The sequence below is a fragment of the Vicia villosa genome, linkage group LG7 (genome assembly GCF_029867415.1).
Source record: "Vicia villosa cultivar HV-30 ecotype Madison, WI linkage group LG7, Vvil1.0, whole genome shotgun sequence".
NCBI lineage: Eukaryota > Viridiplantae > Streptophyta > Magnoliopsida > Fabales > Fabaceae > Vicia > Vicia villosa.
In genome coordinates, this window is record NC_081186.1 from 110,931,054 (window position 1) to 111,003,142 (window position 72,089).

Below are 72,089 nucleotides of genomic sequence, written 5' to 3' on the forward strand. Positions count from 1 at the left end.
ATTTTAGGGAGGTATGTGATAGCTTTACTAAAATGGGATTTAATGTATAATACAGGAAATCTTGACCGGGTTAACTAAGTACTAATGCTTTGCCAGATTATAAATTCCAAACTAATGAATGGTAATTTACTTAAAAACTTGAAGCAATGACTTTTGATTCATTTTGTGCCTATGAATGAGATGAACAAAATAGTAAGTATATTATGTTGTCTAGTAGTACACTTGAGCACATTTGTATGCAAACTTCAAAGTGTACTACTAGATGAAAATATTGTTATGTCATATTATTTTGGATTAATTATTATTTAGTTTAATATGTTTAAATTTTGTATGTACATGTTTTATTATTTAGTTTAATATGTTTACATTTTATATGCATCTAGTTTATTATTTTGATTATTTAGTTATATATTTTTTATATTAAAAATTGAAAGTGAATACAACCGTTTGTTAATTTTAAATTTAGAACTTAAGAAAATGAAATTTATTTTAGACATTTTTAAGTGAACAACCTCAATAACCTCTTTATTGAGGTTGTTCACTTAAAAATGTCTAAAATTAAATTTATTTTCTTAAGTTCTAAATTAAAAATTAACAAATGGTGGTATTTACTTTCAATTTTTAATACAGGAAATATATAACTAAATAATAAAAAGGTGCATACAAAATTTAAACATATTAAACTAAATAATAAATAATAAAACATGTGCATACAAAATTTAAAAATATTAAACTAAATAATAATTAATCCAAGATAGTATGACATATATATAACAATGTTTTCATCTAGTAGTACACTTTGAAGCTTGCATACAAGTATACTACTAGACAACAACATAATATACTTGCTATTTTGTTCATCCCACGCATACACACAAAACGAATCAAAAGTCATTACTTCAAGTTCTTAAGAAACTACCATCCATTATTTTTGAATTTATCACCTGGCAGAGTATTAGTTCCAAGTTAGTCTGGTCAATTCTTGTATAATGCATTAAATACCATTTTAGTAAAGCTACCACATACCAACCTAAAATATAATGATATGTTATAAATTTAAAATAAAGAAGACAAAAGGATATATATCTATGATTGAAAGAAGAGCAATGTGAGCTGTTAAGTTAATAACCTCTTTTTTTATCCAGCTTGTTGAGTAGGATATATATAATTTTCTCTAAATGATCTGTTTGTAAAAATAATTTTTAATTAAACTTTTCATTTTGCAATTGATAATATGTAAGAATCGTTTTAAAAAATAGTTAGATATATAGCAATATTTAGGGGCTTGTTAGGTTTCCAACTACCTTCAATTTTAATAATAAATTAAAAAAATGGATGGCACTTTGTTTTGTTTTATATTTTCAGGGTTGTGTGTAGATAATAATAATGCAAGATCTCTATATTATACTATTTGTTATTCAATTAGTACTTCTGCAATGTTATTATTGGAGCATTATTTACTCTTGATAGCTCATGGAAAGAGATAGCTAGAAAAGAAGCATTCCCAACATTCAATCGTTGTACTCTTCCATCAAGACCACTTTATAATGGAAGCAATGATCTTTACAGGATAACAAATGCGGGAGTGATTGTGATGGATATTGATAAGGAAATTGTTGTACGAGAATATCCTCTTCCTCGTATAACCATGAACCCATTTGAGATATTTTTACATATGGGCGACCGTCTTTCTCGCAGTGTCTATAGATTCTTATAGAACATATCAAATCTATATATTTGATTTTGATTCAGGAAAGTGATCTCTCTATCATGAGATGGACCCTTTTGATTATATGACTGCTTCTGGTCATAATCTTAATCCTAGAAATGTGTCATTTCGTTTCTGGATCAATGATCAAATTATCTTTCAAGTAGGTCTACGTAAAAATCTAACAGAAAGTATGTCTTCACGCAAAAGCATTCATTTTGGTTACAATGTGAAGACCAAACAATTGACAAAGATTGAAGATATTGAGGTGAGAAATTTTGAAGTATGGCTTCACACTAACAGTTTAGTTTCTCTGCCAACTACTCTTCATAGCTAAGTTTCTTGGTATAGGATATATGCAATACTATTATGTGTATTTCTCTGAGCTGAATAACAAGTATTTATGTTTCAATTTTGAAAAACAAGTGTTCCATTGCTTTGTGGTGTAATCTGTTGTGGGTTCAAAAATTGCAGTTCTCACTTATGACCAGAAATTCTTATGAACCATATTATTGCTATACTTTCTGTTTCTCTGATTTTTGAGTTGAAGCTCTATTTTGGAAACCTACAAGTATTATGTTGGAAAGAGGATTAGAAGATGATATGCAAATTTTTTTGATGACATAATAATTATTATGTCACTGTTGAGTCATTTATTTAGATTTGTGTTGAAGTTATTCTTGAAATTCATTTTGAAGACTGTTGAGGCACTTTAGATTTACATGCCTGACTATGAATGGAGTTGATGGTTATAAGGATGAGGAAGAGTTGCTCACTTTAGATGAGTATGGCGACGGTTTGGTAGCTTTATTTGAAGTGGTGGTTATGTTGGATATTTAAGTGCTTGCTGTTTTGTTTTTGTAAGTATACTTCTAAGTTCATGGTTGTGGTCTTTACAAGAGGGAGATTTAATGTATATTTGAATCTAGGTGCCAAAACTTGGTTTTAAATCAATTTGGATCCTCAGCAACCGAAACTTATATAAAATATTTGTTTTAGACATAAAAGATTTGAATTTGGATATAAAAATATATTTACTTACTAATCTAATACTTATAATTAATCTATGAGAATTACTTCTTCCATCCTAAAGGTTACTCCAATTAATCTAGGAGAATTACTTTTTCCATCCTTTCTTCCATCCAAAGGTTACTCCCACACCTTTTTGAAAAATAAAAAATGCTATTGGAATTCAAAAATGTACATTTGGACGCACTCCTATTCACACTCAATTTATTCGTAAGTTATTCAGACTCTTATTTTTGACAAAAATTACTACGGAAAAGTATTTTCGTATAACTATGGAAGTGTATCTCTGGATGAGGTTTTAATTAAAAAAACGCGTCAGACCCTCCCATTTCCTTATCTATCATATAAGAAAATTCATTGTTCTGAATAAGACATTAATGCCCTTATTGCTTCTAAGCTTGACATGTGGATGTCTTCTCCATCTAGATTTTAATTGTTTTGTTTTCTACTCATTTCTTATTGTTTTGCTTATAAACTTTTGATCAACTCATAAAGTAATTTTTTGGTTTTGATCTTGGTAACCACATTCCTTTTCCCAACTTCACACTCTTCCTTTCAAATCACTCATTTCTTGATTACAACTTCTTCATTTTTTGATTTTGGAGAATAAAATTAGATTTCCTCTTTTTGTTGCAAGTGTATAAAAACGTAGATCTCCTCTTTTCTTTTGATTTTGGAGCATAAAATTAGATATCTATTATCTTGCTTATTAGCTCTACAACTGTATTATATTTATATTAATTAATTAATTAATCTATGTATAAATCATATAATATTTTTTTTGTGATAATGAAAGATATTATGAGCTGGAGTAGTCATTAGTATAAAATATTATTTTTCTTACAACATTGAATATTTAAATATTATTGTTTATTCGTAATATTTTTTATTAAGTTTTTTTAATTACAACATTTTAGGATAAGAAAGTACTTTATTATGTTTTTTAATGGTGAAATTTGATAATCTATCATATAAGAAAATTCATTGTTTTGGAAAAGACATTAATGCCCTTATTGCTTCTAAGCTTGACAAGTGGATGTCTTCTCCATATAGATTTGAATTGTTTTGTTCTCTACTCATTTCTTACTGTTTTTCTTCTAAACTTTTTCTTCTAAACTTTTGATCAACTCATAAGGAAGTATAGGGCGGCGTGTTAGAAAATAGTGTGTTTGTTGGTAGAGAAGTTTGTTAAATAAACTTTTCTATCACAATGTAAGACAAAACATGTATGATACATTATTTCTAATGTAGTAAAAAAATTAAATAATATTTATATAGGGGGAAAATACATTATTGTTTAAAATATTTTTATATACGACAACAACTTTATCATTAATTCAAATATTTTTATAAATAACGTCAAAACAAGAATAATATTTATAAACGGGGAAAAACATATTTTTTATTAAAATATTTTCATATACAAAAATATATTATTGTTATAAGCGGTAACAACTTTATTATTGATTCAAATATTGAATAATTTTTCACACTTAAAAACATTTATCTTTGCATATTAACGGAAACCTGAAGTTACTGATCACAATATTGCATATTGACGGGAACCTGAAGTTATTGATTATTTGTATTGAATATTAACGGAAACATGTAGTTACTGATCACAATATTAAATATTAACGGGAACCTGAAATTACTGATTAAAATATTGAATATTAACGGGAACATGAAGTTACTGATCAAAATAGTGAATATTAACGGAAACATGAAGTTACTGATCACAATATTGCATATTAACGAGAACCTGAAATTACTGATTACAATATTGCATATTAACGGGAACCTAAAGTTACTAATTATTTGTATCGAATATTAACGGGAACATGAAGTTATTGATCACAATATTGAATTTTAACGGGAACTTGAAGTTACTGATTAAAATATTGAATATTAACGGGACGATGAAGTTACTGATCAAATAGTGAACATTAACGGGAACATGAAGTTACTGATCAAATAGTGAATATTAACGGTAACATGAAATTACTGATCAAAATGTTAATTACTTTTCATACACATTTTATCTATTAAAAATATACATCTGAAACAACTGCGCATCCCGTACCAGAATCCGTACGAACGCACGGGTTTGTTACTGATTAAAATATTGAATTAACGGGAACATGAAGTTACTGATCAAAATAGTGAATATTAACGGGAACATGAAGTTATTGATCACAATATTGAATATTAACGGAAACCTGAAGTTCCTGATTAAATATTGAATACTAACGGGAACATGATGTTACTGATCACACAATATTGAATATTAACGGGAACCTGGAGTTACTGATTCAAATATTGAATATTAACGGGAACATGAAGTTACTGATTATAATATTGAATATTAACGGGAATCTGAACTTACTGATCATAATATTGAATATAAACGGGAACATGAAGATATTTATCAAAATATTGAATGTTAACGGTAACATGAAATTACTGATCAAAATGTTAATTACTTTTCATACACATTTTTTCTATTAAAAAAAAATACATCTGAAACAACTGTGCGTCCCGTACCAGAACCCGTGCGAACGCACGGGTTTGTTACTAGTTTCCAACAAATTCTCAAGTCATTTTTACACTTTTACTCTCAACATCCAATCAATCGAAGTAGTCAACATTAACTACATATTTAGTAAGTTTTTGAAATCAAGTTCTTCACATTTGATTTTCTAAACATGCTGTTGCACCCCAAAGTTTGTCCTCTTTCTTTGTGCTATAAGTTATCAAGGACGTTTATTTCGTCTATTAAAAAACCGAGAAAAAATAAGGAGTTTCCATTGTTTCAAGACTATTTGGTTCTAGAAGTGTGTCATTTCGTTTGTGGATCAACAATCAAATTATCTTTCGAGTAGGTATGCATTCAAATCATTCACGCAAAAACATTCATTATGGTTACAACGTGAAGACCAAACAATTGACAGAGATTGAGGATATTGAGGTGGGAGATTTTGAAGTATGGCTTCACACTAACACTCTAGTTTCTCTTCCAACTACTCCTGCTCTCTTCCAACTACTCCTGCATAACTATGTTTCTTGGTATATTATATGTAATGCTATTATATATATATATTTCTCTTTGTTGAAAAACAAGTCTTTATGTTTCCATTTTGAAAAACAAATATTCCATTGCTTTGTGTAATCTGATGTGGGTTGAAAAATTGAATTTCTCACTCATGACATGAAATTCTTGTGAAAAATAATCATGGGTTCTGTAAAAAAAAAAATGATGACTTTACAATTTTATATATTGCTATACTTTCTGATCATCTGATTTTTGAGATGAAGCTTCTATTATGGAAACCTACAAGTATTATGTTGGAAAGAGGATTAGATGATGTTGTTCAAATTTTCTGTTTGAAAATTTTCCATACAAGTATTTGTGTTGAAGTTATGTTTGAAAATCATTTTGAAGACTGTTTCTTTCTTGTCATCGTGTATATATTAGGGCATGAATTTCATTTCATTGCCTTTACACCATTTTCATCTAAATAACATTGTTGATGCCAAACAGTCACAATCATTTTTGTGATTTTGCTCAGATGTCCAGTGAAGGATAGATTATTGGGTTTCGTGTTGATTTAGTGGTGTATATTTGAATCGAGGGTGTCGAAACTTAATTTTAACAAAAAGTTATTTAAACTTAATGTGATTGATATTTGGATACTCTCAGTGGCGGATCTAGAAATTTTGAGTTGCGGGGGCAAAATCTGGCTATACCAGTCGCTTTGCAGCATAACTTATAGTACAAAAAGTTACAATATCAAACGATATTTACCATTGTAATGAATCCAAAAATTGTAATTTATATCTATCCTAGCGATTATGGTACACCGCTATTTCATAACACTGGTCAATAAGATAATTAAAAAATTTAAATTTAAAATTATATAGCATAATGTTTTTTAAAATATAATTTTTTTTATAATATAATGTTTTTTTAATCCGTATACATACTTAAAGTTAATAGAGTTATAAAATTTAAAAGAATAAATAACTAAAATGTGTACCATTTAAAATTATCATGAGTTGTAATTGACATATTTATTTCCTTAAAAATTTAATCTATGATGATAACAGTTATTTATTTTCAATGTAAAGGAAAGATATAAGTTATTAGACTTTTCAATGTACTATTTCTATTCTCTTGTGGGGGCAAGAGCCCCCTTATCAATACACATAGATCCGCCACTGGATACTCTAATTAAAAAGTTAATTTAACAATGTCTTAATTAGTTCTCAAGTCCTTAAACTTAATTTTAGGTTACATATTTGTAAATGTTACATATTTGTCTCTTAAAAACGGCTCCGTTATACTAATTGGTCCTTACCGTTAAATTTTCTGAAAAAACGTTTACTTCGCTTACGTGGCATGACAACAAAGCATTTGTTAATAAGCTGACTCAGCATATGTATTAAAAAATTATTATTTTATTTAAACTTGAGAGGTTTTATTTTCGGAGGTTAAAAACTCCCGCAAATTGTTAATAATGTGAAAAAAAATACAATATCGCATTGCTATCATAATAATCAACAAATACTCTCAAAACAGAGTAATCAAGCTGGTTACTGTACAAAAAAAATTCAAGCCTCTCAACAATAAGACTGACATGCTCTTCGCCATTGAATGAATAATGAACACCACATTTATACGGTGAAATACAAGGTAGAGCTCAAGCAAAACCCATCAAAGAATGACCTTATCATCTATGCAAGCAGTTGAAAACCATTTGGATGAACTCTTATTTAGGTGCAGGAGCTCAGACTAAGACTACTACAGAATCAAAGAGCTGATTTACATCACCATGCCTTCATCAATGGTGAAAACCTGTAACCCAGTAATCATATTATAAAAGTAAGCTTTTGTGATGATGGAAAAAATAAACACTTGAAAATAACAAAAACTAAATGAACTATAACACGATTCACCTAATGAAACTGCCTCTAAAATCTTCTTTTCTTTGTATTTTCCTAACTTGGTAGTCATATCAGATGCAATAACTCAACATATGAATGTCAGGTACATTATTGATTGATTCAGGATGCAGCTTCAAGATGCCTTGTCCTCAATATCAATTTTAACTTCAAACAGAATTGATGAAACAAACTAGAAAACAAACACACTTGAATCATCAGTACACTATTTCCTTTTGAATCATAAGAACATTGCATAGATTCAGCAGAGACTCCAAACACATTTGATTTGGGTTAAAAAAATAAGAACACCAAACATAATAATGTTTCTGTGTGGTTATTTATACCTTTAAGATGGTTTGAAGGACATGAACAAGATAAGTTTGTTCATAAATAATATGGTCATCAAATTCCACAGAAAAATGTCCCATTTTTTCTCATTTAATAAACCCCTTTAATAAACTCTAAATCTAGTTGAGCTCAACTTATGAGACATGAAACTACTAGTAGAAAATTCATTAAAATCTATAAAAATAAAGAACAATACAATATCAACGGTGATTAGAAAAATACATAAAACAAGAACAAAAATCAACTCAAAATTAAATAAATAAATAAATAAATAAAAGAAAATAAACAAACCTATTAAGGGTGAAGTGTCTTTCAATTTTGAGCAAGAAACCACCGTAATGTTTTCCACTGTCTGAGATCTTGTCTTGAAATCCATTAAGTGTCTTTCAATTTTGAGCAAGAAACCACCTTAATCTCAAGGGGTTACCCGTAGATCCCCTTGAGAAACTTGTTGTTGTTGCAAAATTGACAAAGGAGAAAAAAATATGAAAATGCTAAAAAGACATTGAGCAAGAGAGAAAGTGAGACGGAGAAAATAAAGTGGCGGCGGCTAGGGTTCGGTTTGGAGAAGAAAAGGGATAAGGTTATTTTATATATTATTATAAGAATAAAATGTAAATAAAATATGTAATATAATAATTCTGTAATATAATAATTCCATGTCATCTAATAAATGTCCAGTTGGAGTGCCACGCATACAAAAATTAACGGAAGTTTACAAAATTTATTGGACAGGATCAAAATGGCTAACAGAAGCACACTTAAAGGAATTAAATAACGTTTATTAGATAAGGAACTCTGAAACCACAAATTAAGTTAAAGGACCAAAAGATGTATTAAGCCTTTAACAATTTATATTTTTAGGATAATTTGGATTAAAATTAGTGTGTAATTATCTAAATAGGTTTGCATATTTATTACTTTACATATATTTCTATTTTGTTTATTGGTAAACTTCATAATATTCTAAAGTTTTTTTGAATATGTACCTATAATCACATTATTTAATATCAAGTCATTTTTTATATTAATTTTGAAAGAAAACATTTAAATTTAAAATGAGTTTTTGGCTTATGATACTGATATCTATAGATATAAAAAAAACTTTATATCACAAAGTCCCAATAATTATTGCAAGACCTCGAATATTGTATAATTAGCACATTCCTAATATACTGCTACTGAATACATACGATAGTGCATATATGACATAAGTATATGCCATATAATAAATGTGCACATAATACAACATGTTTGAAACAAAATAATACAATCAAATTACACCGCAGAAACAAGATACATAAGTAGTCTCGCTAGTTAAACAACCTTATAAGTAGTCTTGGCAGGTAGAAAATGGGCTAACTTGGTTAATATGTCCATTATAACTCAAATCAGTCATGGCGTCCAATATTAAATATTCCATAGAGATGTTCTCCCATTTCCACTCAAGTATTTTCAAAGGGTGCAACATACCACCTCCTTCTGGTTTATGATGCCCAGTCTTTATGTGCTAACACACCACGCATCTAACCACAAACTCCGCAGTGTCCCTTTTCATCCCGGACTACCAAAAATTCTTCTTCAAATATTGATAAATCTTAGAAAAATCGGTGAATGGTAAAATCACTCCTGTGAGCATTTTATAAATTTACTCTCTGCAAACGAGAAACATCTGGTACACACATCCTTTGGTTATATAAAAGAACCTCATCCACTGATCGGGTGAAACTTAGAAGATCAGCCCTAGACTGCAAATTTACATCTCATAACTAGGTTTACCTTATCCTTTCTCTAAGATCACATATGATACTCATCTAACTCATCAAAATTCCTACTCGAGTCCATGTGAAGTGTACATCAAGATCCTAAAAATCTCTCCACTAGATTGTGCTCTAGCATCGTTAGCTCTATTATAAGCACCTACCTACTACTTAACACACATATATATGCTCTTTGTTGGATTTACTAAGATGATACTTCTACTCGAAGTCATAATCCTTCATGAATTCCATCCATCTTTGTTGACGTGCATTCAACTCTTTTTGGTCAAATAGATACTTCAAACTCTTGTGATCACTAAATATCCCAATGTATATTCCATAAAGGTAGTGTCTCCACACTTTGAGTGTAAAGATGATTGCAGCTAGTTCTAGGTCATGCATAAGGTAATTCTCTTCATAGGGTTTCAACTGACGGGATGCATAAGCTACTACATTGCCATTATGCATTAAAACACATCATAAACCCTTATTCGAAGCGTCTCATAAGAATTCATACTTTTGAGTAGGATCAGGAATGATAAGAACAAGAAAAGAAATCAAATTTTTCTTTAACTTCCTTAAACTTCACTCAGATCATGAGTTCAAAATGCCTAGTCAAAGGCAATGCTAATTGAGGGAATCCCTTTATGAACCTTCGATTATAACCAGCTAATACCAAGAAACTTCTCAACTCTAATGCATCCTAGGCCTTTCCCAAATGAATATTGCTTCCACTTTCGATGGGTATACAACCATGCCTCCTTGAGAAATCACAAGCCCGAGAAATTTCACTTCCGACATCCAGCGTTCACACTTGCTGAATTTTATGAAGAATTTCTTTTTTTCGAAAATCAAATTCGACGAGCTTGGAGTGCTTGTGGTATGTGAAGGTGAATTAGCTCAAGATCTTGGATCTTGGAGTGTTTTGAAACCTTGTGAGATGTGATAAGTCAAAGAAAAACCAAAATTTAGTATGTATAACTTTCTGGTTAATACTAAGTATTTTGACATTTTGTTTTGCTTATGATATGTACAAAAGGATACTATATATTTCATAGTGGAAAATTTCAACAAAATTATGATGATTTACCATTAGAGACAGATTTGGTGCATCCGAAGACGAAGCACTGAATCAGTATAAATCCCGACATATGTAACATCCCGATATTTTGTATACATTCAATATATCCTTTTAATACAATTTATTGATTGATTATTTAATCAACAATATATCTTATGGTTATAGTTAAATTTTATTTTTTTATAGCTATTATTATATTTTAATTATTTATCTTATATATAATTAACTTGATAAATTAGTAATATTATAACTATATAATTATTTGTGTACTTGTTATATTACAATTTTTTATAAAATTTATTGAATTTAATAATTAATGATAAGTGTCACTATTTTATAATTTTAAATATAATAATATTTGAAATTTAGTGATTTTAGAAATATTAGTTTAATTATGATACATGTAAAATAAAATGAATAAATAAGTTATGGTAATTGAGTTTATTACTTTATATGGAAAAATGATATCTAAACTTAATTTTAGTAAAAGTTAAAAGTAGTGTTTTATTATTATTATTATTATTATTATTATTATTATTATTATTATTATTATTATTATTATTATTATTATTATTATTATTATTATTATTATTATTATTATTATTATTATTATAGATTAATGATAAAACAATTGGGGGCAAAGGAAATGACGTGGACATGTAGTTACACAAGAAAAACGTATAGCAAAAAATTAATTTTACCCAATTAAGTTATAACTCTATTTTCTATGCAATGTTATTTTGATTAAATAGTGGAGTCAAAATTGTTAGTGGTCAAATATTCTCTCCTTACTATTAGCTATTTTTGTTCCACAAAATAAGCCACTAACTATTCTTTTAGCCAAATCACATGTCATTAGTAAACAGATGGAGTTAAAATTTAGAGACTTTTCTTCTGAAATCAAATTTGTTGTCAGAAAAAAATATTCCCAGTTTCCTCTCAAATTTCATGTCGGTGTTTCTTCTGTATCTTCCTTATCGTAACTTTGATTTGCACGAAACCAATGTCAAAATGATCGGAGGAAAATAAGCAATATTTTCATCAAATTTGAATTCTGTTTTGGGGATGAGGAATCAAAAGAGCAACAATTCCGGATGTGGACGCAAATCAATATTTTGAAGCATGATAAAGATAGGATTTTGCTCAGGATGATCTTTAAATGCGGTTTCGAAGAAAAATGCCTAAGGTAAGGGCACTTCCCCATACTTATTATAACGAAATCAATAGTTATGTATTAGCGAATAAATCATATAATACATAATTGTTTTGGAGAGAAAAAGAGAATGGAATTATAGTTTTGTTCCATAAACTAAATCCCATTAAAAAAAATATAACTACTAGTTTTATATATATTGTGTGTTTAAGTATGAGTATGTGATGTGGATGAACCTTTGTTTGTTTCTAATTATTATTTGTGTGGTTGTGATTACGATTGAAAATAGGTGATTATGTAAATTTTAAGATGATGTACTTGATGATGTGATACTATATGGTTGTATGATTGCCTAACGGGAGGAATTTGCCTAAGGGGCGGAATTTGCATTTGCATCATCAATTCAATGGCATATGCATTGTTTGCCTTAGTGGCGGATTGTCTTTGTGGCGGGTTATTTTACTCATTGATATGAGATGAATTCTATGTGGTCCCTCAGTGGCGGGCTGGTTATATTCGGATCATTTAGATTTAGGAGCATATATATTCTCATATAAATATGATTGTAGAATAAGAATATTGTGGATTTGATTTCGCTTAAGCAATTATATTTTGTATGATTTTTTTTATAATACCATACTATATGTTTTGTTTAATTTGATATGTAAGATGGAAGAATGACCCCTTACAAATAACATATTAGGTACGAAGAATTTGAAGATATGAAATGACCGTGATAGGATGTTGCCATGTGCTCGTGGGAATGATATCAGGTTTTTAATTGAATTTGTAATTTTATAAAAAAGATTAAGGGTTAAATGACTTTCACCCCCCTGCAATAGTAGCGAGATTCGGTTTACCCCCCTTTTAAAAAAAAAATTGGATTACCCCCTGTAATATTTGGGCACCCCCCTAAACGTGTAAAAACCAGAGGGGAAAATCAAAAAAATATATTTTACAGGGGGTAATTTTCCCTCTTAGGGGGTAAAAGACTTACAATTTTAATATTATAGAGGGGTAATGCAATTTTTTTTTAAAAGGGGGGTAAACCGAATCTCGCTACTATTGCAGGGGGTGAAAGCCATTTAACCCAAAGATTAATGATTTTGAACTTATAATTTTGTTTATACGGACATTTGTTTTATTAGCAAAATTCTAGAGACGAGTTTATTTTAAAAAAATTTTATTTAATTATTATCATGAATTATTACTTCGTTAAAAGAATATTCATATTTTTAAAAGAAAATGAGAATTTTAAATTAATGTGTTGGATTAAAATTTGGGACGTTACAATTGGTATCAGAGCAATAATCCTCGGAGAAATATTTTGGGTTGGGACGAGTGAGTGTGACGCTTGCTTTGAATTATGTGTGAATGTTTTGATGTCCTTGTTTTTAGACTTGCTATTATTTTTCTCCTTATTACTAGGATGATCAATAGTTATTTATTTGTAGTTATAGTATGCTTTGAGTTGTAATTTTGTAATCTATGTGTGTTTGTTATTGTGTTTATGTTTTATAGTTGTAAATATAAAAATGTTTGTTATTGTCTACTTGTTTTAATATTTTAGAATCGGTAATTTTGACTTTAATGAAAAAAATATTTTAGCAACTTGATATATATATATATATATATATATATATATATATATATATATATATATATATATATATATATATATATATATATATATATATATATATATATATATATATATATATATATATATATATATATATATATTTATATATATATATTTAACTATCATATTTATTTGAGATCAGAGTGATTAGAAAAAGTGTGACATTTTTTTAGTTGTTATAAACTTAAATGATCAATTTACATAAATTTATACTAAAAAAAAAAAAAAATTGATTATAGTTTTCAATGGTGAATTTAAATAAGAGGAGTTGAATAATTCTAAGGTAGTTTTTTTAAAGTGTTTTCTTGATTTATCTCAATCAGTTAGTTTTGAGGATACAATTATTATTTTAGGTAGTAATAATGTAAGTCTTAGAATTATATTTTATTATAACTATTTATTATGTGTTATAATATTTTAACTTCGCATCATATTAATGATTTTATTATTGTTTGACTTTATTTATTGAAGAAGTTATATTTTAATATTTTAGATTTTTTAGTTTTGAGGACGAAACTATTTTAAGGGAGTACGAATGTAACTTCATGATATTTTATATATATTAAATATATCTTTTTAATAATATTTTATTGATTGATTATTTAATCAACAATATGTCTTATGATTATAGTTAAATTTTATTTTTTATAGCTATTGTTATATTTTAATTATTTATCTTATAAATAATTAACTTGAGAAATTAGTAATATTATAACTATATAATTATTTGTGTCAACATTTTATATTTTTAAATATAATAATATTTTAAATTGAGTGATTTTAGAAATATTAGTTTAATTATGATACATGTAAAATAAAATGAATAATTAAGTATTTGTTATGGTAATTGAGTTTATTACTTTATATGGAAAAATAGCTGTTAGTTTTGTGATCTTTTATTGGCGATTTTCCTCTACTCTCTCTCTAGAAAGGGGTTTATGTCAACAACGACTTCCATGAAAGGCAAAGTTTCTCAAGGCAAAGCAGGGTGGACGACGGTGGGGAGGAGGCTTTTTCGAAAGTGGGTTCAACAATGGGACACATTCTCGTCGACAGAGATGGAAAAGAAGATTTCGGTGGTTTCTATTTTCGTTTCAAACTTTCCAGATTTTGTCAAAGCCAAGGAACTGTTTGACATTTTCGGCGTCATTGAGGAGGTTTTGGAAGTGTCTATTGCTCCTCGGATGAATAAATGGGGGAAACGATTTGGTTTCGCAAGGTTCATTGAGGTCGAAGACGCGCGTTTACTCGCTGTTAAGTTGGATAATGTGGTGATAGGGGAGACGAAGATTCATGCTAGCATTCCTCGTTATGAGAGGAAAGTTCTTGTAGCTGATGTAGGGAAGTTTAAAGGAGGGGGTCATCGTCAGGTTTTCATCGAAGGCTTGAAGCGGAGATGAAGCATCCTAACAGAGTTTCAGCGGGCGGTTGGAAGGATCATAGATCTTTCATTGATGTCGTGGCTGAAAGATTTCCTGAGGCGACTTTCAAAAACCAAGTGGAGAAGAAAGTTTCCCTCGAGTTTAATTCGAAGTCGGAGGTTTATGACAGATTATTTAAAGCGTGGGTTGGTATTTTACGGTGCCCGGGCTCTGCGTCTGGGATTCAACAGTGTGTCGGAAGAGCGGGGTTTTTTCGCTCTCAAAGTAACACCGTTAGGGGCGAATACGTGTCTTCTGGAGGGTCTGGAGAAGGGAGTATTGGAAGAGTTTTTGAAAGATGGTGCTTCATGGTGGGAGGAATGGTTCCTGGATATTGCAAAATGGGGGGACGTTGACTCGAGTAGAGCTGTGTGGATTGATGTTTTGGGAATTCCTGTCTTGGCTTAGAACGCGGAGTTTTTCGTGATGTTAGCCAACTTACTGGGTTCTTTTATATGTATCGATAAGAACACTTCTGATGGTATTTCGATGGATATGGAAAGGATTCAAATTAAGCTTGATTTTTGTTCTATTTTACCGAGTTCGTTGGAGGTCTTGATCGATGGGAAATCCTTTACGTTGCTGATCAGAGAAGAGTGTCCGTCGAGGATTCGTCATTTTTTAGGTACGACTCAAACTCCCTCCTTTGTATTGGAAGCCTCGTAATCGATTGACTCAAACTCCCTCCTTTGTGAGATAAGTGTTAATTTAGCTGCAGAGGAGGGGTTGAGGATTGACTCAGGGGCTGGAGTGGATATTCCTTGTGTTGTGCCAGAATTGTGTTCTGTATTTTCTGCAGGGAGTGTCGATGCTGCTTGTATTTTGGCGGTAGATGCAAACTAGAGTATGAGTACTACAGTGGCGGGGAGCAAAAAGTATGTGGAGGGTCTCTTTGATAGTATGGTTCGGTCTGTTGGAAAGGCTGCGGGTAGGAAATGTTTGAGTCATGGTTCAAATAATTCTTGCTCAGGGGGAAGACGGTTTCAGAAGTTGGATTCTCTTTAGTTTTGAGGAAGAAATTTTTTTATCCAAAGAGTGTGAGATTTAAAAAAATGGTGGAGCTTAGTGGGGGCGCTATTTGAACAATAATAAAAAAAACTATGTGAAGAAAAGCAAGGGGAAGGAGAAGGATGCTATTATTAAGAAGGATAAAGGAGGAATAAATTCGGAAGGGGTGGAAGGTGAAACTAAGGTGTCGGATTCGAAACAAGGGAAGGAGGAAGATGTTTGTTAAGAAACTCATTCGGAGAATTCCCTCATAGGAGCGAATAATGTTAAACAATGGGAGAATGTTAATAAAGATGCAGGTGAAAGATTGTGGACGACGTTTGAAAACACGGGGATGGGAAACATGAAGGAGCGGACCAACGTTTCTATGAAATTGGGGGTTTTGGAGAAAGATGAGATAGTGAGTGAAGTGGTAAGGAAGGAGAAAAATCCTCTTGTTCAATGATTATCGTTTCTTTTAATATTAGAGGGGAGGCAGTGCTCTAAAAAGAAGAAGGATTAGTTCTATTATCAAGAAGGGAGAAGCGGATATGGTTTTGATTCAAGAAACAGAAACTTCTAAAATGGAGGATTTTTTAGCAAAGAGTATGTGGAGAAATGTAGATGTTGGTTATTCGTATTCAAACCCGGTGGGATTATCGGGAGGGATTTTAACATTGTGGAGGAATGATAGGATGGAAGTTTTACATAGTTTCAAAGGAGAGGGTTATTAAGGGGTTAAAGTTTTATGGAAGGGCTTTGTCTATTATGTGGTGTATGTGTATTCCTCTTGTTTCCTAGTCAAGAAGAAAGAGTTGTGGGTTAACTTGTTGAATTTGAAAAATGGGTGTACCGTGTACGAATGGCGAATGGCTAGTATGAGGTGATTTCAATGCGACTAAAAAGAGGGATAAAAGGAAAGGGCGATCGGAAAGGGAGTTGGATAACGGGGTGGATCTTTTTTATAAATTCATTGAAGATAGTGGGTTGGTGGATGTGCCTTGTAAAGGAAAAAATTTTACTTAGTATAGTGGAGACGGAAGGTCCATGAGTAGAATAGATCGGTTTCTAGTGTCGGATGTGATTGTAAATAGATGGGGAGTAGTAGGTCAACTTGCTGGAAAAAGAGACATTTCAGATCATTGTCCGGTTTGGTTAGTGTTGGATAAGATTGATTTGGGTCCTAAACCATTTAAGTTTAATAATGAATAGTTTTCTTTTAAGTCGTTCATCCCGTTTGTTGAGAAGGAATGTAAAGAGATGGAGGTTGAAGGAAGAGGAGATTTTGTTCTTAAAGAAAAACTTAGAAGGCTTAAATAGAGGTTAAAGTGGTGGAATATTTCGGTTTTTAGTAAGATTGATTTGGAAATGGAAGATATTGTGAAGGACATCAATGGTGGGGATTCAATGTTAGAAGAATGTTTGGAGGATTTTATTGATGAAGCCCTTAATGAAAGGAATGTTACTAATAAAAGGATTTGGTTAAATTTGAGGATAAAGGAGAATATGCTAGTTTAAAAGTCAAGACTTAGATGGCTAAACAAAGGAGATTCAAATAGTAGTTTTTTTCACAAAGTGGTGAAGGAAAGAAGAAGATACAATCACATAGGGCCTTTAATCTCTCAAGGAGTTTTGGTGGATAAGGTGGAGGAGGTGAGGGAGGTAGTGAGAAATCATTTTGAAAAAAAATTCGTCGAGACGGATTCGGATAGAATGCTTCTAGACGGAATATCATTTAAAAGTATTAGTCTCGAGGATAATTTGTATCTTGAAAGTCCTTTTCTTCTTGATGAAATCAACAAAGCTATTGGGTGTTGTGGTAGTTCAAAGAGTCCGGGACCGGATGGATTTTCTTTTATGTTTATTAAAAAGTGTTGGCATATTATTGAGGAAGATTTTGTGAGGTATCTTAATTATTTCCATGCCGGCGGTAGAATCTCAAAGTAGATTTTTTCCTCTTTTTTGTCTTTGGTTCCTAAGTCTCTGAATCCTATTTCTTTGGATGACTATAGGCCTATTTGTTTGGTGGGATGCATGTACAAGATCATATCCAAAATCTTGGCGGGAAGATTGAAAAAAGTGCTCCACTCGATTATAGCTCCGTGTCAAAGTGCTTTCGTGCCGGGGTAGACAACTTCTTGATGGGGTGTTGGTGGCAAATGAGGTTGTGGATTTTGTTAAGAAAGTGGGGAGGGGCTGTCTTTTATTCAAAGTGGATTTTGATAAGGCTTATAATAAATTATCTTGGAATTTTCTTAGATACTTATTGAGACTGATGGGTTTTGGCGATAAATGGAGGAGATGGATGGAAATGTTGGTGTTTCAAAGCGATATGTCTGTTTTGGTCAATGGGTGTCCGACAAAGGAATTTAGTGTTGAAAAGGGTTTATGACAAGGGGATCCATTATCTCCTTTTATTTTTGTTTTGATAGCCGAGGGGCTAGCGGGTCTTGTGTGGAAATCGGTGGAGATTAGATAATATGGAGGTATGGGAATTAATGGTAGTAGTGTTATCGATGTTCTTCAATTTGCAGATGATACTTTATTGGTGGGTGAAGGATCATGGAAACAAGTGTGGGGAATTAAAGTGGTGTTAAAAGCTCTTGAGCTTGTGTCGGGTCTTGGAATCAACTATCATAAAAGTAAGTTGATTGGGATCAATGTGAATAATAATTTCTTGGACGCCGCCTCCTTTGTTCTCTTTTATAAAATGGAGGGTAGTACTTTTTATTTTCTTGGGATAACTATTGGGTGTAATGTGAGAAAATATTCATCTTGGATTCTTCTTTTGTCCTAGATGAAGAAGCGCCTTGCGGGTTGGAAAAATCGATTTCTTTAGTTTGGGAGGAAGGATTACTCTCTTAAAGTCTATTCTTAGTTTGATCACTATTTTCACAATGTCTTTTTATAAAATGCCGGTTATCGTGGCCAAGGAGTTTACGAGGCTTCAAAGTAACTTTCTTTGGGGTGGTGGAGTGGAAGATGATAACAGGAGAATCCATTGGGTGAGTTGGAAGAATGTATGTCTTTCAGTTGAGAAAGGGGGGCTTGGCATAAAAAACATGTTAGATTTCAACATGGCGCTTTTAAACAAATGGAGATGGAAGATTATTAATGGGGAGGTATTTCTTTGGCTCAATTTGTTGAAAGCTCGGTATGGTGACGTATCCTTGAAAGTGTTTTTGTGGAGGTATGTTTTATTATGTCCATGATTCTTCTTCTTTTTCTTCCTCGTCTACTTCTACTCCTTCTTCTCTTTGGTGGAAAGATTTGATGTCGGTTGGGAAAAGTTTAGGAGACGATCCTATAGTGTCTCATTGTAGCTTTAAGGTTGGGAATGGTTTTTCTACTCCGTTTTGGGAAGCAAAGTGGAAGGGGGGGGGTGTTTGCTTGAAAGAAAAATTTCCAGACTTATACTTGGTTTCTTTGTTGAAACAACTGTCGATAGCGGGAATGGGTGGATGGGTTAACGGAGTTTGGAGATGGGGGAGTTGTGGAATTTTATTGGCTCATCTTACCGACCCATTATTAAGGTCGTTTTTTTTGTCTTTCCGGAATTTCCTTGAAGATGGAGGCCCAGCTTTACAAGGGAAGGATATCATTATTTGGAATATTTCGGGTGATGGTGTTTTCTCTGTTGCGTCTTGTTATGGACATTATGTCGGGAAGCGCATCCCGTTTGGTCCTTTTAATAAGAATGATGGTGTGTTATCTTTGATTTGGAAGTTGGATATTCCTTTCAAAATTAAAGCTTTTGGTTGGAGACTTTTTGTGAATAGACTTCCGACAAAAGATTTACTTTCTTGTAGGAAAATAGCTTTGTCTTTGGAAAATACTTTATGTGTTTTTTGTGGGTTACATCCAGAAAGTCGGGACCATTCATTTTTTTTTTTGTGCAAGAGGGTGGAGTTGGTTTGGGGGGAGGTTTCTTTTTGGGTGGGAAAGCCGTTTGGGAACTTGGAAGAGGAATGTTAATCGTGCTTTATGGATTGGATCTCTTTTTGTAAAAAGAAAAATGTGAAAGAAGGAAAATTAGGAATGGTATGGTTAGCTATAGTGTGGATTATTTGGTTAACTAGGAATGGTGTTTGTTTTCGAATGAGGCTTGGAATGTGAATAATACGGTTTGGAGCATTAAAGTTTTAATTTGGAAGTGGTCTTTTATAGGAGAAATTACTCATCCAATTTGTAGTTTCTACGAATTCAACAAGGATCCCTTGTTATTTCTTTCATAAGAGAATTGGCTTGTAATTTCGTTCCTTCTTTTGTAGGCGGGATTTCTCCGATTTGTGTGTAAACAGGTTTTGAGAACCCTTAAAAAAAGAAACAAACTCAACACAACATTCTCTCTGAATTTTTCTGATTTCTTTTTATTACTATTTTTTATTGTTTTATAAGATTTTACTCTTTAAAAAAAGGATAGCTACGATAAAAGGTATTCTTGAAAAACAATCTTTAAGTATATATTTTGTATATCAAGCTTAAATGTTATATGAGTTTCAAAATATCGGTGTTAATTGTAATTAACATTTCCTATCTTTGTAGCTAGGATGGACATTAGTTCGGACGGTTTTGGACACAATATCTTTTCAGTCCAAACCGCTGTTTAATTATAGAGACCCACTTTTGTCTGTTTAAATTGTACGGGTTATTCATTTTCCGATCACTGGTTGCCTGTTGTCTATTTCAAATTGTATGGGTTATTTATTTCCGGATCATTGGTTGCCTATTTGAAATAGAAAACATGCAATTTAAATAGAAAAGTGGTTCTCTATAATTAAACCGCGATTTGGGCCGAATGCCCAAAATAGTCCGAACCAATGTCCACCCCTCCCTATAAAGATAGGGAAACAATAATTTTAATTAATACATTATAGACGATATTTTGAAGCCCATGTAACATCTAAGCTTGATAAACAAAATATACTTAACGATTAATTGTTCATGCATATACATTATCAATATCTTTGAGGATTTGACTTATAAAACAATAATGAACATGAAAAAAAAGAAGCAATAAGAAGAGATAAGAAAATTTCTGAGGGAATCGTTGTGTAGTGGGGAGTTTGTTTCTTTCTTCGCCCTATAAATCGGGTCTGTCATAAAAGCGTAGATGTGTGATACAGAGAGATTAACATGAATGTTGAATGCGTTGATATCACATCTAATTCCAAGTTGCTTGCCTGCTTCTCCCTCAAGACTTAATGTTTCATATCTTTACTATGGTTCCTCCTCTCTATCTGTTTAACTCTGCAAGGTATGTATGCAAATCTTGGGCTGCTATTATAGACACCCCTTTTTTGTTGAAGTGTGTCAACGCCTCAGGGCACATTCCAAACCTTGTCTTATTTCTTGGAATTTAAAGATTATGTGAATGACCAATTTGAAAGGAATGATTTGGGAACACTTAGAAAAATGGGAAGTTTAATCAATACTTGTGATGGCATATTGCTGCTTTCAAGGGAAGCTAGTCTTTTTGTTGTGAACCCCATCCTCAAGTACTGGCTTAGAATTCCTCCTTTACCCACTTGTCAGCATGGTCAATCTACTCTAGTACGCTTTCCTTGCACTACCAAATTTAAGCTTTTCCATGCATGTATCCTTCAGATTCCAAGTGCTTCTTGGTATGTTTTCTATATGCTAAGAACTGGAATTGATAGCTCATGGAAAGAGATAGCTAGGAAAAAAGGATTGCATTTTTCATGGTGGCCACTTTATAGTGGAGACAACGATCTTTACTGGATAGCAAATGAGGAAGTGATTGTGATGGATGTTGACAAGGAAATTATTGTTCGTGAATGCCGACTTCCTCAATTTTACAAGAATTCCCATGTCCTCCTATAATAACCTATTCTAGCACATCTTCGATACTTTTATCGAAGGGCAATTGTCTTTCTTGTTTTGTGACTATAAATTCTTATACAACACATCAAATCTATATTTTGGATTTTTATTCAAGAAAATGGTGGCTTTATCATGAGATGGGGCCTTTTGATTATATGGATGTTTGTGGTCATAATCTTAATCCTAGAAGTGTATCATTTCGTTTGTGGATCAACAATCAAATTATCTTTCGAGTAGGTATGTATCAAAATCATTCACGCAAAAACATTTATTTTGGTTACAATGTGAAGACCAAACAATTGACAAAGATTGAGGATATTGAGGTGGGGGATTTTGAAGTATGGCTTCACACTAACACTCTAGTTTCTCTTCCAACTACTCCTGCATAACTATATTTCTTGGTATAGTATATGTAATGCTATTATTTATATTATTCTTTGCTGAAAAACAAGTCTTTATGTTTCGATTTTGAAAAACAAGTATTCCACTGCTTTTTGTAATCTGTCGTGGGTTGAAAAATTGAATTTTTCTCACTCATGACCTGAAATATTCATGGATTTTGTAGAAAAAAATGTTGACTTTACATTTTATATATTGATATACTTTCTGATCATCTGATTTTTTAGATGAAGTTTCTTTTATGGAAACATACAAGTATTATGTTGGAAAGAGGATTAGATCATGTTGTTTAAATTTTCTGTTTGAAAATTTTCCATGCAAGTATTTGTGTTGAAGTTATGTTTGAAAATCATTTTGAAGACTCTTTCTTTCCTGTCATCGTGTATATTTATGTTGAGCCATGATTTTCATCTAAATAACATAGTTGATGCCAAACAGTGTAGAAACTTGATTTTAACAAAAAGTGATTTAAACTTAATGTGATTGATATTTGGATACTCTAATTAAAAATTTAATTTAAAAGTAGGGATTCAAGGTCTTTTGCTAAGGTTGTTGCAGGGTCTGCAAATATAACAAGCAAGGTCGATAGTCTCATTCCGAGCCTTGTGTTCAATTCGTGTGAGAAAAGAAGACAGAGGCTGAAGAAGGCTTTCGTGGGCATATCTTTGATTCCCGGAGCGGCGTACAATATTCAGGTTCACATGGAGATGGAGGGTATTCACGCAATCAAGGTCAGTCCTCTTGGGGGGCAACTTATGTTTGCTGGAAGAACTGGAAGCAGGGTACATCGAGGATTTTCTAGGGCTAAAAGACAATTGGTGGAATACGTGGTTTAGCGAAATCAAAAGGTGAGAGTTAGGAGTGGTGGATGAGTTTAGAGAGGTGTGTTTGAGGATCTACGGAATTTCGGCTTTAGCATGGCACTCGGATTTCTTTATTAAACTGGCAGAGGTGTGGGGTTCTTTCATTTGCATAGATGAAAAAACCGCTGATGGCAAAGTGATGGATGTCGCGCGTGTGATGCTAAGAGTTCCTTTGGCTACGTCTTTCCCGAATTGTATATCTATTAGCATCGACGGTGTCTTGTTCAAGGTCACAGTGAGAGAAGATGCTATGGGAATCGTTCGATCTAGTCCAGGTATTCCGACTTCTCTATCTTCTGTTTCTGAATCATCGGAATACGATGATTTCATCTGTGATAATAGTTTAGAGGTAGGAGACGACCTCAACACTTTTTGTTCCGAAGATAGTATTCATCAGTTTTCCTCTGGTTTGGAGACTCTTAGTAAGAAAAGTTCCTGTGGCGGTAATAAGAATGAAACTGACGGCGGTGATGTTGTTCTTTTAACTCCTCTTGTTGTTTGGAATAAAAAGGAGAAATGTTACTCGCAGCAGGAGAAAAAAGTTGTAACAGAGATGGTAGGTAACGTTGGGAGTTCTCTCGACAATAGTAGCTTGAACATTCTGGAGGGTTCTAATTTTAAGGAGTGGCAGCATATGGAGGTGGTCGGTGGGCTAGGTTTCGGTGGAGATATGGAGGTTCCGGTGAGTGAGGAGGCAGAGGGGGTTGTAAAAAGTGTAAGAAAGGTTGTTTCGATGGCGAGTTGGAAAGAATAAGGGAGAATAGTGGGGAGGAAACAGGGTAAGTAGTTAGGCAGGGGGTCGATTTTTCGGCACATAGTTTTGATCAAACCGTGGTGGGATGTTCCTTAAGCATCAGGGAGGTCCTTTGATTCACAAAGGGAGTAAAAAGATAAGGTGGAAGAATGTTAATGGGGTGGGAGGTGCGGGTAATTTGAGTTCGGGGAAAGGCAGCTATAGGCATAAAAAGGGAAAGAGTTTTGTCCTTGGAAATAAGAAGGATAAAAATTCTTTGGCGTCCAATGTTAATAAAAAAGGTTCTCTTTTGAAGCATAATATTAAGGAAGCGGAAGATGACGATAGTGAGAGAGTGTCGGTGTGTTATGGTAATCAAAAGGAAGAGTCCGATATACAAAGAAATAATGTTAGACAATGGGATTTTTTGGAGAATGATGCTCCGGGAAAACTTTGGTCGGCTATTGTTGCTTTAGGGGTGGTGGACGCGGAAGGAAGAGAAAAGCTTATTAGTAGAATCGTGGATTTGGAAAAAGGAGGAGGTAGAGGTGGAATGGTAAGGAAGGAGAATAAAATGGTGTCTCAATGATTATAGGATCATTGAACATTAGAGGGGGAGTGAATGCACTCAAAAGGAGAAGAATTTCTTCTTTGATTAATAAAGGAAAAGTGGATATCTTCTTGGTTCAAGAAACTAAGATTACTAGTATGAATGATGTTCTTGCCCATAGTTTTTGGAGTCGTTCGGCTTTGGGGTACTCTTATTCTAATTCGTTGGGAAGATCGGGGGGCTTGCTCACTTTATGGAATAAGGATAATGTTGAAGTTTTGAATAGCTTTAAAGGAGATGGTTTTTTGGGGATTAAAGTGCGGTGGAAGAATAACATTTATTATGTGGCGAATATTTACTCATCGTGTGATTTTGGTAAAAAGAAAATTTTGTGGAACGATTTACTTGCGGTGATGGAAAGATTCAAAGATGGAGAATGGGTTATGGGTGGAGATTTCAATGCCATTAAAAATGCTAGAGAGAGGAAAGGAATGGCGGTGGTGTACAATAATAGGGAGGTGGCTCTTTTTGCGGATTTCGTCAATAAAACTTCTTTGGTGGATATTCCTTGCAAAGGGAAGAAATTTTCTTGGTTTAGCGGAGATGGTAAGTCTAAGAGTAGGATTGATCGATTTCTTTTATCTAGTTGTGTGGTTAACAAGTGGGAGGTTATTGGTCAATTCATTGGAGACCGGGACTTGTCGGACCATTGCCCAATTTGGTTGTTGTCGGATAAATCTAATTGGGGTCCTAAACCATTTAGATTTAATAATGAGTGGTTCTCTAATGATTCTTTTATTCCATTTATGGAGAAAGAGTGGAAAAGTTTGAAGGTTGGAGGAAGAGGAGATTTTGTGTTAAAAGAAAAGCTTAAACTTTTTAAAGAGAAACTCAAATGGTGGAATAAGGAGGTCTTTGGGAAGTTTGATTTGGGGATGGAGGAAGGAGTCCGGGATATCAATATCGCCGATGAGAAGTTGGATTCGGAAGATAATGCACATTTCAATGAGAACCTTGAAAAGAGAAGGGAAGCGTGTTGTAGATTTTGGAAGAATTTGGGTATTAGAGAGAATATGCTTCTTCAAAAATCTAAATTGAATTGGATTCAAGAGGGAGATTCCAATAGTGGCTTTTTCCATAAGGTGATGAAAGAAAAAAGAAGGTGCAATCATATTGGGCCGATTTTCACTTCGGACGAAGTGGTAGATTCGGTGGAGGAAGTGAAAGAAGCGGTTTTTAATCACTTTGGAAATAATTTTATCGAATCGGAAGAGGATAGACCGGTGTTGGATGGTGTTTCTTTCAAATCCATAAGTGTAGAGGAAGCGGCGGGGCTTGAAAAACCTTTTCTTGAAAGCGAGATAAAAGAGGCGGTTTGGGATTGTGGTGGGGATAAAAGTTCGGGGCCGGATGGGTATTCTTTTCTTTTCTTAAAGAGGTGTTGGAATATTATTAAAGAAGACTTTATTAATTATTTTAACCATTTTTTTTAGGGAAGTTCTATTTCTAAGGCGGTTTCTTCCTCCTTCTTGACTTTGATTCCTAAGTCTAAAAATTCGTTGTGTTTGGACGACTATAGGCCAATTTGTTTGGTGAGGTGTATGTATAAAGTGGTGACTAAACTTTTGGCGGGTAGATTGAAAGGAGTGCTTAATTATATCATCTCTCCTTGTCAAAGTGCCTTTGTTCCCGGGAGACAATTTTTGGATGGAGTTTTAGTGGCAAACGAGGTGGTTGACTATGCTAGAAAAGAAGGGAAAAGTTGTATTCTTTTTAAAGTGGATTTTGAGAAAGCTTATGATAAAGTTAGTTGGAGTTTCCTTCGGTACATGTTTAAAAGGATGGGGTTTGGTGATAAATGGATGGAATTATTGGTGTTCAAAAGTATTATGTCGATGCTTGTTAACGGGAGTCCAACAAAAGAGTTTATTGTTCAAAGAAGATTGAGACAAGGCGATCCCCTTTCTCCATTTCTTTTTGTGCTAGTAGCGGAAGGTCTTACAGGTCTTGTTAGAAAATCTATTGAAGTGGGGGAATTCCAAAGTTTTGCCATTAAGGACTCTTGCAAGGTGGACATCCTCCAATTTGCGGATGATACCTTAATTGCGGGTGGCGGTAATTGGAAACATGTTAGAGCAATCAAAGCGGTGCTTAGGGCTTTTGAAATTGTATCCGGTCTCGGTATTAACTTCCATAAAAGTAAGTTAATTGGTATTAATACTAATAATCTTTTTTTGGATGCGGTTTCTTACTTTCTTTCTTGCAAAAAGGAAGAGAGTAATTTTTATTTTCTAGGTATTCCGATTGGTTTCAATCCAAGGAAGGAAGCTACTTGGAATCCTCTTGTGTTAAAGTTGAAGAATCGATTGGAAGGGTGGAAGAATCGTTTCTTAAATTTGGGAGGTAGAATTACTCTTTTGAATTCCGTTCTTAGTTCTTCAGCCATATTCACTATGTCTTTCTTCAAAATGCCGAGAGTTGTGGTCAAGAGGATGACTTCTATTCAAAATAAGTTTCTTTGGGTGGGTGTGGAGGGAAAAAGAAGAATTCATTGGGTTAAATGGGATGATGTAAATTTGCTGGTAGAGAAAGGGGGGTTAGGTGTGAAGAACATCTATTTATTCAATTTGGCTCTTCTTAACAAGTGGAGACGGATAATTCTTGAAGGGCATAATTCTTTGTGGTATAATGTGTTGAAGTCTCGGTACGGTGATTTATCGTCGTTTATAATGGGAGGAGGTAAGGTTTGTAATATCTCTTCCTCTTTTTCCGTTTGGTGGAAGGATATAATAAAGTTGGGTTCTTCTACCTCTTCTTCTTTTTCTTCTCTTTCTTATGATCCCATAAAAGCTAATACTAGGTTCTTCGTTCACAATGGCTATAACACTCCGTTTTGGGAATCCATTTGGTTGGATGGTATTTCTTTGAAAGAAGAATTTCCGGATCTTTTCGAGGCTTCTAATTTGAAGAGTGTTTCGGTGGCGACGATGGGTGGTTGGAGGGATAATAGGTGGTGTTGGGGGGATTTAGGCATAAATGCGGGAGTGATGAGGGATGTTGGTTTCGGTAATATTTTGGAAGATTTGAAGGGCCGGTTGGAAGTTTTCGGGGGGTGGAAGGAAGGAAAGGATTCGGTTGCTTGGAGGGGCAATATGGAATCAATTTTTTCGATATCTTCGTGCTATAATTTTTATGATCGTCTTCGAATTCCTTTCGGTCCGTCTAACAAGAGTGATGAAGCGTTTGGTTTTCTTTGGAAAATGGAAGTTCCATTCAAAATAAAGGCATTCGGTTGGAGACTTTTCCGAAATCGGCTTCCCACAAAAGATCTTTTGTTGTCTAGAGGTATGCCTTTGTCTCTTGATAATTTAAATTGTGTTTTGTGTGGGAATTGTGTGGAGAACATGAAGCATTTATTTTTTAGTTGTTCGGTGGTTAAGAAGGTTTGGAGGGGGGTTGCTTTGTGGGTTGGAAAAGGGGACACCGGAGAGGAAGATGGATTGGAAAACTTTATGAATTGGCACCGGTTCTTTCGTTTTAAAAGGGTGAAAGAGAGGAAGATAGGTGTTGTGTGGCTCGCCACTTCTTGGACCATTTGGTTGCTTAGGAATGGGGTGAGTTTCCAGAAGGATAAGTGGAGTATTAACGATACCGTTTGGAATATAATGATGCTTGTTTGGAGGTGGACTTTTTGTGGAAAAATTACTCATTCCAATTTTTCTTTTTACGAGTTCTCTAAGGATCCGTTGTTTTTCCTCTCGTAAGTTAATTTGGTTTGTAATTTTTTCTTTTGTCGGGTAGTATTCCCGTGTCCTCTTATAAAAGGTTTAGAGAACTCTTTGTTCTCTCTTCAATATATCTTGCTTATTGAAGAAAAAAATTTAACAATTTATATTTATAGGATAGTTTGGATTAAAATTAGTGTGTAATTATCTAAATAGCTTTGCATATTTATTACTATTTGGTAAACTTCATGATATTTTGAAGTTTTGTTGAATATAATCACATTATTTAATATCAAGTCACTTTTTATATTAATTTTTTTTAAAAATATTTAAAATGAGTTTGTGGCTTATGATTCTAATATCTATATATGAAGAAAAAAAAACATTATATCACAAAATCCAAATAATTGTTGTAACACCTCAAATCTCGAATATGATATTGTTTATAAATAGCACATCCATAATATAAACTGCTGAATACATACGATAGTGCATAAATGACATAAGTATAAGCTATATAATAAATGTGTCTATTTTTGTTGAGGCATGTTGTCATACCCCAAATTTGCCCTACCCCTTTACTTCTAACTGGCTTAGGCTTTGCATTCATGTACATACATCACTTAGGCCATAATCCATACCTATGCATGCATATCATTGGTATCAATCAAAGACTAGCAAGAAAGAGCTTTTATGACAAGGAATTTCCTACCAAATGTGAGGATCTGAGGTGATTATGTGGCTTTGTTTTCATTGAAGTCTTCCTGGATTAGGGTTCTTCTCAACTCAAGGCATTGGTGGGAGTGGACAAGCTTGTAATTCATCTGGTTATCCTGAACTAGGGTTTCTTGACCGAAGTCAACGCAGTTGACTTTTTGGTCGAATACATTGATCAAGAGCTGATTTTATGAGAAGGAATAGCATGACGCTTGTGTGGAAGTGTTCAGTTGATTTCCATTGGTCAGAAGTGGATTAATCGGGAATTTCATAAAGATCGGAGAAAGATCGGAACAGTTGACTTTTGGGTCAAAATCGGAAGAATTATTCAAATATTGACTTTTGGTGGAAAGTCGGTCGAGAAAAGTCAAAGAATGAATAAAATCGGGAGTTTGACAAAAGTTGCCAAAAATAGGAAAAAAATAACAAAAAAGGAAAGGTTTCAACACTTAGGAAAATTTTGGCATCTTAGAAGCTTGGCAAGCAGTCCACTTCACTATCAATTTACACGTGGCAAATGACATCTTTTGAAGAAATTTCCAACATCAAAGTTGTTCCTCTCATGGAGGAGAACAACTTTGTAGTTGGACACTTTTTAATTTGAAGATTGTATGAAGAGTTAATTTGGTTTGAAGTTCCTGAAAATCCATTCAGCTTAAGTCATGATCCAAGTCACAAGCCAAGTCATGACCTGGCATTTCATCAAGCACGTGGTATGCCAAATCTCAAGCTAATGTTAGAGCTCTACAAAAATGCCATGGGAGCAAACTTGGTATGCTTCCATTCTTTGCCATGTCCTCTATGTAAGGAAACAAGATTTGAGTCATTTGGTTGAATATTGAATCATTTATGAATTCTCAAAGTCAAGCCCTTGCCATGTTTCACACTGCCAGAAGTGCAAGCCAAAATCCTGAGTCACGCGCGTGCTTTTCATCGAGCACGTTGTATGCTGACTTTGGGACTAATTTCAGAAAAATACAAAGGTCCATCAGGTGCAAACTTAGTATGCTTATGTTCACCTCCATGCCCTCTACACAACAAGACAATAATCATGGAATTTGATTAAGAAAAGAGTAAGATACAAGAGTCTAAAGTCATGCCCTTGAAGGTTGCATTTGGGAAGGCAACGGGCCAGGTCTTGCTGCGCGCGTGGATAGGCATCAATACAGTTGTGTACTTACACTTTCCAAGGCACATTTGAATGAGTTACAGACCTCTTCTCTCAATCTTTCCAACATGAAACTTGTCCCATCACATGCCCTCTTTAAATTGATCATAAAATTGCAGCTAATGATAACTCATGGCCAAAGATACAAACTCATAAAGCTAGCTTCATGGATGCTCGTGTGGTAAGGTGTCAACATCAAATTCTGGCGCAGAATAATACTACAATACAACACACACCACCATAGCTACCATGTACACTCATGATATATAAGAAAACTCCTTCACAACACACGCGGACAATCACACTTTTCTTTTTTCAGTTTCACACAACTCTCATCACTCTTTCCACTCTCACCCTCTTGATCTCTCACCTATCTCCACCATAACCGTTTTTCCAACCACCCTAACCACCACCGTAACAAACTTCAACAACCACTTCAGTTCACCTTCTCCAATCTCTATATCGATCCAGAGCTCCTTCACATCAATCTTCATCATCACGATCATTGCACCACCGTCACCTACCTCTAATCAACACCACGCTCCAAAGTCAAGTATACCGTCCACTTTCAACGCCGTGGCTAGGAAGCTCAAAGAAGATTCGCCGCATACACGTCTCGCCTCTGAGGCTCTGAATTGCGTCATCACGAGCCATTATCACGTCCAAGGAACAAGAAGAGGACTGCACCGTTCGTGAAGCTCTCTCTCTCTTCGCTTTGCTCCAAGACTTTCCAGGTAAGCCTTAAATCCATCTAACTTCCAAAAAGCATGATAGATCATTAGCACCTGTTTATGGAGTTTGTGTGTTACGGTGTATGTGCATATGAACGATTCTTGTAGATCTTCGCCTTGCTCCAGATATGTGATGTTAATCTAGATTTGCTGGCGTTTTGTTACGATACTCTTTCTCTGCGTTTGAAAACGGTCCGATTCGTATGTATGGCGTGTGTTTTGGTGGATATTGCTCATGATAGGCTTTGTTTTTTGTCTCGGTTCATATGATAGGGGTAGTTTTAGAGAAAATCATTGCTAGATCCGCGTTCAGGAGAAAAAAACGAGTTGATTGGTATCAGTTTCGAAAATTTATGGAAAAATGTCCGCCGCCGCCGCCGTGAGCCCTATCGGAGAAGGCGACCGGAGGCGGCACTCCGGCGTCTCTGTGTGTGCATGAGATTTTGCCTCTCTTTCCTACGTGGCACGATCTCATTCGGTGTCATTCCAAGCTTTTGGCTCTTTTATCTTTTACAATCATTTGGGCGAAGGCGTGGCAAGTGGTGATTGGTCTGTGAATTATTTTTGTCCTATTATACTTAAATGCTGTTGTGACCAATTGATGTATAGTCGGTAGTATTCCCATGTCACGTTTTATAAATACCACATGATAATAAACCACCTGCAATATAATAAAAAAGGGTAATAAAATGAAATGGATTGGTTTGTACGGTTGCTGGGCCACGAATTGTACTGGGCTTGTAACGTTTCTGAGTTACACCCCTGCGTTGCTTGTGCACACGCTGCCTTGCTTGGTCTGGGCCTTAGCGCTCTGGCTTTTCCCACCCCCTGAATCAGGCCCAGTTTCCTGCTTTAGCTAATTTTAGTTCATTGTTAAAATACTATCACACCCCCTGCAGTTTAGACTCTTTTTTATTTTAATTTTGTTTTCTCTTACTTTTTAACTCATAATTCCTTTTACTCACATAAAAAAAGGCACAAAAATGATTTTAGATTTTTTTAGTTTGATTAAATAATGTTCATAATTTTTGTTGATTTTTGTTAATTTTGTCTTAATCCTTTTAATAGATCTTTTTTTCTTCACAATACTTGAATTTTCTTTGTATCGACATTTCTTCGTAAATAATTCTCTAATAGACTTAGGAATTAATTTTTAGTCTCGTTTTTTGTATAGAATTAATAGATGTATGTGTGCTTGTGAGCATCATTTGTTTGCTATAATTCTCAATTTTATTTATCGCATATTGATTTTCCTTTACCTATCTCATGTATAGTTTTCCTTAATAAATCGTATAGTTTTTTCATTTTAAATCCCTTGTATAGACAACTTAGACTAGAATTTAGATATAGTTCCCTATTGCATTCTTTTCATTTCCAACTTTTAAAATACTTAATAAATATCGATGAAGATCATACCGCTACTATATTTCATAGTAGGAAAGAAATGATTGGGGTGTAGGCCCCGATGTATGTTCTTTCCTACTTAGCGGAAAAGAAATGATTGAGGTGTGAAGCCTCGATGTATTTCTTAACCGTTATTTAGAGAAACGATTGTGGCGTAGGCCTCGATGTGCATTCTCTAAATATTCACAAAAGAACTCTTTTTGTATCTCCTTTACTTAACGGAAAAGAAATGATTGAGGTGTGAAACCTCGATGTATTTCTTAACCATTATTTAGAGAAACGATTGTGGCGTAGGCCTCGATGTGCGTTCTCTAAATATGCAAAACAAAACTCTTTTTGGTATGATCTAAGTCACAAATTAAATCCCCTTAAAAAAACACCAACCAAAAAACACTTCAAAAAACCTAATAAATGTTCAGACTTAAAACAAAAGTGAGGAAGTGATGCGAGACCTTGTAGTGGGTTCTCGTCATCATGGAATTACCCTTAAAAGATACAAACCAATCTCTTTTTCTCCTTTCTAAGGGCAAGTTATCTCCGCTCCATTGCATCCTAGGTTGTCCCCTTATGCAAGAGCGTGAGCGTTAACGCCGCCCAATTAAAAAACACAAAAACAAACAGAAAATCCTTAGCCGAGCTACGGTAACTCTGATTCCTGAAAAGGATACGTAGGCAGCGGGGTAGGGCCCGTGCGAGTACAATTCTTCTTTTCCCTACATTTTGCATTCATTTCGCATTTAGACATAGACATAAGTACACACCCTTTAGATAGAAACAAACATAGGTGGATACCATCGAGTACGATGGGCGCGAGGGGTGCTAATACCTTCCCCTCGCGTAACCGACTCCCGTACCTTGATTCTCTGGTCGCAAGACCCTGTTCCTTCCTTTGTTAGGTTTCCTGATATTCCTTTCCCTTATGGGATAAATATATTGGTGGCGACTCTGTTCATTTTTCGCGAGCGTGCGACAGCTGGCGACTCTGCTGGGGATCTTGCTAGACCTGTTGCTGGTCCATCCATAGCGAGTCGATCCTAGCCTGCGTTTGTTTGTTTATTTACTGGGTGTTTATTTGTTTTTATGTCTATACCTTGTATATATGTTTGCATGTTTATTTTTCTGCTTGCATATCATGTTTATTTCTGTTTGCACATCATGCATATGGATTATATTCTGTGTTCCTTGGGGTCTTCTGTTCTGTTTTGCAGGTTGGGTGGGATGTTCTATGAGGTAAAAGGCCCAATACCCAGGCTATGAGTGCACTTTAGGTACCCTAGGATAGAGTGGGAGCATGGTTTGTCTCGAGGTGTACGTCTCGGGATGGATCATGTGACTACGAGCAGAGTAGTGGTTTCAAACGGAGGTATTATCGTCACCCGCATCCGCGCTGTGATGATGCTTACCTTCGGGCGGACCGTATACTGCGTTTCATGACCTTACCCTGACCTAGATTCACCTGTGAGTGGGGAGGGATATACATGACAGGTACCGTTGGTGACTATTCTGTTCTGTTGGTGACTATTGTTCTTATGGCTGTGTGGCACATATGCCGAACCTTTGACCTTATGACTTGTGATTCTGCTCAGAGACGACACAACAACTCTCTCATATTGGGAGAATCTCCATTGCATCATTTTCATCATAGCATATTTATTTTCCAAAGAAAAAAAGAAGAAAAGATGTAATAAAAAAGAAAAAAGAAAAAAAGAAAAAAGAAAATAGTATTATTTCTCATATGCATGCCATTTTTCAGGGTATCCGAGGTTATTACTTTTCACCCAGGATGGCTAACAACGTGACCGCTACCAGAGAAGCTACAAGGCGTACTCACACTTACAGTTTCCATCGCGAAGGCTTGATTCAGTTGGGGCAATTGGGTGGATTGATCACTGGTCATAATAAAACTGTGTTCACTGAGAATTACGGAAACATCTTGACTCTTTTGGACTCACACGTCGACGAATGGGGTTTATCTACTCTTCTTCAGTTCTATGATCCTGACTTGCGTTGTTTCACCTTCTCAGGCTATCAGTTGGCTCCCACTCTCGAGGAGTACTCTCACTTTCTCAATATCAAGGTTCAACACAAGGTTCCTTTCGTTTGTGTCCCAGAGAAACCGGATTTGGACAACATTGCCAACGCTCTTTATTTGAGCATAGAAGACGTCCTTGGGAATTGGAAGAAGAATGGTAACACCCATGGTTTCTATATGAGTTTCTTGGTTGAGAAGGCTCAAGAGTTGGCTAACAAAAAGATGTGGGAGGCTTTCAACGCCCTTCTGGCCGTTTTGATCTATGGGATCGTGATGTTCCCTAACATTCACAAGTTCGTTGATCTGGCCGCTATATGTCTTTTTGTGGATAAGAATCCGGTCCCTACTTTGCTAGCCGATACGTACTATTCTGTCCACTCTCGATATGGGAAAGGAGGAGCCATAAGAAATTGTTTGCCGTTGTTATACACCTGGTTTAAGTCCCACCTACCTACAAGTGGTCCTTTCGTTACTTCTACTCAGAAATGGCATCAAAGGATCATGGGGCTTACTGGAAATGACATTGTCTGGTGTCCTACCGGGATGGACGTAGAGAAGGTTATAACTAGTTGTGGTGCTTTTGACAATGTTCCCCTCATAGGAACAAAAGGTGTTATCAATTATAATCCTAAGCTAGCGCTGCGTCAATTGGGTTTTGCACTTGAAAACAAGCCTTTGGACAAAGAGATATTTGAATCCGTTTGCTTTGAGAAGGGAACCGATCTAAAAGGTTTAGAAAAAGTGGTGAGTGCCTGGAATGACATCCATACAAGTAATCAGATTTCTCTGGGTGAAAAGAATGCCGTTGCCAAACAAGCCTACACGGATTGGGTTGAAAATAGAGTTAAAGATCGCTTGTTGCCTTTCCCGAAGGTTAACCCATTGTACGAGCAACCACCTAAGATTCCAATTGCCACTGTGCCTGCTGAGAAATGTACCCAGGTAGATATGGAAAACACCCAATTGCACAAAAGGAGATCGGATGTACGACCAAAACATTGTCTTATGGACCAGAAAAGGGTTGAGTTGACACATGAGGCCAAGGTGCTGAAAGAAGGATCTTTGAGAGTTCAAAAGAGGGCTAGAACGGAAAAAGGTGAAAGAGATACTATTGTTATTGTCGAGGATCACCAGAAGATCCTAAAAAAGGCCATGAAAGAGGCAGAAGAGAAACTCAAGCGAGAGTACCGAGAAGACTTGAAAGCTTATAAGCTCAAGATAGAAAGGGATGCTAGAGTTGAAGTGAAGAATCTGAAAAAGAAACTGGAAGAAGAGACCACTAAAAGAATGGCAATTGAGACTCAACTGAAAGGAAGTCACCTCCGTAACGCTCGACTAACAGAAGAAAATGCCAAGCTCAGAGATCGAATGATGGGTATGGAGGACGTATCTGAAAAGGATTATCTCCCAGAATGCAAAGGATGTGACGAACTCAGGGAGTGCTGCAAGAAGCTAGATGGGCATTTGTTTCGCAAAGATGAGGTGATTCAAAGCCTTCTTAAAGGAAGAGATCGAGAAGCAACCAAGAAACTGTTTGATGAAACTAAGAAGTGGAGCGACGAGCACTTCAGACAAGGAGGACCTTTGTTTTATATTCAGATGGATTGATGTTTGAGTCTGTATGTTTCGACCACCACCAGACTTGTTGGATGGGGTCTTTTATTTCCCTTGTTGAACTATCTTGTCAATGTATGGCTTGCCCAAGTTTAAATTTCTTGTTATGAAAAGAACTAGTTTCTCTTGACACTTATCTTTTGTCACATTGTTAGCTATTCTGGATCAATATTAAATCTTGGATACTCTGAAAATGGCACATCACGTCATACGCACACATGCACTCATACATTCACATTATCACATTGCATTTTTCAGGTTATTGTACAAGAAACTAATTGGGGTCCCTTTCAGCAACAGATTTCTTTTCCGACGACGAAGCTGACTTTCTTACATCCTTACCGTACCCGGAGCAACGAGAGACTCATGGATCAATTTGAGCAGAACCAAGCTGCCCTCCGTAGGGATATGGATGTTATGGGGGAGAGAATGGCCCAACTTATGGAGACTCTCCATGCCGTTGTTCAAGGACAGGATGAACTCAGAAAGAGTGTCGCTAGTTTGGTCAAAGATACTCCTACCAATTCTGCTGACGGAGGGGTGAAAACTAAAGAGACTCCTATTAATGAGACACTTAAAGTGGTGGACGACCACCATGAGGTTATTGATCTTGAACATGATCTCACTGCTGAGTTGACCGAGACTGCTAAGATGTACCAAGCTCTTGAAGAACGCCTTAAGGCCGTTGAGGTTGCTAAAACTTCGAGTTTTAACACTGCTGCTATGTGCTTGGTACCTGGGATTGTTATTCCCCCGAAGTTCAAGGTGCCAGATTTTGATAAGTACAAGGGAGTTACCTGCCCAGAGACTCACATTCGTTCCTACTGCCGTAAGATGGCCGCTCACGCTGAGAACGAACCTCTGCTTATGCACTTCTTCCAGGATAGTCTCACTGGAGCCCCGTTGGAGTGGTATATGAAACTCGAGAGGTCTAATGTCAGTACTTGGGGAGAACTTGTTGATGCCTTCCTGAAACAATACCACTACAATACTGCTATGGCTCCTAGGCGTGCCCAACTGCAGAATATGTCACAGAAATCTGAAGAGTCCTTTAAAGAATACGCCCAGAGATGGCGTGAACTTGCTGCTCGAGTTCAACCTCCCTTATTGGACCGAGAATTGATTGATCTGTTTATGGGAACTCTAAAAGGGCCGTATCTTCAACACATGGTTAGTAATACTTCTCCTTCCTTTTCGGATGTGGTCATCATTGGTGAGAGGGTTGAGAATTGTGTCAAAGCCGGTACCATTCAAGGTGTTACTAATCCTAGCACCTCAGGTGGTAATGGTAAAAAGCCGTATTCTGGGTTTGTGAAGAAGAAGGAAGGTGAGACTAGCACCGCTTCTGTTGACCAAAGCCGAGCTCCTGCATATTCTGCTGTTCCGCCTCCTTATTATCCGATGCCTTATGCTGTTCCTGGTCCATATGTCCCTCAAGCATATGCTGCTGCTCTTCCACAACCATGGATGGCACCCCAACAGCCTTTCGTACCACAACAACAAGCTGCTGCTCCTCAGAATCGTCAACAGAACCCTAGGCCTCAAGGTCAAAGGGGCCCACAAAGAACAAGATTCCAAGATAGGCGTATTGATCCGGTTCCGATGTCATATGCCCAACTCCTCCCTCAGTTGCTTGCTGGCCAATTGGTACAACTCCGTGAACTTGGGCCTCCGCCTAGTCCTCTCCCTCCTGGTTATGATGTTAATGCTCGATGTGAATTTCATTCAGGGGCTCCAGGCCATACTATTGAAAAGTGTAGAGCATTCAAATTGAAGGTTCAGGATCTCCTTGACGACAAGCTTATCTCGTTCGCTCCTGCTGGTCCTAATGTGCAGAATAATCCTATGCCTCCTCATGCTGGTACGACCAATGCTATTGAGTTATGTGATGATCAGACCCTGGTAAATGATGTTAATGAGGTTAGGATGCCGCTAGCAGTTGTCAGAGAGTATCTTATGCAACAAAAGGTTTTGTGTGAATTACATGACTACTGTTTGCAATGTTCTTCTAATCCTGAGGAGTGCACTAGGTTGAGAGAAGAAATCCAGGAATTAATGGATGAAGGTGTTCTTAGAGTGGAAAGGGTCGTTCCTGTCGAAGATGTGGCTACTTTAGAGATCCCTTGCTACCCTGCTGAGATATCAAAAACTCAGGACACTTCTTTAATCATTCATGCTCCGAGTACTCCTTTGGTCATTCAGGCTCCGAGGACTCCGTTGGTTATTCAGGTTCCAAATGTTCCTTCGACTCCTTCAACCTCGTCTCTTGTTCCCTCTCCTGTGAATGATTCTAAGGCTGTTCCTTGGAGTTATAATGCCGTGTATATTCGAGGGAAGAAGTTTGACTGTCCTCCAGTGGGTACTTCGAGTATCACAAATATTACTGGCACTAGTGGCATTACCCGTAGTGGTCGGATCTTTGCTGCTCCTCCTCCGCCTCCTAAAGAGACCAACAAAGAGGCTAGTACACAAGCAAAAGGAAAGCAAGTTGCTGTTGATCCTCCTGTAACACGTAATGCCCAAGATGCCGAACAACTCTTGAAAATCATTAAGAAAAGTGATTACAAAGTGATTGACCAACTTGATCAGACCCAAGCCAAGATCTCCATCGTGTCTCTCTTGGTACATTCTGAAGCTCATCGTGATGCTCTGATGAAAGTTCTGGCTTCCGCTCACGTGACTCAAGACATTACCGTGCCTCAGTTTGAAGGGGTTGTGACCAACATTGCTGCTGGTAATTGTTTGGGTTTTTCTGATGATGAACTCCCACCTGAGGGTAGAGCACACAACAAAGCATTGCATATCTCCGTCAAGTGTCTGGATGCTGTGTTGTCTCGAGTTCTGATTGATACAGGTTCTTCTCTTAATGTGATGCCCAAGGCCACTTTGTTTAAGCTGAGTATGGATGGGATTATGATGAGACCATGCACTATGAGTGTTAGAGCATTTGATGGTTCTAGAAGGTCCGTAGAAGGAGAAATTGATCTGCCTGTCTTGATTGGTCCTCACATGTTCTACATTGCCTTCTACGTTATGGATATAAACCCTTCATACACTTGCCTCTTGGGTCGTCCTTGGATTCATGCTGCTGGAGCTGTGACATCTACCCTCCATCAGTGTTTGAAATTTGTTGTGAATGACAAGATTGTTGTGATCACTGGTGAAGAGGATTTGATAGTCAATAATCTGGCATCATACCGTTATGTTGAAGTGGAGGGAGAGATACAAGAGACACCTTTTCAAGCCTTAGAGATTGTGTCAGTTGACAAACTCCCTGTGGTCGAGAATAAGAAGGAACTCGGAGCGCCCCTCTCGTCTTTAAATGATGCTAAGGCTTTCTTAGAAGCTGGTACTCCTCATAGTGTCTGGGGAAAGCTGATTGATGTTCAAGAGAAGCGAGACAAGTATGGCCTTGGGTATCAGCCATCTTCCTCTACTCAGCTCAGCATAACTCCTGGAAAGAAGGTGATTCCCCCCATTTCTCAAGTGTTCGTCAGCGCAAGCACCAGTTCTGGAAGTCAAGTTCTCGCCGTGGATGATGATGATGAAGAAGATCTCTCCAGATTCATTTGCCATGCTGCGCCTGGACAGGAACTCAACAATTGGACTATCTTGGACGTCCCTAGAGTCACTTTTATGGAGATGTAATTTTCTTGTTTCGATTAGTCATGTGCTTCGCCCTAAGCATTTTGACCACTTGTATAAAGAAGGGCCCCCATGTTGTTTCAATTTGTTTAATATTGAATGAAAATCATATCTTCGCATGCAATTACTGTTCCATTTTCTTTCATTTTTGTTTTTACTTTAAAAAAAAAAACTTTTTCAAAAATGGCAAAGATTTCCTTTTTTTCTTCCTTTTTATGTGTTGCATTCTAAGGAATAAATCATCCATCGTGCAGATCCGGCTCGAACTCCATCAAAAATGATAATGTTACAGTTCCACGTCTTGATATCTTTGAGAATCCAATTGACCAAGCTGATGAGGATAGTGGGGAAGATTGTGAAGTCCCCGAGGAATTGGCAAGACTTTTGAGACAAGAGGATAAATCTATTCAGCCACATCAAGAAGCCATAGAAATCATCAACCTCGGTACAGAAGAAGCAAAGAGAGAAGTCAAGATAGGTGCCGCTTTGCAAAATGATGTAAAGAGAAGGTTGATTGAGCTGCTTCGAGAGTATGTTGACATCTTCGCCTGGTCTTATGAAGACATGCCTGGTTTAGACACGGATATAGTTATGCACAGGCTACCTCTCAAACCAGAATGTCCGCCTGTAAAGCAAAAACCACGAAGAACTCGACCTGATATGGCTTTGAAAATCAAGGAAGAAGTTGAAAAACAATTGAAGGCTGGTTTCTTATCCGTGTGTGAATATCCTCCTTGGATTGCAAACATAGTACCCGTTCCTAAGAAGGACGGAAAGGTACGCATGTGTGTTGACTACCGAGATTTGAATAGGGCAAGTCCGAAGGATGATTTCCCTCTGCCTCATATTGATGTGCTAGTCGACAACACTGCTCAGTATTCGGTGTTCTCTTTCATGGATGGTTTTTCTGGCTATAATCAAATAAAGATGGCTCCTGAAGATATGACAAAGACCACCTTTACCACTCCGTGGGGTACGTATTGTTATAAGGTGATGCCTTTTGGTCTTAAGAATGCTGGTGCAACATATCAACGAGCAATGGTGACCCTCTTCCATGACATGATCCATAAAGAGATTGAGGTGTACGTCGATGATATGATTGCAAAATCCCAAACTGAGGAGGAACACTTGGTATATCTTGAGAAATTATTTGCTCGTTTGCGTAAATTCAAGTTGAGACTTAATCCAAACAAGTGCACTTTTGGAGTGCGATCTGGAAAGTTACTTGGATTCATTGTGAGCCAACGAGGGATTGAGGTCGACCCTGATAAAGTAAGAGCAATACAGAACATGCCAGCACCGAAGAATGAAAAAGAAGTTCGAGGGTTCCTTGGAAGGTTGAATTACATAGCCAGGTTCATTTCTTATCTCACTGACACTTGTGAACCCATCTTCAAACTGCTGCGCAAAAATCAAGATATCCGTTGGGATGATCGTTGTCAGGAAGCCTTCGAAAAGATCAAGCAGTATCTCCAAGAGCCACCAATTCTCATGCCTCCGGTTCCTGGGAGGCCGCTTCTTATGTACTTAACTGTGCTTGAAGGATCTATGGGGTGTGTGATAGGCCAACATGACGAGTCTGGTCGAAAAGAGTGCGCCATTTATTACCTGAGCAAAAAGTTTACCGATTGTGAATCCCGTTACTCACTACTCGAGAAAACTTGCTGTGCTTTGGTATGGGCTGCTCGCCGACTGAGGCAGTATATGTTGACTCACACCACTCTATTGATCTCCAAAATGGACCCGATAAAGTACATCTTTGAAAAACCGGCCCTTACAGGAAGACTAGCCCGGTGGCAAATGCTTTTATCAGAATATGATATCCAGTATGTCACACAGAAGGCCATCAAAGGAAGTGTCCTTGCAGATCATCTTGCTCATCAGCCATTAGAAGAGTATCAGTCAATGAAGTTTGACTTTCCTGATGAAGATATCATGAAACTGGATGATAATGAAGGACCCAAACCAGGAGAGCGATGGACTCTCACGTTCGACGGTGCATCAAATGCTATGGGCCATGGTATTGGGGCAGTTTTGACTTCTCCTCGTCAAACTCACATCCCTTTCACAGCTAGAATATGCTTTGATTGCACAAACAATGTCGCAGAGTACGAAGCTTGCATAATGGGCCTCGAAGCAGCCATTGATATGAGGATCAAGATCCTTGAGGTTTATGGGGATTCTGCATTGGTCATACATCAAGTAAGAGGTGATTGGGAGACACGACACCCCAATTTGGTTCCTTATAAGGACTATATCTTGGAGTTGCTGCCCGCTTTCGAGGAGATCACTTTCAATCACATCCCCCGAGAGGAAAATCAATTGGCAGATGCTTTGGCTACTTTGGCGGCTATGTTCAGAGTTAGCTCCCCTAAAGAAGTACCAGACATAACGATCCTCCGTTACAAAGAGCCTGCCCATGCATTCCCTGCTCATTGCCTCACTACTGAAGATGTGTATGATGAAAAGCCATGGTATTACGACATCAAGAGGTATGTTGAGAAGCAAGAGTATCCCGAAGATGCTACAATTGGTGATAAGCGAACGCTTCGAAGGTTAGCATCCAAATTCTTCTTGTCAGGAGACGTCCTGTACAAAAGAAACTATGATTCAGTTTTGCTCAGATGCGTGGATAGACACGAAGCAGAATTGATCATGCGGGAAATTCATGAAGGATCTTTTGGAACTCATTCCAGTGGACATTCTATGGCCAAAAAGATCTTGCGAGCAGGATATTATTGGATGACGATTGAAAGTGATTGTTATGTGTATGTGAAGAAATGTCACAAATGTCAAGTGTATGCTGACAGAATTCATGTTCCTCCGACTCCTCTGAATGTCCTGACATCGCCTTGGCCCTTTGCTATGTGGGGCATAGACATGATTGGACGGATAGAGCCACAAGCTTCAAATGGACACAGATTTATTCTTGTTGCTATCGACTACTTCACCAAATGGGTTGAAGCTGCTTCTTACAAGAACGTAACCAAGCAAGTCGTTACTCGCTTCATCAAGAGAGAGATCATATGCCGATATGGGGTTCCAAACAAGATCATCACTGACAATGGGTCTAATCTTAATAACAAGATGATGGCAGAGTTGTGTGAAGAGTTCAAGATTGAACACCACAATTCATCACCCTATCGGCCAAAGATGAACGGCGCAGTCGAAGCTGCTAACAAGAATATAAAGAAGATTGTCCAGAAGATGGTTAGAACGTATAAAGATTGGCATGAGATGTTGCCATTTGCTTTGCATGGCTATAGAACTTCGGTTCGTACTTCAACTGGGGCAACTCCCTTCTCTCTCGTCTACGGTATGGAGGCCGTACTACCTGTCGAAGTGGAAATTCCTTCGTTGAGAGTCTTGATGGACGCCAAACTCGATGAAACTGAATGGGTTCAAACGAGGCTTGATCATCTCAATCTAATTGAGGAGAAACACTTATCTGTTATCTGCCATGGCCAGTTGTACCAAAAGAGGATCAAGAAAGCGTATGATAAGAAAATTCGGCCTCGAGAATTCCACACAGGTGACCTAGTCGTAAGGAAGATCTTGCCAATTCACACCGATCCAAGGGGCAAATGGACTCCCAACTATGAGGGACCATACATTGTGAAGAAAGCATTTTCAGGTGGGGCTTTAATCTTGACAAAGATGGATGGGGAAGACGTTCCGCTTCCAGTCAATTCAGACTCAGTCAAAAAATACTACGCATAAAAGACCCGCTAGGTCGACGTACCTAGGCAAAAATAAGGGCATCCCGGCAAACCAAAAGGGTTTTGGAAAAAATTAGGGATAAAACAAAAAAAAAGAATAACCCGCTAAGTTGAAAACCCGAAAGGGCGACTTAGGCAAAAAGGGGGCATCCCGCTGGATTGAAAACCCGAAAGGGCGATCCAGGCAAAAGTTAGGGATCAAAAGCGAGAGGCTGCAGTCTGAATATCCTTCACAAAGACCCTTATACGCCCTTCGCAGAACGGACAGATCAATCCAACCATTACCCCTCTGAAGCAAAGCATTGAGAGGATCGAGGATATGGGAATTGTAGCAATATCAGTTTTAATGGAAATTCGAGCATTCCTCTTTGCCATTTTGCTTTTTGCATTTTATTTTCCTTTCGCAACTACCTCATTTAGGAGTTGCTTCCTTGTACAGAAGCCTATTCATAGGCGTTCCATCAATAAAATGATCTTTTGATAAGAAGTGTTCTTTCTTGCTTTTCATTTTTTTTCGCATGCAAGGTGTGATTTAATTCGTTATTAAACATTGCATTGAAAACATGGGGAATAATAATCACAAAATCAAAACGAAACATGATGTTACATAAACACAAAAGTGCTCTAAGGGGCGCCATTTGCATCCAAACGTTGTTTTCTGTGCAGGTTGCAGGTTCTAGCTGTCATTTTGGCTCCCGATATGTCGCAAAGGTCATCATCATCCCACATGAAAGTTCCGGAGTATAATTCATCAATACTGGTAAGCCTGGAGAACCTGAAAAGGTCCATACCCCTCTTCCATATGGCAGACGAAGAGCGGTCTCTCAAAACTCGTGATTCCCCAAGCAGCGCAGGATGTAAGGAAAGTCGAGCAAGATCATTTCATCCCCAGCAGGGTTATGTCCCAACCCTCAACGCAGTTACCAATAATCTTTGGTACCGTAGGGTTCCAATATCAATTCACGATGATGGTTCAAGATCACAGGCAACGGACCCCAATGATCCTACTCTCCGGTTCCTCCGAAGGCCTTTATTTGGCACTCTCTGCATATAGAATCCATTGCATATAGCATTTGCATCCTCGAAAGCGTAACATATCCGCCAAAAGCGGAACGTTACGCCATAAGAAAAGTCAAACGTGCATACAAAGCATAAGCCAGATAATACAAATCATCCCTCAATCAGAACAATGACCCATCCCCTCAAAGTTGTTACCTGTACAAACTTTGCCTGATATCTGCTATCACACTACAAACACTTTTAAACCACGGTGCCGATGCGAGGTATCTTCAATCCCTGATGAGTGTCGGACACAATGTCTTCTTCCGTCCCTCGATGTCGAGTCGATGTTGAGTCACAGATCGCCACGAGACCTTATTCCTTTCCAAAGTGTGGAAAATCGCACGAGATTTTCTTTCGATGTTGAGTCATAAGATCGCCACGAGATCTTATTCCTTTCCAAAGTGTGGAAAATCGCACGAGATTTTCTTTCGATGTTGAGTCATAAGATCGCCACGAGACCTTATTCCTTTCCAAAGTGTGGAAAATCGCACGAGATTTTCTTTCGATGTCGAGTCATAGATCGCCACGAGATCTTATTCCTTTCCAAGGTGTGGAAAATCGCACGAGATTTTCTTTCGATGTCGAGTCATAGATCGCCACGAGATCCTATTCCTTTCCAAAGTGTGGAAAATCGCACGAGATTTTCTTTCGATGTCGAGTCATAGATCGCCACGAGATCTTATTCCTTTCAAGGTGTGGAAAATCGCACGAGATTTTCTTTCGATGTCGAGTCATAGATCGCCACGAGATCCTATTCCTTTCCAAAGTGTGGAAAATCGCACGAGATTTTCTTTCGATGTTGAGTCATAAGATCGCCACGAGACCTTATTCCTTTCCAAAGTGTGGAAAATCGCACGAGATTTTCTTTCGATGTCGAGTCATAGATCGCCACGAGATCTTATTCCTTTCCAAGGTGTGGAAAATCGCACGAGATTTTCTTTCGATGTTGAGTCATAAAATCGCCACGAGATCTTATTCCTTTCCAAAGTGTGGAAAATCGCACGAGATTTTCTTTCGATGTTGAGTCATAAGATCGCCACGAGATCTTATTCCTTTCAGTCCTGATGTTGAGTCGTAAATCGCACAAGATCTATTTCCTTTCAGTCATTGTTTCATCAAACATTTCTTTTGGGAACCTTGTATTGGCACCTCAAGTTACGTTACAGGCTACTACAATTCAAACCCATTACTTACTGTAAATATATCCGCCAGCAAAACAAATTCCTCTCTTTCCCCAGCAGATATCAAAACAAAAGCAAAGAATAAAGATCACTCCATCTTTTCAGGACAAATTTCAGGTCTTCGATATTTAATCTTCTTCTACCTCGAATGTTCGAAAGGCTAACGCCAATCTCACCTTCAGGTTTAAGATGATTAAATAGGGGCAGCTGTCATACCCCAAATTTGCCCTACCCCTTTACTTCTAACTGGCTTAGGCTTTGCATTCATGTACATACATCACTTAGGCCATAATCCATACCCATGCATGCATATCATTGGTATCAATCAAAGACTAGCAAGAAAGAGCTTTTATGACAAGGAATTTCCTACCAAATGTGAGGATCTGAGGTGATTATGTGGCTTTGTTTTCATTTAAGTCTTCATGGATTAGGGTTCTTCTCAACTCAAGGCATTGGTGGGAGTGGACAAGCTTGTAATTCATCTGGTTATCCTGAACTAGGGTTTCTTGACCGAAGTCAACGCAGTTGACTTTTTGGTCGAATACATTGATCAAGAGCTGATTTTATGAGAAGGAATAGCATGACGCTTGTGTGGAAGTGTTCAGTTGATTTCATTGGTCAGAAGTGGATTAATCGGGAATTTCATAAAGATCGGAGAAAGATCGGAACAGTTGACTTTTGGGTCAAAATCGGAAGAATTATTCAAATATTGACTTTTGGTGGAAAGTCGGTCGAGAAAAGTCAAAGAATGAATAAAATCGGGAGTTTGACAAAAGTTGCCAAAAATAGGAAAAAAAATAACAAAAAAGGAAAGGTTTCAACACTTAGGAAAATTTTGGCATCTTAGAAGCTTGGCAAGCAGTCCACTTCACTATCAGTTTACACGTGGCAAATGACATCTTTTGAAGAAATTTCCAACATCAAAGTTGTTCCTCTCATGGAGGAGAACAACTTTATAGTTGGACACTTTTTAATTTGAAGATTGTATGAAGAGTTAATTTGGTTTGAAGTTCCTGAAAATCCATTCAGCTTAAGTCATGATCCAAGTCACAAGCCAAGTCATGACCTGGCATTTCATCAAGCACGTGGTATGCCAAATCTCAAGCTAATGTTAGAGCTCTACAAAAATGCCATGGGAGCAAACTTGGTATGCTTCCATTCTTTGCCATGTCCTCTATGTAAGGAAACAAGATTTGAGTCATTTGGTTGAATATTGAATCATTTATGAATGCTCAAAGTCAAGCCCTTGCCATGTTTCACACTGCCAGAAGTGCAAGCCAAAATCCTGAGTCACGCGCGTGCTTTTCATCGAGCACGTTGTATGCTGACTTTGGGACTAATTTCAGAAAAATACAAAGGTCCATCAGGTGCAAACTTAGTATGCTTATGTTCACCTCCATGCCCTCTACACAACAAGACAATAATCATGGAATTTGATTAAGAAAAGAGTAAGATACAAGAGTCTAAAGTCATGCCCTTGAAGGTTGCATTTGGGAAGGCAACGGGCCAGGTCTTGCTGCGCGCGTGGATAGGCATCAATACAGTTGTGTACTTACACTTTCCAAGGCACATTTGAGTGAGTTACAGACCTCTTCTCTCAATCTTTCCAACATGAAACTTGTCCCATCACATGCCCTCTTTAAATTGATCATAAAATTGCAGCTAATGATAACTCATGGCCAAAGATACAAACTCATAAAGCTAGCTTCATGGATGCTCGTGTGGTAAGGTGTCAACATCAAATTCTGGCGCAGAATAATACTACAATACAACACACACCACCATAGCTACCATGTACACTCATGATATATAAGAAAACTCCTTCACAACACACGCGGACAATCACACTTTTCTTTTTTCAGTTTCACACAACTCTCATCACTCTTTCCACTCTCACCCTCTTGATCTCTCACCTATCTCCACCATAACCGTTTTTCCAACCACCCTAACCACCACCGTAACAAACTTCAACAACCACTTCAGTTCACCTTCTCCAATCTCTATATCGATCCAGAGCTCCTTCACATCAATCTTCATCATCACGATCATTGCACCACCGTCACCTACCTCTAATCAACACCACGCTCCAAAGTCAAGTATACCGTCCACTTTCAACGCCGTGGCTAGGAAGCTCAAAGAAGATTCGCCGCATACACGTCTCGCCTCTGAGGCTCTGAATTGCGTCATCACGAGCCATTATCACGTCCAAGGAACAAGAAGAGGACTGCACCGTTCGTGAAGCTCTCTCTCTCTTCGCTTTGCTCTAAGACTTTCCAGGTAAGCCTTAAATCCATCTAACTTCCAAAAAGCATGATAGATCATTAGCACCTGTTTATGGAGTTTGTGTGTTACGGTGTATGTGCATATGAACGATTCTTGTAGATCTTCGCCTTGCTCCTGATATGTGATGTTAATCTAGATTTGCTGGCGTTTTGTTACGATACTCTTTCTCTGCGTTTGAAAACGGTCCGATTCGTATGTATGGCGTGTGTTTTGGTGGATATTGCTCATGATAGGCTTTGTGTTTTGTCTCGGTTCATATGATAGGGGTAGTTTTAGAGAAAATCATTGCTAGATCCGCGTTCAGGAGAAAAAAACGAGTTGATTGGTATCAGTTTCGAAAATTTCTGGAAAAATGTCCGCCGCCGCCGCCGTGAGCCCTATCGGAGAAGGCGATCGGAGGCGGCACTCCGGCGTCTCTGTGTGTGCATGAGATTTTGCCTCTCTTTCCTACGTGGCACGATCTCATTCGGTGTCATTCCAAGCTTTTGGCTCTTTTATCTTTTACAATCATTTGGGCGAAGGCGTGGCAAGTGGTGATTGGTCTGTGAATTATTTTTGTCCTATTATACTTAAATGCCGTTGTGACCAATTGATGTATAGTCGGTAGTATTCCCATGTCACGTTTTATAAATACCACATGATAATAAACCACCTGCAATATAATAAAAAAGGGTAATAAAATGAAATGGATTGGTTTGTATGGTTGCTGGGCCACGAATTGTACTGGGCTTGTAACGTTTCTGAGTTACACCCCTGCGTTGCTTGTGCACACGCTGCCTTGCTTGGACTGGGCCTTAGCGCTCTGGCTTTTCCCACCCCCTGAATCAGGCCCAGTTTCCTGCTTTAGCTAATTTTAGTTCATTGTTAAAATACTATCACACCCCCTGCAGTTTAGACTCTTTTTTTTATTTTAATTTTGTTTTCTCTTACTTTTTAACTCATAATTCCTTTTACTCACATAAAAAAAGGCACAAAAATGATTTTAGATTTTTTTAGTTTGATTAAATAATGTTCATAATTTTTGTTGATTTTTGTTAATTTTGTCTTAATCCTTTTAATAGATCTTTTTTTCTTCACAATACTTGAATTTTCTTTGTATCGACATTTCTTCGTAAATAATTCTCTAATAGACTTAGGAATTAATTTTTAGTCTCGTTTTTTGTATAGAATTAATAGATGTATGTGTGCTTGTGAGCATCATTTGTTTGCTATAATTCTCAATTTTATTTGTCGCATATTGATTTTCCTTTACCTATCTCATGTATAGTTTTCCTTAATAAATCGTATAGTTTTTTCATTTTAAATCCCTTGTATAGACAACTTAGACTAGAATTTAGATATAGTTCCCTATTGCATTCTTTTCATTTCCAACTTTTAAAATACTTAATAAATATCGATGAAGATCATACCGCTACTATATTTCATAGTAGGAAAGAAATGATTGGGGTGTAGGCCCCGATGTATGTTCTTTCCTACTTAGCGGAAAAGAAATGATTGAGGTGTGAAGCCTCGATGTATTTCTTAACCGTTATTTAGAGAAACGATTGTGGCGTAGGCCTCGATGTGCATTCTCTAAATATTCACAAAAGAACTCTTTTTGTATCTCCTTTACTTAACGGAGAAGAAATGATTGAGGTGTGAAACCTCGATGTATTTCTTAACCATTATTTAGAGAAACGATTGTGGCGTAGGCCTCGATGTGTGTTCTCTAAATATGCAAAACAAAACTCTTTTTGGTATGATCTAAGTCACAAATTAAATCCCCTTAAAAAAACACCAACCAAAAAACACTTCAAAAAACCTAATAAATGTTCAGACTTAAAACAAAAGTGAGGAAGTGATGCGAGACCTTGTAGTGGGTTCTCGTCATCATGGAATTACCCTTAAAAGATACAAACCAATCTCTTTTTCTCCTTTCTAAGGGCAAGTTATCTCCGCTCCATTGCATCCTAGGCTGTCCCCTTATGCAAGAGCGTGAGCGTTAACGCCGCCCAATTTAAAAACACAAAAACAAACAGAAAATCCTTAGCCGAGCTACGGTAACTCTGATTCCTGAAAAGGATACGTAGGCAGCGGGGTAGGGCCCGTGCGAGTACAATTCTTCTTTTCCCTACATTTTGCATTCATTTCGCATTTAGACATAGACATAAGTACACACCCTTTAGATAGAAACAAACATAGGTGGATACCATCGAGTACGATGGGCGCGAGGGGTGCTAATACCTTCCCCTCGCGTAACCGACTCCCGTACCTTGATTCTCTGGTCGCAAGACCCTGTTCCTTCCTTTGTTAGATTTCCTGATATTCCTTTCCCTTATGGGATAAATATATTGGTGGCGACTCTGTTCATTTTTCGCGAGCGTGCGACACATGTTTAACTCTTTTTGGTGAAATAGATACTTTAAACTTTTGTGATCACTAAATATTCCAAAATATACTCTATAAAGGTAGTGTCTCCACACTTTGAGTGCAAAGATAATTGCAACTAGTTCTAAATCATGCATCACATAATTCTCTTCATAGGTTTTCAACTGAAGGGATGCACAAGCTACTACATTGTCATTCTGCATTAAAACACGTCATAAACCCTTCTTCGAAGCGTCGCATAAGACTTCATATTTCTAAGTAGGATCAAGAATGATTAGAACGAGAAAGGAACTCAACTTTTCCTTTAACTTCCTTAAACTTCACTCACATCATGAGTTCCAAATGCCTAGTCAAAGGCAATGCTAATTGAGGGAATCTCTTTATGAACCTTCGATTCTAACCAGCTAACAGGTCCGACCCTGTGCAGGAGCAAGAGACTCTACATCACAGGGCCCCAAATTTTAAAGGGCCTTAAATTTTTGATAAGTTCAATTTTATTTTTTGCATTATTATTAATAAATATATAAACTGATATAAAAAATTCAATAAATCAAAAAATTGTTATAATAAAAATCCAATACAATAAAAAAAATGAGATTGATCAAAGTCTAAATAATTATAATTAAATTTATTCTATTAATACATAATTATATTTTATCAGTGTCATTTTTATTTATTATAATTGTATTTTTTTTTTAAAATATTTCAGCTCATTTTTTAAATTAGAACGGAACTTCTGTTTGATTGGGTCGGCCCTGCCAACTAATCCCAAGAAACTTCTCTAACTCCAAAGCATTCCTAGGACTTTCCCAAATGAACATTGCTTTCAGTTTTGATGGGTATACTGCCACTAGGGGTGGGAATAGGTCAGACTGGCCTACAAGGGTCTATGGCCTAGCCTATATAGGGTCAGGTCAGGTTAGGCTTATTTAACAAAAAGGTCAGGCCAAGCTTATTTAACAACAAGGTCAGGCTTACGCTTTTTTAAAAGCTTATTTAATAAAATAGGCCAGGCTTAGGCTATTAAAAAAGCCTATGAAGCCTTATAGGTCGGCCTATATTTTCATGTATATTAAAAATAGGCTAAATAGATCGGCCTATATTTGCATGTATATTAGAAAAAAAAGGCTTTATAGGCAAGCTTGTATATACATATATATTAGAACAAAGGCTAAATATGTCGGCCTATATATATGCATATATAGGACGACTTATAAGGTTTCTTAAATAATATGGATTAATTGAAAACTATAATAAAAAATAGGCTTTTAAATAGGCTTTCATGTCAAGACAGACTTTTAAAAAGGCCAAGTCAGGCAAAAAAAAAAGAGTCTATTATAGGTCACAGATCAGACTCAGGCCTTTCAAATTTATCATAGGTCAGGCTCAGGACTTTCAAATTTATCATAGGTCAGGCCCAGGCCTTATAAAGCCTAGCCTAACCTAGCCTATTTCCACCCCTAATTACCACGCCTCCTTGAGAAATCACATGCTCAAGAAATTTCTCTTTCGACATCCAGCGTTCACATTTGCTAAATTTTGCGAAGAATTTCTTTTTTCGAAAATCAAATTCGGGGAGCTTGGAGTCCTTGTGATATGTGAAGGTGAATTAGCTCAAGATCGTGGATCTTGGAGTCTTTTGAAGCCTTGTGAGATGTGTGAAGTAGAAGAAAAATTAAAATTTAGTATGTATAACTTTGTGGTTAATACTAAGTATTTTGACATTTTGTTTTGCTTATGATATGTACCAAAGGACATTATAGATTTCATAGTGGAAGAATACAATAAAATTATGATGATTTACCATCAGAGACAAATTTGGTATATCCGAAGACAAAGCACTGAATCAGTATAAATCCTGACATACAATCTCTCTCTCTCACTCTCACTCTCACTCAGATCTTGCATGATAATTTTATCATTTGTCTCTCTCTTTTTTCTATTTAGATCTTGCATGGTAATTTTATCATTTGTAGTTTGCATGTGTTAGGTTTATTTTTTGTTCATAGGGATTTGTCTTTCCGCCGATTATATTGAAGAATTATAACTTTAGAATGCTTAATAAGTTAATCCAATTAAATTCAAATTTTTCTGTTTGAATTTAAGTACAATAATGAATAACTCTTTCATTGTTATTAGCTCATTCATAATTGATTTGTGATTCCTTAAGATTTACGTTGTACATTTATCTATTGTGCAATCTCTATTAACTATTTTTAAACTTTACTTCTACTCTCAACTTTGTTTTTAAAATATATTTTTAAGAAAAATATGTATTCAATCCTCCTTTTAAATTATTTTAAGCTCATAATAAAAAAAAGTTCACGATTATTTTTTATTCCAACACTTTTACTTTTTTACTAAATTCTTTTAATTTTTTTCATGGAAGGCTCTGATAATTATTATATATATGTTAAAATAAAAAGTTATATTATAATATAAGGATAAAACACAAGAGGACGATGATAATGAATTTTTTTTTCAATTAAATATTATAAGTTCGAACACAATCCTAAACATGTAGCAGCATTGTAAAATTCTCTTAGGGAGAATGACTTGAGCGATTCTTCTCTAAATAAAATAATTAAGTTATCGACTTAGTTAAATTTGAAAAATAAATATTATGATGGTAAAATAGAAAAATATAATTAAAATTATGTTTATATTTTTTTAATACTTTTTAAATTTATATAATATATATGTAATTTTTATATTATTAAAATTTTATAGTGGGGTATTATTTTTCTTACATTTTTATAGTTAATTTTTAATTGAGTTATTATTAAATACATTTTAATAAATATTTTTGATCATTTTTTAAATAACAGCTTTCATTAATTTAAAAGTGAATCAACATTTAAATGCATGGGTAATATTTGAGCCCAACCGCAAATAGTACGTGACGTGAATAACTGAAAGAGATATATACGGCGGCGAATAACGGACAAGCTTCTACTTCTTCTTCTTCTTCTTCTTCTTCTTCTTTAGGTATTCACTCATTCTCTCCAATTTTTATCACTTGTTGTGTTCTTCCATTAATCCAATATAGATAACAATTTGCTTTATCTGAAACCCAAATTTTTACTTTTTACACTTATCTTTAATTTTGATTTTAGTTTCACAACCATTTTTTCAACACATGTTATTGATGGTTCAGTTAACGTGTTTTCTGTTGTTTATGCTTTATGCAGTTGTTAAATATGGATACACGTACAAGCCTTAGAATTGAATCACATGATCATGCTAACAGCAGCAATATGAATCAAAACTCTAAAAGTTGTAAAGTGATGTCAAAGTTGCTGCTTCCTGATGATTTAATGATTCATATCTTTCATTTTGTTCCTATTCTTTGCCTTATTAACTCTGCAAGGTATGTTTCCAAACATTTTTCTTCTACTATTGCCACCTCCACTTTTACTCATGTGTATGAACGTCCGGCGCGTTCTAAACCCGGTCTTTATGTTGAAAATCACAAGTCACACATAGATTCTTATTTCTTGGAATTTAAAGGTGATTTGAATGGCCAATTTGAAAGGAATGATTTGGGAACACCTCCAAAAATGGGATATTTAATAGATACTTGTCATGGTATATTGTTGCTTTCGAATGCAGCTGGACAACATTTTGTTGTGAACCCCATCTTCAAGTCCTGGCTTAGAATTCCCTGTTTTCCCATTTCAAAACATCATATAAGAGTTAGGAGTCAATGTACTATAACACGTGTTCCTCGCAATGCCAAATTTAAGCTTTTCTATGCAGATGTCCTTGAGGTTTCGAGTGCTTGTTGGTATGTTTTCTATGTGCTAAGAATTGGAATTGATAGCTCATGGAAAGAGATAGCTAGAAAAGAAGCTCCACTTGATTGCTATGTATTATGGAAACCACTCTATAACGGAGGCAATGATCTGTATTGGATAACAATAGAGGAAATTATTATGATGGATGTTGACAAGGAAATTATTGTACGACAATATCCACTTCATGCTAGAACCAGGTTTCATGTTTGGAATCCAAAATATTTATGGATAGGAGATTTCCTTTCTTGCATTGTGACTGGAAATTCGTTTTCAACATACAAAATCTACATTTTGGATCTTGATTCAGGAAAATGGTCTCTTTATCATGAGATGGGACCTTTTGATTATTTGGCTGCTTATGGTCATAATCTTAATCCTATAAGTGTGTCATTTCGTTTGTGGATCAACAATCAAATTATCTTTCGAGTAGGTATGCATCAAAATTATTCACGCAAAAACATTCATTTTGGTTACAACGTGAAGACCAAACAGTTGACAAAGATTGAGGACGTTGACATGGGAGATTTTGAAGTATGGCTTCACACTAACAGTCTAGTTTCTCTGCCAACTACTCCCGCATAGCTAAGTTTCGCTTATTATGGTGAATGCTGAGTCTTGAGATGAATCTTGTGTTTCTTATCCTATTTATATTTCAGTCGCATACTTAGGCTTGTAATTAAGATCTAATGAGACTACTGTGTCACTGTTCTGATGGCATAATTTTATAGGTCATTGCTATACAATTCTCCCTCCTTGCTGATGATCAAGCTCAACTGTTGAAACTATAACTGTTAAGTTTTGAATTTGATTATAAGCTCAATTTTTAGGCTATTGATTGTGTTTGATAAATTATTGTCTTGCTATATAGAGCTTTTGCATTTTAAAAAAGTTCAACCAAATTAAGAGACACTTTAGATTGCTAGACTATTGATGGTGTTTTTTTTTTGTAAAGATAATTCTAGCTTCATGGATGTCGTCTACACAAAAGACAGTGAGATATGTTTAGTGTATATTTGAATCAAGAATGGCAAAACTTGATTTTAAATGAATAGATGTTGTCGAATTTATTTTAATAGAAAGTGAGTGAATATAACATGATTTATATTTATCATACTCATACTCTAATTTAAAAGTTATTTTAGCAATTTATATTTTTAAGTATGGTTTGGATTAAAATTTCTCTTGAGTGTGTAATTATTGAAATAGGTTTGAATGTTTTTCTTTCTTTCCATATATTTTTAAATTGTTTATAGGTGAACATCATGATATCCTAAATTTTTATTGAATTATAGTTATTCAATATTATACTATTTTTTATGTTCATTTATTTTAAAATAAATTTGGCTTATGGACACCTATATCTCGCTAATTTTTATGATATCAAAATACTTATTTTTCATTTTAATATATAAGATAAATATATGTTATTTAAACTCTCTTCCCCAAAAAAAATTGATAACTTTTTTTATAAAAGCCATTTTTATTTGTTATATATGATAAGCATAAAAGAACTAGAAAAAAAAAATGAAAACTAACGACAATCAATTTAATATTTGTTTTAGATTAGCGACCTAATAAGGACAGCCCAATAATGGAGATAAGTGGTTGTCATGAGAAGAATATGCTATTCTATTTGGAAATATCTCAATTCACCCCTTAATAGTCTTAGGCATTTAGGGCAATTTCATTTATGTCTTCGACTTCCGGAGATACATATTAGAGAAGTACCTTTTATTTTGTCAAAATTTGGTTTTTTTTTCCAGAGGTGCATCTACGGAATTGTTTTAAAGTGAGAAAACTTCAAAATAATTCAACATTTCGTAGATGCACCTCCGGAAAAACCAAATTTTAGCAAAAAAAAAGTGATTCCTAATGTATATCTCCGAAAGAAGAGGGCATTTTTGGAAGCACACATGGTGCCTAAGAATTCCAAGGGGTGCGGTAAGAGTTTTCCTTCTATTTTTCCTTCTACGCTACAGAAATTTCCCTTGCGAAATCATTATGCTCCATTGCTACTTATTATTGTTCTAATTTTTCTGATCTCCATACCAGAACATTGGCGCCGTCTGTGGGAAACAACATTTTACTTCTACAATTTCCACGACTCATCGCTTCCTAATTCAACCGAATCAGATCCAGGTCTCCTTTGATCGAAGCAAAAATATTCAACTCTGGACAAATTCCTCCATGTTCAGAACTAAACTCTTTTCATATGATGCACCACAGGATGGTAGCTTTCAAAGTCTCTCGTTCCTCCGTTCAACGGCAAGCATCCGCAACCGCAGAAGTAGTCAGGAATATTCCACCGCCTCCTCCTCGAGGGACGAATAATCGAATCTCGACAACAACTCCCTGCGTTCCTCCATTTCCAAGTCTTATCCAACCTAGGGAAGACCCAGGAATATCTCAACCTTCTCCATTTGCCGAAACAACTCCATAATTCCATTTAGGAGCCTTCCTTAAGCTCTATGTTACCCCTTACTATGACAGACTCTAAGCACTCCCTGATTTTCAGCTCCTGCAAGCAAATCTTGGCTAGTAAGGAACCAATGAGTTATTGAACAATATGAATCAGATGGTTCAACAACAAAATTCCAAAGCCTTTGTAGAAAGACTAACTCAGATAGAAAAGAGTATACACATTTCCATTCCAAAGGGCAACACTATGTTGGAGGTGGCCTCGCATAAAACTGTCGAACCAAGAAAGGATTCGACAGAAGGCCAACGATTCTCAAGCCTACGACGATAATGGTATCACTATCCTTCCACAGATCAAGACAGAGGAAGGGAAAGCCACACCCTTCTCGAAGTATCAACCAAGGAGAAGAGAAGGGGAATGAAGATGAAGAAGACGTCACTCAAGCACAAAAGTGGAATCCTCTTTTTGTTTACATATTGGACGGTATGATCCCAAAGGCTTTGGAAAAGCGTCCAAAGCTCCTGATTGGAAGGTTTTTCTAATTGATCAAACAATGCAAATGGCCATGCTTTCTTTTTTGTGGCTCTAACAAAATTATGTCACACACTGCAAATGACTTTTAAAGTAGCTGATGTTAATTCTATAATTTTCACTTGTGTCATGTTTCATGTATTTTATGTTGTTGTTAGTATTTGTGTGTAGTTTACCCTCTCCTTGTCAACATAAAACCTAGAAACTTTTCGGACCAAATACCGAATGAGCACTTGTTGGAATTTAACCGCATGTTGAACCTTCTCACAAATGCCAATGTTTCCTTTAAGTTTTCCTTATGTTTCCCTTTGTCAGAGGTTTTACCATGTCATCAATGTATACTTATAATATATCTTCTATCTGAATATAAAATACCGTCCATCAACCTTTGGTACGTTTCTTGAGCATTCTTCAAGAAATTCATCGATATAACTCATACTTATTTGGTTATAACTTGAGTATGAATCCATAAAATTCGACACTTTGAATTGAGAGGTGTAGTCGATCAGTCAATCAATGTTTGGTAAGGGATATGGAACTTTGGGATAAGCTTTATTGAGATCAATGAAATTCATACACATCTACCATGTTTCTGAGATCTTATTTACCATCCAATATTGGATCATGTTGAGATGTATGTTCGGTAGGTATTTGTTTTACCGTATCCACGGGGATTCAAGTGATATTACCGCCGTTCTATAGTTTACAATGTTTTAAGTGAGGTTTTCGATGGATTTTGGTTTAGTGAAAGTAACATTCATAAAAGTTTGTAGCAATGAGTAAAGTTTAGAAAGATTAAAGTTTTAAAAGACATATCAAGACTAGGTTTCATCTACCTATTTTGCATGTATTCGATTAATCAAGCACGTGAACTTCATTTATAATCAATATAACCGTATATCGCTCATCTATACCGCTCATGTCTAAGACACAATTGTGATTTTACCGTATTGTTTATCGATGATGTCTCAACCTATTACACAACCCAAATAAAATTTATGAACCGATACAAAGTGAATATCAAATTCAATTCCATGTCTAGACTTGGTTTTTGATAGATAATAAACTTAGATCAAGACATGAAAGATGTATCTCATAATCTTGTAAACCACAAATATTCAATAACAGCAAAGATTGTCATCTATATTGGTTATCAAGTTGTTCACACACAAAAGATTAAAAGAAATACATAGAAGTTAAGATTGATTACATCTAATAATTTTGATACAAAAGAGTTTAACTATCCATTGACATGCTAGCTTGCTTAATCAAGAGAGATGAGAAGATGATCAAGCATCAATGGAGATTCATCAATGATTGATGCATAAATTAGCTCTGATTCTTCAAGATTCAGCTTCTCAAGTGTTTTCAAGATATTTCTCTCTCCAAAAAGGGTCACTTGCTCAAAATATTTGACTTAAACTATTTATAGATTACCAAAAACATGATGACCGTGCTAATCCCGTGTTTGCACGCTAAGTGAGCTTCCACTAAAAACATCAAACCGCCTTTAAGCGCGCTAAGCGCACAATCTGACTTGTTATAGCACACTGATTCAAATCCCAGAATTGCAAGCACGCTAGCTCTGCACTAAGTGTGCAAGTCCCTACCTGGACTTATTTCAGCATGCTACCACCATGCTAAGCCTGCCCTGAGACTTTTCTTTTCATCATAGAAATTCACTTGAAGCCATTTCGTAGCCCTTCAATGCTCAATGCTTCAACAAAATGAATAAACCTACAATTTGAGCCAAAAAGTGATTAACTATACAATAATTAATCATTAAAATTAAAATGCAATTATTTACTCTAAGGAGAGGGTTTTAACATGAAAATACGATGAATCAAGTTAAAAAGGAGCCACTAAACTATACTAAATATATACACATTTTGGCCCTTAACAGATCACCAGGTCAGGTGCTTGATCTCCTAGATGAACCTTGCCTATAGAAAATTTCTTACTTCCTCTAACATGACTTCTCTTTTCTCTTTTTCGGCTTTGTGTTTCCTCTGAGTGATAGGTTTCAATATGGGATGCATGGCTAAGTGATGACAAAAGGCATATAGATATATCTTGAGCATGTCAGAGCGTGCCCATGTGAATAAATCTACATTATTTTGTAGTAATTGTACAACCTTGGCTTTCTCTTATGGTGGTTGGGTAGTTTTAACACGTGTAGTTTGGTGATTCTCGATGCCTATATGAAAAATCTCCAACTCTTCCATAGGCATCAACGTTTCTTCTAGAGAGTCCGCTTGTTGATCTAAGTCTACATAGTTGACCTTGTGCAAATTATCTGGGTGAATTGAACCATCCTGGCTCTTCTTCTTCAATTTTAAGTTGTCATAATAATAATTTTTCACCAGCTCTTGATCACCCTTTATTACACTCACTCTCTCATTTCTTAAGGGGCATTTCATGGTCAAGTACAAACTTGTGAGCGCAACCTCCAAGGCGTTGAAAGTTGGTCGTCCAATAATATTGTAAGGAGATAATGTATTTACTATCACATACTTTACTTTCATAGCCTTTGCAATTACCTTTTTTAAAATGTGGTATTGATGGTGACATAACACCCAACTTGCATCTACTCGCCTGAGGAACCAACCCAAAAACCCTTGAAAGGTTGAAAGAACTTGAGGTCTATCTTCAAACCTATAAAGGCGTCCTAATATAGGATGTCTGTCGAGTTTCTGGGATCGATCAAGAATCTCTTCACATTTCAACCATGTATTTAGATATTGGACTAGTGGTAAAGACTTAAGATATTGGTTAAAGGTTTGGGTTCAATTCCATATAAAAAACAATTTTGGTTTTTTTCATATTATTAATTCAGAATCGTTTATTAATAAAATTATAATTAAAAATCAATTTAATATTTAAAAAATGAAAAATAAAAATAAAAGTCAATTTCGCAGTCCAATCACAGTTTGAAAGTATGAAAAATCTCAGTTTGAAAAAAATATTAACAGAAGGTCTAATATGATTTGATTTCCTTGTGAGAAACTCATTTAGGTTGTGTAATTTGTGTGAAGAACTAAAATGGTTCTTCACTCAAAAACTTATTTTATGATATAAATACTTGTTTAATTATTGAATTTTTTTTATTAAATATGACATGTTCATAATTATTTGGTACAAATGATTTTCTATAATTTGAACATACTCTTTAAAAAAATTTTATAAAAATAATTTAATTTAATTTTGTTTTATCTTTTCTTATGAAAAGCTAATTTATAAATTATAATCAACCTCTCGTATATATATTTTAAAAAAAAAAAAACATCAATGTCGTTTTTCCTGCAATTGCTTAACATTGATTCACTGAACAACACAGTATCACTCGATAATCGACAACAAAAACGATGACGTATTTGGTCGGAGCATGAAGTTATCCTTTTGATTTTCCTGCGAATTTCTCCACTGATTAAAAAGCTTCAGTTCAATTCAACAATGCTTCAATAGTGTATCTTTTGAATCCATTCATTCCATGGAAATTCTCATCTCTTCAACCTCCAAAACCATTCCATTCCCATTTTTCTGCAACCCCAAATTCTCATCTAACTGTAACAAACCATTTCACAGAAACCATTTCTCTTTCTATCTAACAACTTCCACTTCAAGAAAGTTTCAAACTTGGGCCCATTTCGGACGACCCACCAACCGCAGGAATTCTCTGAGGAACAAGCTTCTTCAGGATAACCAGGTACGCCTCAATCCAATTCCCAATGACCCATCTTCTGTTTCTAGTAATGATGTAGCAGAGAGTGATGTAAGCTTTCAAAGAGCGTCTTTTGATGGTGATAGTTTAGTTGAATTGGAAAAACAAAAATCTAAGCTTTTAGGGGAATCTGTTTTGTTGAATAAATTGGAGAATTGGGTTGATCAGTATAGTAAAGATATTGAGTTTTGGGGTATTGGGTCTGCTCCTATATTTACTATTTATGAAGATTCATTAGGAGGTGTTACAAGGGTTTTAGTTGATGAAGAAGAGATTTTGAAAAGAGTTAGGGTTCAGAAAGGTGGAAATGAAATTGAGGATTTATCTCAAGGGAAGAGTAAGATTTTGGAGGCTAAGAAGCTAGCGAGGGATATGGAGAGTGGTGATAATGTGATTGCAAGGAATAGTTCTGTGGCTAAGTTTGTTCTTCAAGGTAAGGAGGAGGATGAGAAGGAGGAGGAGGGTGGTTTTGTTAAGGCTGTTCGTGGCTTTGTTGTTCAACCTCGGTTGCCTTCGAAGCTTTCTGGGGTTGGTGGCAAAGTGTTGATTGTTTTGGTGGTAATGTTTGCGGTGAAGAAGTTGTTTAGTTTTGGAGATAAAGAGATTCGGTATACAGAAGCAGAGAAGAAAATTATGATGAGGAAGGTAAAGGCTAGAAAGGAGAAAGAGATGTTGACGAAGGGTGCTGTTGAAGTTATTCTTGAATCTACGGAGAAACCGGTGATAGGTGTTAAAAAGCCAAAGTTAGATAAGGAACAGCTTAAGAACAATATTCTTAAAGCTAAGGCTTCTTCTGATAAACTTGTAGTTCAGAATTCGTCTGATGAAGTGAGAACTGGATCGATTGATATGGACTATAAAGTTCGAGAGATTAGAGAAATGGCTAGGCGAGCACGGGAAATTGAAGGAAGATATCGCTCTCTTGTTAGTAAGGATGTGGAAACGGATGATCCTGTCAGTGGGAAATCCTCCGATGAGAGTGAAGATGTTAAAAAGAATAGCGAACAAGATAACAGTTTAAGTAATCATCAAAATGAAGTTGCCACGAATACAACAGATAGTAATGGAGTTTTGCAGACGATTTCTGATGATGTCACGGAGAACAGTGAAAATTCAATCCTGCATGAGGTAGTTCGTGATGATAGAGAAATCAATGAAGGGGAAATAAAAATCAATGGAAATGCTATGGCCTTCGAGAACAGCAAAAGCAATAAATCCTTACGTACTCCGATTAATGGCTCATTTATAACTAATAAAAGTTCAGAGAACAAGAAACCGAGGATCATACGGTCTGTTAAGGAAGCTAAGGATTATCTTTCAACGAAACATGACAAACAAAATCCTTATACAAAATCTCCAATAAAAATCGAGAAAGAAAATATTGCTGATTCAAAGCCTTCCAAATATGTTGATTTTAACGACCAGAAGTCGCAAAATTTGGAGATGAATAATACAATTGTGTCCAGAAGTGACACATTAAACGGATTTCCGCATTCCAAGCCTGAAATAAATGCCAGTGAAGATTCTAATCAGAAGGGAAGAGAAAAGAGCCCGGCAGAGAACGATTGCTCGGAAGATTCTGGTATTGAACCTGGATTTGAAGATCTTCAAAAGTCCGATACCACTTTAGACCATGAAATTAACGGCATTGGTACAGAAGGAAAGGGAAAAGATCATGACAGGGAAAGATTGCCATATTCTAAGCCTGACATAAATGCCAGTGAAGATTCTAATCTGAAGGAAAGGGAAAAGAGCCCAGAAAAGAGTGAGTGCTCGGAAGATTCCGGTATTGAACCTGGATTGGAAGACCTTCAAAAGTCCAAGACCAATATAGATCGTGAAATCAACGGTATTGGTACAGAGACATGTCTATCGATGGAGAAAAGCTTCCATGAAATTGAGCCAGCAATTGATACTTTAAATATGATATCAGATTCTACGCTAAATCCAAATGAAGATTCTGATGAGAAGGATAACAAATTCACCCAAACAGAGATTGACAACATCAAAGACTCTGATGTTGAACCTTCTATTGAACATAGATTGGAAGAACTTCAAAAGTATGAAACCACTTTAGACCTTGAAGTTAATGGCACTGGTAAAGAGGCAAGTCTATCGGTGGACAAAAGCTCCCATGAAGTTGAGCCGGCAATTGAACAAAATAGAAGTGATACTTTAAATATGATATCAGATTCTAGGCCTGACCTAAATCCGAGTGAAGATTCTGATGAGAAGGATAATAAATTCAGCCAAACAAAGATTGACAACATTGAAGACTCTGATGTTGAACCTGGAATGGGAAATCCTCAAAATTGTGAGACTACTTCGGGCGATGAAATTAATGGTGATAGACGCGAGAAAAGATTTTCTGGAAAGACAGAAAATTGGCTGGAGAGAAATTTCCATGAAGTTGAGCCTATAATTAAGCAAATTAGAGCTGGATTTCGAGATAACTACGCAGTTGCTAAAGAAAGAGTTGATCAAACTTTGGATATACCAACTGAGATGGAGTCACTTGGAATTGGTGAAGATGACGGAGAACTTGACTGGATGCAGAATGAACATCTTAGGGACATTGTGTTTAGAGTCCGTGACAATGAATTGTGTGGACGAGAACCATTTCATTTGATGAATGACCAAGATAAAGAAGCTTTCTTCGAAGGTCTTGAGAAAATAGTGGTGAAAGAAAACAAAAAACTTTCTCACCTCCATGAATGGCTCCATTCAAATATCGAAAATCTTGATTACGGAGCAGGTATTTTACATGTTTCTGAAATTATGATACACATAATGCGATAAGTTCTAATTTCGTGAAGTTGATTTTTTTTTTGTTGCTTCACGAAATTAAATTGTTACTTTGTTTGGTCGAATTCTTTTGATATATAGTATTAGTTTGCATTTTCTTTTGAATATCTTTAAAAATCCTGCTAATAGTGGTCTTTTATTCCTCTAGATGGCATTAGTATATATGATTCACCTGAAAAAATGATACCGCGTTGGAAAGGACCTTCTGCCGAGAAAATTCCCGAGTCCCTAAATGAATTCCTCGAGAAAAAAAGAAAGACAACTTCCTCCAAAAACTTGAACCCGGTGAAGAAGGATGAGAAGGACTCTACAAAAAATTCAGCTGATTCATCATCCAAAGTAAAGGCTAATGGTTCTATAGCACCGATTAAGAAGTCAAAAACACCAAAGACTATTGTTGAAGGAAGTGACGGTTCTGTTAAAGCTGGCAAAAAATCAGGGAAGGAATATTGGCAGCACACAAAGAAATGGTCCCAGGATTTTTTGGAGTGTTACAATACTGAGACAGACCCAGAAGTTAAGTCCGTAATGAAGGATATCGGTAAGGATTTGGATCGATGGATCACTGAAAAAGAAGTCGAGGATGCAGCTGATCTGATGAAGAGATTGCCTGATAAGAATAGGAGTTTCGTGGAAAAGAAACTCAACAAACTTAAAAGAGAGATGGAGTTGTTCGGACCGCAAGCAGTGGTTAGCAAATATCGTGAATATACAGACGACGTAGAAGAAGATTACTTATGGTGGTTAGACCTTCCATATGTACTGGTATGTATATGTAGCTTTTCTTTGTTTCCTTATGGTTTTGATTTATATTTCTTTCTAATCACTATGCTGAATCAATTTGTTTATTTTCTTTCAGTGCATCGAGGTATACACAGTTGAAGATGAAGAACAAAGAATCGGATTTTATTCATTGGAGATGGCTCCCGATCTTGAATTGGAGCCTAAACCATGTCACGTGATTGCTTTCCAAGATCCCGGTGACTGCAAAAACCTTTGTTACATAATTCAAACACATATGGAAATGCTTGGAAGTGGCAATGCTTTCGTTGTTGCACGACCTCCTAAGGTAGTTAGTTCTACTCTACCTCTTGTCCTTAAATATACGACTTTCTTGAAAAACTTTCATGTCCATTCTTATAAGACCCCTTTCAAATTTTCAACTATATTAATCATTTTTTCACCAACATTTTGTTACATACGACAGGATGCTTTTCGAGATGCTAAAGAAGGCGGTTTTGGTGTTACTGTCATCAAGAAAGGTGAAATTCAGCTTAATATAGACCAACCACTAGAAGAAGTGGAGGAACAGATTACAGAGATTGGAAGCAAAATGTATCATGATAGGGTGATGAAAGATCGATCCGTGGATATAAACTCGATAATGAAGGGTGTGTTTGGTGTTAATGGCTCCACCAAGAGGTAGTTAATCATTTACTCAATAGTTTCATTGTTTTGTTTTTTATAATGTTATTTATTGATTTCATTCTTTTTCTTGATAAAAAGGTTAAAGCGGAAGTTGAAGTAATTTGGAAGGGTTGGCTCAAACTAGTTTCACAAATGAAAATGGTTGAAGAAAATTATGGCATGCATGCATTGTAGAATAAGTTAATATCTTTTGTAGTTTTTTCTTTAAAATGATTAGGGTTGGTTGTACATGATTGAGAAAAATATAGTCAAATTATAATAGTTGATGATGATAACTTGATGGCATAGTGAGAATTTTTTCATCAAGAATGTTGTTTAGTTTAAGGGATTAGTAATGAAAATGAGTTATTCTTTCGGCTTATATTGAGTGACAATTTACATGATTAAGGAAAATTGTAAATAAAATAGTGTAAAAGTTTCCTTAAAAAAAAGAAAAGAAAAGTAAAAAGTTTTATATAATTATTAGCCTTTAATGGTAGTGCACTAGTAGTGTAAAGAAATACTACACATTCATTAAATTAGAACATTTTAAAATAGTATATTATACAAGTAATTTAAAATTTACAGTCTGACTTGGCGGGATACATGGTTATTATTGGTTAAGAGTGTAAAAATAATTTACATTATCAGTGCACCATCTATTTTTTCTAATTATTATTATTTAACCATTTGATGTTGATTAATATTAAAAATGTTACGTTACTTATTTTGAGATTTGTTTTGATAATACGGCACTTGATATGAAAGAAATAGTTAGTATTGTTCCGTACTAGAATCAAAGATAGGTAAAGATCCAATGGACTTGAGTTCTTATGTGATGTAGTGAGTTTCTGATATCAAGGTGCAGGATTGGATCTACAATGTTAACACTCCAAAGTCTAAGTCAGTGAATGAATGAGAAAGTAGTATGAGCGTATGAATAAGAGAATACCTGAAATGACACGCGTTCTACTTTATATGAGCGGTTAAATGTGTCCTCGATTAGGGTTAGTCCTCATCTATTTTGTACGATGCTTCCTATTAGACCTTTAACCGTTGCGAGCGCTCAAGACATTTTTTCCCTAGTCCTTGTTCATACTTAGGGAACGAGGGTCTGTCATCATGTCTTTAATTTGGCTTTTATAGGATAAAGTGGAAGAACTTTGATGAGACATCAATACATTGAAAACAAGCGCATTAAATACCCCCATAAGATTAGCAACATTTGGAAACGGAACATCGACGTGTGGCCCTATGTCAGTCAACAATAATGCCTCATGTCCGAACAATTTGAAGTGAGATTTGATTGTTGGTGTTGCGGTTTGCGTTTCCCAATATTTATTATTGTGAATCATACAATTTGTCTTGTTGGAAGATATATGGGGAGTCCCGGGGTAATTATATACTCGTGGAGATTGAGAATTCTTCTTCTGTGTCTTCAACTTCTTTCATCTTCGTCAACAACCTTAAGTTGGTTATTGTTTCAACTTATTTACGCTACCTCTTTTGACGGAGCACTCAATTAAAACATAATTAAATGTGTTATTTTAAGTACAATTGCATATTATTGCCTTGTTGAAATGATCAACAATCTCCGATAATGGCGTCATTATGCTAGGGTAAAACTGATGTTGCAGTAATTGAGCCAATAAAAATCATAGAGTGACAAATAAAATTATTGTATCCATAAAATTGTATTAACTTCGTACAAGGACAAGGTGAAAGAGTACTTATGAATCTAAAGGAGTTGTTAGTAACAAAACTGGGATGGGGAGAACATAATTAATTGTTTGTGCGCGTAAGTGTAAAATAGAGAATAAAAAATAATAAAAATGATATATTAGGAGTCTTTCATAGCAAGACAACTCGCTTTGCCAAAGTAACCCCTTAGAGCATCTTCAATGGTGCAACTTACATTTGAGTTCTTTATGGGACCCACTAAGCCACATCATATTAAAAGAATTTATTTAATTTTAACTTTAATAAAAATCTGATATGGATCCCACAACTTTACCTCATAACTTGATTTGATTGGGTATTACAATCTTTTAGTAATTGCATTGCAATGCAACTCTATTATGACATGGCAAATTTTTTAAATATATGTGGAGAATTCAATAGAAGAAACTACCATTGAAGATGGTCTTATATGTTGAAAGTCACCAATCACTAAGACAAAAAATTTATGTAATGTAAAATAAGAAGACATTTTTACAAAATACAAAATTACATCTCACAACAATCAAATAATGAGAGTCTCCGATTACTAACACAAGTTTATACGATATAAAAATAGAATAACCAATTATAATAGAAAGAAAAGAATGAAGAAAAAAAATAACTATTACACCCGCTCTCTTTGATTATATTTATAAAAGAAATGTTAATTTATTGAATAGACAATGATCTATATTGTTTAAAAAATTAATTATTTAAATAATATAAAAATAAATTTTCTTATAGTTAAAACCCAATGAAGTAATAATGAGACTTAAGTGACTAATTTAATTGCAAGAATTGTGAGGCTGCGAGTGTAACATGTCATAGTAGCAAAGAATGGTTTGACTTTTCCATATCTTTTTCTTTTTTATATTATTTTTAAAATTATAAGATTTTAATGTAGCCACCACTCATGTCAGTTATGGACTCATGGTCATGCATGAAGTATATACTAAAATTATACTCTTTTTTTTTTTATTGAACTGTTTACAAATATCAATTAAATCAATAAAAAATTATCAAAAATAAATTATTTATTAACTCAATCCACCTATTTATTTATCTATAATAATTATATTATTTTGAATTTCTCAATTCACCTATGTATTTATCTATAGGAGAAGAGGTTTGAAATTTTCAAACAAATTATTCAGATATAATTTATATTATTATAATATTTCAAAAATTAAAGAAAAGAGATAATGATAACATTCTTTTATCTTTATACAAAATATTATTTTTTAAAAATGTCAAAAAAATTCTACATTTAAAAAAATATATATTTTTGAAGTAATCTCTTCTCATTTCCTTCAAACTTCCAAACAAACAAAGCTTAGAAAGATATATAAAATGAAAATTATTTCTAAAGAAAAGGCATATTTCTATGCATAGAAATTTCCTCGTAGTTTACTTTACCTCACTTTTGATTTTTTTAAATTTATTTTGACATATCAGTTTTGATTTGAAAGGTAGGAATAGAAATTAGTTTTAAAGATTCCGTTGCTAAAAAGTCTTCACCACTTCTTGATTTTCAGAAGACAAAGTCAAATTGCACATGCTCAAACTCAAACAACTTTGAATCTTTAAACATTTTCTTGGTTGCATTGTCACTGCCACCATGCTACCGCCACCTTATTAATTTATTTTTTTGTCAAACTACCACCAAGAATAAGCACCATCACAAATTGATTTTTCTTCAATAAACAAATTTATAATAACCACTAAGATTTCACATACACAACACAAATACGAGGTTCAAACCCTTGGCATCGAACATAGTAATATCGGTTTCTACAAGTTGAACTAGAATTTGCAAACATATCTAAAACATTTTTACAACGACAATCATAATCATCATGTCATAAGATTTGTTTCACCTTAATCAGTTAAACACAACCAAAACAAACGTAAAAAATGATTTGTAGAAGTTGAAAATTTTCTCATAGGGATGCCAAATTGCATTCCACCATTTCTTATTAATCAAATCACATAACTCTATTATTTCCAACATTGCTACCTCATTTTCACTTCTACATAGCATAAACATTAAGCTATAATTTGAGGTAAATTTGATGAAAGAATGTGTTATAAGACCAAGGGAGTCATTACCCATTACTTTGAAAACAATGAAGAAAAAAAACAAACACAATCATTAACTATAGTTATGTACTAGAATACATGTGTACATGTGTACATACACATACCAAATTCTATTGCAGATTTCAACTTCAATTAAGAATTATAATTGCTGGTGACTTTCTCAAGATGTTGGTCTATAATTTCAGAAACGGCGTCCATGAAAGTAGCTTCACTAGTACCAGGAAGAACAGAATCATGTGCTGTTTTAACAATTCCTTCAATCACAGACTCGTTGTTCAAGGATTCTCGGCACATTAGGCTTCCAATGGCGAAAGGGGTCATCCCTTTTTCCACTCCTTTTTTCAGAAGCATGGTCGAGATTCGGAGAGTACGCGCGCATTCAAGTGGCAGATCCCATCCGTGAAACTTCAGAAGGGCAATATCTTCTTCAGCATCAAGTGACTCTATGTACTCGATGATCTCTGGAGAGTACGGCTGGCGAGCTTGAGGCCAATAAAGCCATTCAAAGGTACAGTCTTCAAACTGTTGGGCATGGCAAAAAAATCCTCAGATGAGTGGGAAAATAACTACCAAAGTGAACTCTAGATTGCATTATTTCGCATCTCGAGAACAATAGCAGCATCACATGCATTATAAGATAAACATTCCAAACAAGACAATAAAAGTTTACACTACACATCAAGAGAACAACAAAGCAGCATCGCATGCATTATAAGATAAAACTTGACGACAAAAATAAGCTGCTTACACTAGTAGGAAGGCAGTATCCATGATCGATTGGAATCAAAACAGCCTGATCATTTTCCTTCTCTCTGCCAATCAAAATATTCCCAGCATGCCTGTCTGCATTAGCAAGTCTCATGTCAAGCACAGTAATTTTATGCACTTCCTTCACCGGAAAAGCACCAGGTCCCATATCCTCGCAACTCCCATTATTCTCCATGAACATTTGCAAGGAACCAAATTTAGCAGTCAAACCCTCTGGATGGTTATATCCTTTATGCAAGGACTTCGCCATAACAGTCGGCGGAACACCGGCAAAGCCCTTCCCATCACCAAATAATGATCGGCGGCCACTCATTGGATGGTCCAAAATATAAGCAGCAACTTCCCTGAAAGCTCCTTGGCCAACTCTTGTACCCTTTTTTAAGCCTTCGCCATCTAATGACAAAGGTAAGCCTCTAGGGTTATTCATAGCCATTGGCTCTTCATCAATAGGCTTAAAAACAGATATATATTTTTGCCCGGTTGAATCTAGCATAAAGTAAGCCCCACCTGTGCCTTCTGACGATCTGATTGGAGAATTTCCGCTATCTAGCCCATCATATGTAGAGTTTATCATATCCCAAACCTCTGAAGTTAATTCAACTTTAGGGTTAACAATGACCGGCTCCAAAAGAAGACCTCTATCAAGAGCTTTCCTCGACATAATCTGCTTGATAGCTTCATACTCCCTTGCCGCATCTTCATATTTACTCGCATAGTCACTTTCATTAGCATCATTCAATTCTTTTGCTTCGATGGACAACTCATCAAGTCCTGTACTAACATCCGCATATTTTGTCCTAACAAAAAGATGTATCACTGCATCATTATATTTGCAACAGATATCATCAATAAGCTTCTGATCCTCAAGCAGCTCCCCGTTACACACAACCTCCTGCTGTTCAGGATCAGCAAACTCTTTCTCCCTTTTCGCAATCTGTTGCTTCACATATCCAACATCCTTGCATCTCTCAACCTGAAACGAAAACTCCTTCCCAGAACAAGTCTTCACACTAATAGTCTGAAGATCCGTCAGCCGAATCACCAAATGCAAAACATTTCCTTCCGTAACTCCATAGTCTTTAAGCAGAGAATTGCTCCGCGACAACTCACGCCCATTACAAACCAACTTCTGTTTGTTTGTCACACCCTCATTCCTCTGGATTTTGAGTTTCACAGATTCAACTGTATCAGAGGGCAGAACACGCATAGGAGACATAGACCCCGAATACGAAAGATACACGAAGATAAACTCATGCTGATCCACAGACAAGTGCAATGGATTACATAACCCATTTGTCGGAGACAACAATGTCTCCCTCGAAACAGGACTAAGAGTAGTTACACCAGCAGAAGACATTTTCAATTTTTAACTATTTTGATGAACAAAATCAAAATTCAACGAAATTTTTTTTAAGGCTTTGACCTAAGCCAGAACCCTAATTCCTACAAAGGTTACAATTTTACAGCCATAGATTTGTACAAATTACTGAAATTAAACCTCATCTATACCCAGAAGACCAAACAAACTAAAAATGAAATTTTGAACAAACTATGCACAAAAAGAACAAACTTTATGACGGAAAAGATGAAAAAATCCAGACCCAACGCCTTAATTCCTCATCTTTTCCCTTACTGAGACAACACAATAAAAACCCTAATTTGAAATTGGGATAAAAACTGAAATTGATGATGTAAACAACTCGAGAGAGGGAAATAGAGAGAAGATTCTTACCAAGAAGAAGAAGAAGATTAAGGAGGTTTTTGATTATGGTTGAGTGTGAGAGAAAGAGTTGTTCTAATTCAAGATTCGGAAAACAAGGGTTTGTTATTACTTTGACTATGACCAAAAAAAATGAGAAGAATGAATTGAGGAACAAGATAGACGCGCGTAGTAGACACGTATTGGTGACGAAGATGCTACTTGTAAAAAAGGTTGCTTTTGAGACAAGAGAATAATCTAATTATAGGTGTTCACGACTAAATTCAAAACTGTTTTTTTTTGACAGGTAAATGTAAAACAGTTAGAAAAGTGAAAAATAAAATCTACAAAATTATTTATTATATATATATATATATATATATATATATATATATATATATATATATATATATAGGAGGGATCAAATTACACTCGAAGAGTTACACCACGAGTTACACTCGTTCAATAACTACATCTCGAAATAATATTTTTTAAATTCAACCGTTGGATTGAAACATAATATCATATAGATCATTCCTATAAAGTTTGAGCTTAATCTACAATGGTTTACTATGTCATTGAATAACATCAAAATTAACGTTATATGAAAGCTCATTTTGACGCTAATCTTTGGATATCTTGATGATATAGTAAATCATTATAGATTAAGCTCAAACTTTATAGGTATGATCTATATGATATTATGTTTCAATCCAACGGTTGAATTTAAAAAATATTATTTCGAGATGTAGTTATTGAACGAGTGTAACTCGTGGTGTAACTTTTCGGGTGTAATTTGATCTCTCCTCATATATATATATATATATATATATATATATATATATATATATATATATATATATATATATATATATATATATATGGTTGAATTCAAATCCAAAACCTCTTCTCAAATATAAGTATGGTGTATATTTGATCTGTTAGAATTTATTAAGTGCATAAATAAGTATGGTGTGTATGTATAATATGCAATATTATGTATAATCTTTACA

General features: G+C 35.7%; 4 protein-coding genes and 1 long non-coding RNA gene across 7 annotated transcripts in view; 4 read left to right on the forward strand and 1 right to left on the reverse strand.

Moving 5' to 3' along the window:
• Positions 1-1,792, forward strand: part of LOC131616529 (uncharacterized) — a 2,820-nt gene extending 1,028 nt beyond the window's left edge. For 2 of the 3 annotated variants that reach the window (XR_009288114.1, XR_009288115.1), the window contains exon 3: positions 1,366-1,792. This is a non-coding gene — a long non-coding RNA (uncharacterized LOC131616529). The remainder of the gene's footprint in view (positions 1-1,365) is intronic. The other variant, XR_009288113.1, reaches the window with a different exon arrangement.
• A 32,198-nt stretch (positions 1,793-33,990) lies between these two features.
• LOC131619987 (uncharacterized) lies at positions 33,991-48,117 on the forward strand. Its single transcript, XM_058891018.1, has 3 exons — positions 33,991-34,797; positions 34,954-35,335; positions 48,008-48,117. Exons 1-3 carry the CDS (start codon positions 33,991-33,993, stop codon positions 48,115-48,117), a joined length of 1,299 nt encoding a protein of 432 aa, XP_058747001.1.
• A 5,188-nt stretch (positions 48,118-53,305) lies between these two features.
• LOC131618273 (uncharacterized) lies at positions 53,306-54,585 on the forward strand. Its single transcript, XM_058889535.1, has one exon. It carries the CDS (start codon positions 53,311-53,313, stop codon positions 54,487-54,489), a length of 1,179 nt encoding a protein of 392 aa, XP_058745518.1. The 5' UTR covers positions 53,306-53,310; the 3' UTR covers positions 54,490-54,585.
• Positions 54,586-60,149: 5,564 nt separating this feature from the next.
• LOC131616530 (uncharacterized) lies at positions 60,150-65,177 on the forward strand. Its single transcript, XM_058887887.1, has 5 exons — positions 60,150-63,333; positions 63,532-64,148; positions 64,243-64,452; positions 64,591-64,805; positions 64,890-65,177. Exons 1-5 carry the CDS (start codon positions 60,348-60,350, stop codon positions 64,909-64,911), a joined length of 4,050 nt encoding a protein of 1,349 aa, XP_058743870.1. The 5' UTR covers positions 60,150-60,347; the 3' UTR covers positions 64,912-65,177.
• Positions 65,178-68,577: 3,400 nt separating this feature from the next.
• On the reverse strand, positions 68,578-71,299 carry LOC131616531 (phosphatidylinositol 4-kinase gamma 4-like). The gene is made up of 2 exons (XM_058887888.1): positions 69,358-71,299; positions 68,578-69,131 (listed from the first exon to the last, which is right to left on the reverse strand). The coding sequence occupies exons 1-2, from the start codon at positions 70,732-70,734 to the stop codon at positions 68,742-68,744; spliced, it is 1,767 nt and encodes a 588-aa protein (XP_058743871.1). The 5' UTR covers positions 70,735-71,299; the 3' UTR covers positions 68,578-68,741.
• Positions 71,300-72,089: the final 790 nt, after the last annotated feature.

Coding starts and splice junctions, on each gene's coding strand:
- LOC131616531 (XM_058887888.1), bottom strand. CDS start 70,734: ATGTCTTCTGCTGGTGTAACTACTCTTAGTCCTGTTTCGAGGGAGACA. Junction 69,132..69,357: donor GATACTGCCTTCCTACTAGT/GTAAGCAGCTTA, acceptor CATGCCCAACAG/TTTGAAGACTGTACCTTTGA.
- LOC131618273 (XM_058889535.1), top strand. CDS start 53,311: ATGGATACACGTACAAGCCTTAGAATTGAATCACATGATCATGCTAAC.
- LOC131619987 (XM_058891018.1), top strand. CDS start 33,991: ATGGCTAACAACGTGACCGCTACCAGAGAAGCTACAAGGCGTACTCAC. Junction 34,798..34,953: donor CCGGGATGGACGTAGAGAAG/GTTATAACTAGT, acceptor TGCTTTGAGAAG/GGAACCGATCTAAAAGGTTT. Junction 35,336..48,007: donor GAGGGCTAGAACGGAAAAAG/GTGAAAGAGATA, acceptor TTCATATGATAG/GGGTAGTTTTAGAGAAAATC.
- LOC131616530 (XM_058887887.1), top strand. CDS start 60,348: ATGGAAATTCTCATCTCTTCAACCTCCAAAACCATTCCATTCCCATTT. Junction 63,334..63,531: donor AAATCTTGATTACGGAGCAG/GTATTTTACATG, acceptor TTATTCCTCTAG/ATGGCATTAGTATATATGAT. Junction 64,453..64,590: donor TTGTTGCACGACCTCCTAAG/GTAGTTAGTTCT, acceptor TACATACGACAG/GATGCTTTTCGAGATGCTAA.